Consider the following 72,089-nt stretch of genomic DNA (forward strand, 5'->3'; position numbering starts at 1 on the left):
TGCTATTCCAGTAATGGGGTATAGGGTCTATAAAAATTTATGAAACCTTGTCTCTTTCAGCAGATTATGATGCAGCGCTTTGGAATCTTCACTAGTTGCAGATCTTGCAAAAATCCCTGTAATTGCTCTTATAAGTCTTATTAGAGGAACGTCTTTTTCAAAAGAGGGCCTTTTGAAGGCTAACTGGGAAGACACAGCGGGCCCTCTGGGGGTGTCGCCAAAATCTCTCCTCCCTCCCTCTCACTTCCAACACTCAGCCTAGAACCACAGAATTCTGGCCTCACTTCCAAAAGAGCATTGGAGGGGCTTTGAAAAAATGGCGGACGAGGTGGAGCAGCAACAAACCACAAATACTGTAGAAGAGCCCTTGGATCTCATCAAGCTTAGTCTTGATGAACGAATTGATGAAAAAATGAGAAATGACCGAAAACTTCGAGGCAGATTATTTGCTTGTTGCCAGCACTTAAATAAGATTTTGGGTGATGTTGAGGAGACTGTGACAACAATAGAAATGGATGAAGAAACCAATGAAGAGATTTATAAATCTACCAAAAGGAATACAGTGGTACCTCGGGTTAAGTACTTAATTCGTTCCGGAGGTCCGCTCTTAACCTGAAAGTGTTCTTAACCTGAAGCACCACTTTAGCTAATGGGGCCTCCTGCTGTCGCCGCGCCGCCAAAGCACGATTTCTGTTCTCATCCTGAAGCAAAGTTCATAACCTGAGGTACTATTTCTGGGTTAGCGGAATCTGTAACCTGAAGCGTATGTAACCCGAGGCACCACTGTATTCCGATGCTGTTTGTCCGAGGAGATGGAGTTGTACTTGTAGCTCCTCCACTGTGGGTTGGCTGAAACCATGAAGAAAATGGTCATTGTTTCAAAAATGTTCAAACACTGTCTTCTGATACCCTTAAACATTAAGATTCTGCCCTTAATTCTGAAAGACCATCCAAACCTGATTTGCTGTGAAGGCGTAAGATCATTTGGCATATAAGTTGATATAAGGGTCTCCCCCCGAAATAACTTAAGTGCAGGTGTCTTTATGTGTCAAATCAGTGGATATAACCATTTTAGTTGCTCTTGTGGCCGCTGATCTTTTTAAAGAAATAAATCTGTTTGGGGTTTTTTTGTTTGCATGTGTGTATAAGCACTTTTCCCATTAAGGGGGGGTGGGCATTGTGTGGGATGTGAAACACAAAAGCAGTCAAGTACAACATTCCTAGAGTGAACATGTTTACACATGGGGAGGAATGTTTGTTCAGCCAGCAGGTAAACTTCCTGTTTCCTTCTAGGCTGGGACAGACTTCCTTTGCATGTGACTAGAGGTGGGTGTGGCCTCACCTGAGCAGGTAATGACAAAAGCACAGGGCAGGGCAGCCATCTCTCTCCTTTTGACTACATCCATCAAAGAAGCAACATCTGCTTAGCCAAAGATGCCCTCTTGGCTTCCAGCCAAGAGAGGACAAAGGGACTGTCTTCTTATGAGATAGTTTCCAGGTATATGTTACTTTTCTAAGCTAAGTCTGCCTTCTGGAATCCTATTGTGAACAGAATGATATGTGAGTAAACTCTCTTTATACTTTTATAGAAGACTGTGCCGTGTCTTATCTTTTATGAGGGAATAAGGGGAAAATACCAGAACAGTTATTATAGAGGTTTTAGCGAGCCTGAGCAAATGCATCCGCTGCAAGTTTAAAAGGGAGAATGTTATTCTGCTAAATTGTGAACTTGTTAACACATGTTGGAAAGGCTATTATCAGACAATATATCCTCTCCTGCATCCCTGAACATTCCCACACACTAGAAAAGGTTCAGAAAAGGGCCGTCAGAATGACCAAGGGGAGGATGGAGCAACGGATGGAGGCTGCAGCACTGGGGACTTTTTGATTTGGAGAAAAGGTGAGTAAGAGGCAGCGTGTCAGAAGTTTTGACTCCACAGAGTGGGAAGTGACAACGGCAGGATGTTTGTGTCACTGTGTTCCATGAAGTGGGACTATTGTCATTTGTTCTTTTTCTCTTTAATAATAATAATAATAATAATAATTTAAAAAAATAAAAAAAATTATTTATATCCCGCCCTCCCCAGCCGAAGCCGGGCTCAGGGCAGCTAACAACACTAAAATAGTGCAACATTATAAAAACATTATAAAAATTAAAATCAAAATTGATGGCAACCATAAACTAAAGTTCTGTAAAGATTGCCAAAGGAGGGAGTCAGGCTGCGCCCTGACCAAAGGCCTGGTGGAACAGCTCTGTCTTGCAGGCCCTGCGGAAAGATGTCAAGTCCCGCAGGGCCCTTGTCTCTTGTGACAGAGCGTTCCACCAGGTTGGAGCTGCAGCCGAAAAAGCCCTGGCTCTAGTTGAGGCCAGCCTAACCTCTCTGTGGCCTGGGACCGTCAAGATGTTTTTATTTGAAGACCGTAAGTTCCTCTGTGCGGCATACCAGGAGAGGCGGTCCCGTAGGTACGAGGGTCCTAGGCCGTATAGGGCTTTGAAGGTTAAAACCAGCACCTTAAACCTGATCCTGTACTCCACCGGGAGCCAGTGCAGCTGGTATAGCACCGGATGAATGTGATCTCGCAGCGAAGACCCCGTAAGGAGTCTCGCCGCGGCATTCTGCACCCGCTGGAGTTTCTGGGTCAGTCTCAAGGGCAGCCCCACGTAGAGCGAGTTACAATAATCCAGTCTGGAGGTGACTGTCGTGTGGATCACAGTGGCTAGGTCAGGGCGAGAGAGGTAAGGAGCCAACTGCTTAGCTTGGCGGAGATGAAAAAATGCCGCCTTTGTTATAGCTGCAATCTGCGCCTCCATGGAGAGGGAGGTATCGAAGATTACACCCAAACTCTTAACGGACGATGCTGGCACTAATTGCACCCCCGCAAGAGATGGGAGTTGCCCCCTCAATCCCATATCGTCCTGTCCCAGCCAGAGGACCTCTGTCTTCGAAGGATTTAACTTCAACCGGCTCCCACGTAACCATCCAGCCACAGCTTCCAAGCATCTGATCAGTGTGTCTGGGGCCGAGTCAGGATGGCCATCCATCAACAGATAGAGTTGGGTGTCATCAGCATACTGATGGCAGCCCAGCCCAAAACTCCGGACAAGCTGGGCGAGGGGGCGCATAAAGATGTTAAAAAGCATCGGGGAGAGTATTGCACCCTGGGGCACTCCACACACCAAGGAGTGGCGCGATGACAATTCCCCCCCAAGCGCCACCCTCTGTCCCCGACCAGAGAGAAACGAGCGCAGCCATTGAAGGACTGTGCCCTGGATCCCCACGTCGGCAAGGCGGTGGTCCAGGAGTTCGTGATCGACCATGTCGAAGGCTGCTGACAGGTCTAGAAGAATCAGCAGCCCCGACCCGCCTCGATCCAGCTGCCTGCAGAGATCATCTGTTAGGGCGACCAGAGCCGTCTCGGTCCCATGACCAGCGCGGAAGCCGGACTGGAATGGATCCAGAGCTTTGCTGTCTGATGCTAGAGAGGGAGGGAGCCATGTTGCAGTGCTCCGTGTGTGTTTATACTGTATGTAAATAAAGTACAGTGGTACCTTGGGTTACATACACTTCAGGTTGCATACTCCCCTAACCCAGAAATACTACCTCGGGTTAAGAACTTTGCTGGCCACGTGACCCGGAAGTGTCTCCGGACATTGCTGGCCCCCGGCCTCTTAAGTGAGATGGGCGCACAACCCTAGAGTCGGACACGACTGGCCCGTAGGGCAGGGGTACCTTTACCTTTACCTTACCATGCAATCATTTAAAATTTTTGAGTCCTTTTTACCTCTAGGTCCAAATCTGTAGGCCTTTACAATTGTAGATTCCACCTCTCCCTTTGTTAGGTCCCAAAAGGACACAAATTCCTGGACGCTTTCAATTTCCTTGTTCAATCTCTGGTAGACCTCTCAGATGAAGATATGTCTCTCTTTCCTTAAGTTGTATAAATGCTATTGCTGTTTGCGATTCTTCCTGTGATCTTTCTAAGTCTGAAAGTTTAACAGTTTCAATCTCTGATACTCTTTTCTGCAAACCTGCAACTTCTGTTTTGACCTCTTGGAGATCTTTGTGCAGAATTCCAAAGTCTTTTTTAAATTCCTGGAGACAGAGCGTATTAGCTCTGACCTCTGTTGCAAGACTCTGCAAACCCTGCTTATTGTCTTTCATAAACTCCAATATTTGCTCTTGGAAAGCCTGGTCTTTAGATTCTCTTCTAGTGTGTGGTTTTTTCCCCTGCTCTCCCACCATAACACCGTTGGTGACTCAGATTTCCAAGGTCAAAGATGCTTTTATTTCCACAGAGTCAGGAGTAAAGAGCTAGTAGTCATGCAACAGCTCCAGTTTGCGGAACAAGACAGTTAAAATACAGTCCCAATTTTTTTCCAACCTTTCTTATTTATTTTCCTTTTTCACTCCTCAAGCAATTCAAATATGTTGCCAGTTTTCAATTTAAGGGTTAAAATTCAGTTCAGCCTGCTGCAGCACTTCAAAGTATCCCAGTAGGAAACGAAAGTAATTGACATTCCTTCATTGTTGCATCACAATGGCTGCTCTCTGCTCTGACCGAGTCACCCTTCCAGAGAGTCAAGTGGCTTTTAAAAGTCCTTTTTGAAAGCTTTTGCAGGTATTTCAGTAATGTTAAATTCTCTCCCCCCCCCCTCCCTGCTTTTGGGGGGATAATAGATTCAGTCTTTGGAAGTTTAAAAATCTCTAACTCTTTTCTCTTGCATTGGAAAACGTCTCTGTTTTCCTATTCTATCAGCAGGTAGGGACTGGCTTCTGTTTTTAAAATTCCCTTTCCCTTATCCAGATTGTTTCAAATTTTTAATCCAAATGTAAAATGTTGTACTGCTGTTTTGCTTGGACACGAAGGGAAGCAGACATGTTTTTTCCTTTGTTCCTGAACTATGCTGAATAAACGCCTGTAAATATGCTTACATATGTCTCTGTCCTCCACTTCCGTTGTGAGAAGTTATTCACTCTGCTGATTAAAGAGTGCCAAGTCTCTAAAGGTCTCTGAGGCTTGTGTCACTGATTGATGCTGATACGGAAGGGGGGGGCATGTCTTCTTCACCTCCTTCTTCGCTACAATATATCCATTTATTTCCGAGTCCAATTGTCAATGTCAAAAGGGACTAAAATCTATAAAATTCATAGAAAATCAACGTGCCAATTTGCTCAATTTCTCTAGGACTCCATGACACCTCCCCTGTCCTCCATAATCCCTCAAGCAAGGTGTCAAGACCCTAATCCTGTCAAATCACTCTGCCAAGCCTTTCCTCCGGGCAATGCCAGGTGGAAGACTATGCATACATGGACCATTGTCTTCTCATCACCGGTACTCAGGATGTGCTTATCTGCACATATCTCCAGCTCTGCATATTCCCCCTCCCTTCTCCATATGTTAATCCTGTGTAACCCAACCTCTTCTTAATGTATTCATGATGTAACTGGGATGTATTTTGCACTGTATTCTGGGACATGGAGGGAAGTTTCAAAAGTTCATGTCACCCCTTTCTCGCTGTTCAATCTCGCCTTGAACCTGTTGCGCAATAAACTTGGATCTTCTGCAGCTTGCTCCTGTCTCCGGCTGAGCTCATTTTCCTCCGCAGGGACCCGCGGACTTAGTCCGACGAGCTGGGTGGCAGAGCAGCCTCGCACCCAGATTTTACCGTAACAATGCTGTTCCGAGAACCGGAGTTCTCCCGGCTGTCGGCTGGAGCCAGCTGGGGGCCTGCCAATTGCCCCCGTCTCTCCGGACGCATCCCAACACATTATCCCCCTGCTGAAATCCTGCAACTGTTCATACTATGATTAGAGTTGGAGGGCAACTAGTTGAGCCCACTTTTGCAATGCGATAGGGCAATAATGCCCCTCAGGATGGCCATACAGTGGTACCTCGGTTTACGAACTTAATCCATTCTGGAAGTCTGTTCTTAAACTGAGGTGTGCTTTCCAGGGCTGTCTTAAGCATATGCGGCACAGGGGTGCAAAGATCTGCCCGGTGCCCCCCCCCCCGGTTACCCAGTCCCAGGTAGCCAGGAGGGCGGAGCCGGCTGGCTGCCTCAGTGTCTCGCTGACTTGGTTGCTCCCAAACTCGCAGCGCAGAAGAGCCCACCGCGGCACTCTGACCGATGGGCAGGCTCTTCCCCAGACTCAACTCTTGGGCCCTGGACTCTTGGCCTGGTGCCCCTGAGAGCCTGGCGCCCAGGTGCCCCGCACCCCTATTGCCTATGGGTAAGACGGCCCTGGTGCTTTCCCTAATGTGGAACTCACTTCCACAGGAGGAAGGGGTGGCCTCCAACTGGGATGGCTTTGAAAGAGGATGAGACAAATCCACGGAGGAGGAGGGGGCGGACTAGGGATGGCTCCTAGCCAGGATGGCTCTGCTCTGTCTCCACAGTTGGAGGCAGGAATCTGGCAGGGACTGGCAGGGCGCTGACGAGTGTGCACTGGGGGAAGGAGGCATGGAGTCAGACTCAGGAGCGGGGGGCAGTGGGTTGTGGAGGCCTGTGGCAGCCAGGAATCAGAGGCAGAGGCAGCTTCCAAGCTGGAGGAAGAGGCAGGCTGGGCAACTGAACCGCCAGGCGCCTCCCCTGCACTATGTCTCCCCAACCAAGAAGGGACTGAAGAGGGAAGAGCAGAGGCATCTTCCATGCAGGTGTAGCCTCTGGCTACATGCACACAGCCCACTGGGGAAAGGTGCATATGGGGGAGGGGGAGTGGTTCCTGGTTGCTGCAAGTGCTTCCTAGAGCACAGACCTGGGACAGCTGCTTAGTTCTTAGATTGGTGTGTGTGGCTATCCAAGATAGCACAAGAGGGTTCTTGTGCTCGGATTTTGCTTGTGGGGTCTCCCTCTGGCATCTGGGGGGGGGGCACTGTGAGAACAGGATACTGGACTAGATGGGCCCCCATTGGCCTGATCCAACAGAGTGTCATGATGTTCTTCTGTAAGGAAATCATCCCCATCCTACACCTGTGTTGCTTCTGGAGACGTGGCCCTGCTCAAGCCTTACCCAACTGCCAGGAAGAGGACGAAGGTGACAATCAGGGCACAGAACGAGACACCACAGCCAACAAAGGTCAAGGTCTTCAGGGTTGACTCCTCCTCTGCACTCCTCTGCTCAAACACACAGGAACAACTTGCTAAGCAGAGTCAGCTTACTGTTAGGCAAAGTGAGGCAACTGCCTCAGTTGGCGGGTGTTGGGGTAGGGGCAACCCCTGGCTATTCCACCCAAGGCCCTCCCCAGCCATTCCCTTTTATTGGTGGATAGAGTTGGGTAGGCCACACAGGATGTCCTGCAAACCACCGCCACCCATCCTCAAAAAGCCCACTTGACTGAGGTGTGGTCGACTGTCCCATTATTATTATTATTATTATTATTACTACTACTACTACTACTACTACTACTACCATTTATTACCCATTCATCACCCCAAAGTCCCAGGGCAGGTTACAACAACTAAAGCACAACATTAAAATCAATTTAAAACAACTTAAAATTGTTGGGAAAAAGCAAATACATTCCCTTCTCTTGAGCTTCTATTTCATGCATGTGTTGCTTCAAACCACATGAGGACGCTGTTTGCCTAGCAATCTATCCAACACTTGCTTGTGGCCTCTATAAGTTAACTGCACCACTAAAAGCTGAACCATTTTGTGCTCTCTCTTCCAACATGTTGAGACAAGATGTCTGGTACTTCGGACTTCCGGTTAGCGCCAGCGCTTAATGGCGGATCTCACCCGGAGCTCCGGGAGAGATCTGCTTCGTGGGTTCGGGTCCTGTCAGCTACGGCGAAGCGGGGACCCTCAAAAATCACAGGCGCGTTGCCTGTGAACCGGAGACTCGGCGGGCACCTTTGCGCCCCCCCGACGCTGTGAAATAGCCTTTTTAAAGGCTGCGGAGCAGCGGAGGGGTTTTGGAGCGGTGCTGAGAGTCGTCTTCACCCAGCCTGCGAAGCGAAGCCGCGTCGCCATTAGCGGAGAGCGCTGATTTCTTCCGGTGAAATTGGATTAAAAGAACAACTATCCGTGAGTAGGATTGACCGCTAAAATATAAATTGGACTCTAAAAGCAAAGAAATTGGGCACCGAGACGGACAAGCACTAAAAAGGAAGTCTGCTTTCCGTTCTGTAGCAAGATCAAAGCGAAAGGCACTCTAGCTGTAACTGCTTGAGAGGAAATTTGTGGGAATTAAGAAATCCACCACCAAAGCAAAGAACTCCCTCCCCGAAGGCAGGAGGGGGGGGAAGAAGATTTTAAAGTGTTTCCCTGCCAATTTAAAAGAATTGAATTAAGTACCGCTGCTCTTTTACCTGGGATCGGACTGCCGGAGAAAAGGAACCGGCTAAGGACTGTTGCTATAAGAAGGCTAAAAAGTATCTTTAATTGACTTTGGCTACTTCCAACTTGAAACATTGATTTTGTTGCATTGCAAAGTTACTTACAGGACATTATTGATTGGGATCCCCTTGAAAGAGAAAAGAAAAATTGGAAGGGACTAGGAAACTTTTGTTATTTTTTTTTGAAGAGTGTGGGACTATTTTGAGAAGTAAAGAATTGACTCTACGCCCTCTAGAGGACTTACAAATTGTTTCAGCAACAAGTGGAGTTTAAAATCTGAGAACTTTTGTTTGATAGCTCAAAAGTGTGGGAATGACCTTGACTAAAAGACTTTGTTATGGCAGATGGTAAAGAGAAAGGGGATTTACAAGAAACAACCTTGAGATCTGGCAGACAATACAAAATTGACCCTTCCATGCAAAGAAGGGCTTCTGTAATAGGAGCCTCTGGAACTACAGTTGTTGCAAAGTCAAAAGTGAAAGCAATGTCTACAGAAGAATCATTTGCGAAGGTACTGGAGAAGATAAATGACTCTTTGGAGGAATTAAAAAAGCAAGGCGCAGAGACTAAACTACAAGTTGCTGAAACTAAAGTACAAGTTGCTGAAAGAAATAAAAAAATTGAAGAAATCTCTGGGAAAATTGACTTAAATACAAAAAGTATAACTGACCTTGGGAACAAAGTGAACTCAAATGCAGAAGCAATTGGGAAATTATTGGAAGATTCATCTACAACACGAAAGATAGCCGAGGAAGCTAAGGAAATTGCAACTGCTGCGGAGGAAAAATTTCCACCAGTTTACAAGAAACTGGATGAGTATGAGTTGGCACTCTCTATGCAGGATATGCAACGTAAGGAGAGGAATTTAAGGATTAGACTTGTGCCGGAAAAGGAAGGAGACAACTTGGTGGACTATTTGACAAAAGAATTTTCTGATTTTTGGAAGCAGGAGTTGGAGAAAGAAGATTTTAAGATAGAAAGTGCTTTTAGATTGGGAACAAGGCAGAAGAAGAATCGACCCAGAGATTGTCTTATAACTCTAAGATCAAAGGAGGAGCGAGATAAAATACTGAACCTGCATTACCAAACAACCCTTCGAATTGAAGATTTTTATATTGAGATCTTTAAAGACATCCCTAAGAGTATCTTGGACGCAAGAGGACATTATAAGGACCTGGTGATATTGCTGAAAAGGAACTACATACCATTCAGGTGGGAGTTTCCCCAAGGCTTGTCTTTTAAATACAAGGGGAAGAAGAGAAGAATAAAGACTGTGAGTGATAAAGACAAGTTCCTGGGAGAACACGAAGAAGACCTACAGAAAGAGATATTTCCAGGACAAGGGCATCCGTCACTGGACACGAACACGGTACCACCGACAGACGAGGAACAAAAACAGGGAGCTGTAGGAGGAAGGAGTAAATAATCCCATCATGGCTCTGCAACTTCTAACCTGGAATTGTAACGGTTTGAACATTCCCAGGAAGAGAAAAAATATATTTCATGCCTTAAAGAAAGACCAACTGGACTTGATTTGTCTACAAGAGACTCATGTGACAAGAGCACATAGAAAATTATTAATAAATAAAAGACTGGGACAGGAATTTATATCCTCAGACAGAGTAAAAAAGAGAGGAGTGGTGATCTATGCAAAAGAAAAGTTGCAACCGAAACAAATTTTTAAAGATGATCAAGGAAGATATTTGGCAATTGAAATTCAATCCCAAGGAGAGAAGTATTTGATAGTGGGAATCTACGCACCAAATGAAGGGAAAGCTGAATTCTTTAAGAAGTTGCATGAAATCTTGATGGACCATATGGATTACAACTTAATTTTGATGGGAGATATGAATGGAGTAGTTTCAACAAATATGGACAAAGCACAAAGACAGGTAATAACAAAAGATGGAAGACTACCAAAGACTTTTTTTGAAATGACTGACAATATGGACTTGATTGATATTTGGAGAACAAAACATCCATTAGAAAGAGAGGGAACCTTCTTTTCTGAAGCCAAAATGACATGGACAAGGATTGACCAAATTTGGGTGACTAGCAGTATGGCGCCGAACATAAAAAAAGTAGAAATCTGCCCAAAAACTTTCTCCGACCATAATGCTGTAAAGATGGTGATGAGGCAAACAACAACTGGTTCCTTCAGATGGAGAATGAATGACACCTTATTCAGAGATGAGGAGATCTGCAAGAAGGCCCAAAAAACTTTGAAAGACTACTTTGAAATCAACTTAAGGTCTAAAGTAGAAAAAAGAATAGTATGGGACGCAAGCAAAGCCGTGATGAGAGGGTTTTTGATTCAGCAAAATACTTTAAAGAAAAGAAAGCAAAATGAGAAGAAGGAGAGAATTTTGGAAAAGATAAAAGAAGGGGAAAAACAATTAAGATCGAAGCCAAAATCCCAAGAGATTTTAAGAGAAATTAAATTTCATCAAACACAATATATGGAACTGATGAATCAAGAATTAGAGTGGAAAATTAAACAAATGAGACAAAAGACCTTTGAATCTGCTGATAAATGTGGCAAGTTACTGGCTTGGCAAATAAAGAAGAGACAAAAACTCAACACGGTAACAAATATAGAAGTGGAAGGAAAAAACATAAGCAACCCAGCGGATTTAGGAATTGTTTTCAGAACTACTTTAGACAACTTTACACACAAGGGCCGCAGAAAGAAATGGACATACAACAGTTCCTCGAGGAAAATGGGCTGAAAAAGGTTTCGCAAGAAAGTAAGACAATATTGAACCAGGAGATATCAGCACAAGAAATAGAAGATGCCATTCAAGGCATGACGCTGGGCAAATCCCCCGGACCGGATGGACTGACTTCCAAATATTACAAAGTTTTGAAGGAAGGGTTGATACAACCTCTGAAGGAAGTCTGCAATGAGATTATGGAGGGGAAAAGGGCACCCGATACGTGGAGAGAGGCCTACATTACACTTATACCAAAGACAGAGACTGAAAAGACCCAACTTAAAAACTACCGACCCATCTCGTTATTGAATGTGGATTACAAAATCTTTGCTGACATTTTAGCAGAGAGACTGAAAAGAGTTTTGATGGAGGAGATTCACGGGGACCAAGCGGGCTTTCTCCCAAAAAGGCATTTGTCGGATAACGTAAGGAATATAATTGACATTTTGGAAAAGCTGGAAGTGAATATAAACACTAAGGCTGTTTTGATATTTGTGGATGCCGAGAAAGCCTTTGATAACATTTCTTGGAGTTTTATGTTGAAGAACCTCCGGGGGATGGGGGTAGGCCAAGGGTTTGAGAATGGTATAGGTGCAATATACTCTGAACAGAAGGCGAAACTAATTGTAAATAATGTGGTTACAGAAGAGTTCAAGATTGAAAAAGGGACACGTCAGGGGTGCCCTATCTCCCCACTACTTTTTATATCGGTCCTGGAGGTTTTGCTTAATATGATTAGGAGGGACCAGTTGGTTAAAGGGATTCAGGTCGGAGCTAAACAATATAAACTGAGAGCATTTGCAGATGATTTAGTACTTACATTGCAAGAGCCAGAAGCTAGCACGAAAAGAGTTTTGGAAATAATTCAAGAGTTTGGTCAAATGGCAGGATTTAAATTGAATAAGTCTAAGACAAAGGTTTTGGAGAAAAATTTGACACAGATAGAAAAAGAAAGGTTTCAGAACGAGACAGGGTTGACTGTGGTTAAAAAAGTGAAATATTTGGGTATAAATATGACAGCTAAAAATGTGAATTTGTTTAAAGATAATTATGAAAAAACTTGGAGAGAAGTGAAAAAAGATTTGGAGATTTGGTCCAACTTAAAGCTTTCCTTGTTAGGCCGTATTGCAGTTATAAAAATGAATGTATTGCCAAGAATGTTGTTTTTGTTCCAAGCATTGCAAATAATTGATAAAATGGATTGTTTCAAGAAGTGGCAAAAAGACATATCTAAATTTGTCTGGCAGGGCAAAAAGCCCAGAATTAAATTTAAGATATTAACGGATTCAAAGGAAAGAGGGGGGTTTGCCCTGCCAGACTTTAAATTGTACTATGAAGCGGCAGCTTTCTGCTGGCTGAAAGAATGGCTGCTTCTTGAAAATACAGACATTTTGGATTTGGAAGGTTTTAACAATATTTTTGGGTGGCATGCATATTTGTGGTATGACAAGGTTAAAGCACATAAAAGTTTTAAAAATCATATTGTCAGAAAAGCACTATTAAATGTCTGGGTTAGATATAAAGACTTGCTGGAAAATAAAACTCCAAGGTGGCTGTCGCCAATGGAAGCTAAGGCAGTTAAAAAGTTAAATATGGAGTCCAAGTGGCCAAGATACTGGGAAATTTTGGAAAAGGAAGGGGACAAACTGAGATTGCAGAGTTTTGAGAAATTAAAAGGGAAGGTGAGAGACTGGTTGCACTATCACCAAATAAATGAAGCGTTTAAACTGGACAGTAAAATTGGCTTCCAGGTGGAAAAATCAAAATTGGAGACAGAACTGTTAGAACCCAGTACTAAGAATTTGTCAAAAATGTACAATTTGCTGCTGAAATGGAATACACAAGATGAAACGGTTAAATCGGCCATGATTAAATGGGCTCAGGACATTGGTCATAATATTTTGTTTGCTGATTGGGAAAAGTTGTGGACCACCGGGATGAAATTTACAGCATGTAATGCCTTAAGAGAAAACATTATGAAAATGATATATAGGTGGTACATAACCCCAGTCAAGCTTGCAAAGATTTACCATTTGCCTGACAATAAATGTTGGAAATGTAAAGAAACTGAAGGTACATTTTTTCATCTTTGGTGGACTTGCCCGAAGATCAAGGTATTCTGGGAAATGATCTATAATGAACTTAAAAAGGTATTTAAATATACTTTCCCGAAGAAACCAGAGGCCTTTCTCTTGGGTATTGTCGGCCAAGGGGTGTTAAAGACGGATATAACTTTCTTTATGTATGCTACAACAGCAGCTAGAATACTCATTGCGAAGTACTGGAAGACGCAAGAGCTACCCACACTGGAAGAATGGCAGATGAAGGTGATAGACTACATGGGTTTGGCAGAAATGACGAGCAGAATCCGAAACCAGGGAAGAGAAGCAGCGCAAGAAGAATGGAAAAAATTTAAAGACTATTTAAAGAAATATTACAAAATTAATGAAAGTTAGAATGATGCTGGACTGGAAAGTAAATGGTTACTATTAGCTATGGTTAAGACAAGGAGAATAAGGAAGACTAGTCTAAATTTAAATTAAAATAAGGGAAGATTTGCTGAACAATCGATAAGAATTTGGAATACAGAAAAGGGAGGCATGAGGAAGTCGGGGAAGAAAGGTATAAGAAATTAGGATATGAAATGATACATGTTTTTTTTGTTCTGTTTTTGTCTTTGTATGTTTATGTATGTTGTGTTTATATGGAAAAAATAAAAATATTATTAAAAAAAAAAAGATGTCTGGTACTTCTCTCTTTTATCCCTACTCATCCTGTTAATAGCTCCTGCATGAATAAAGCCTTTGAACTCCAGAAACAGTAAGTGATTATTTCAATCTAATTTACCCAGGCTGCAAGCCCTCCTAACAAAAATTACAGAAATTAGATGGGTCCAAAAACATATACCTCAAGTGTCAAAAGCCAAGGTAAAGAGCTGTGTCTTCAGTATTCGAGTAAAGCTGCATCTGTATAATGAAGAAGCCAGACACACCTCTGTGGCGAAAGAGTTATCCAGCTGCTAGTGCAAACCTGTGGCTTTTGTATGTGGGGTGGAGGAAGAGGCACCATATTGCCATTCATTGCAGGCAGAAAAAAACATTTTGGGATGGCACTAAGGCCTGTTCCCCTGCCCCCCAACCTGCCCGCCCCCTGGTTCCCTTAAGCAAAGGGTTCAGTCTCTCTCATCTGCACCTCATAGGCCTGCAGCAGCACTGCAAAGTTGGTGGTGTGGTTGCAAGAGCAGGTGGTAAATTCCAGGTGGGAGGTGATAACAGAGCAGCCTGCAGTGGACCAGCCTCCTCCTCTTCCTCCTTTGGGGCTAGCATGGCATGAAAGGAGAGGGGGGGGGGAGGGAGAAGCCCAGCAGGGACTGAAGGACAAATCTCTAAGTCCAGCAGCACCCAATGAGGGGAGTCAGCAGCAAACAGCTGTTGAAACCAGAGAGAAGCACAGAGCTTCAGTTGCCCCAGAAAGGCTTGCTGCTAACCGGAGGCCTCTTAGCCAAACCAGAGTGCTCCTCCCACCCCCACCAACCACCCCCAAGGGTTTAAGCAGTGAGATTACTTAGAGGGGTATTAAGAGGCAAGGGGGCAGCAGAGGTGGGCATTGGAGGTGTGAAGGGCTCATCAGACATCACTGGATCTAGCTCATCAATTTTGTTGAATTAGAATTGTAGTATTGGAAGGGATCCTGAGGGTCATCGAGCCCAACCCCCTCCAACACAGGAATGAAAGTAAATAGTTTGGATTGGATTTTGAATAAACGTGCAATTATTTGCTGCTGTTTTGAATTTTATTGTGTTGTTGCCCTTCTTAGTGGGTGGAGCAAACTGCTATTCTAAATAATGGTTTTGATAGGGAAGCCGGCACTAGGGATTAGTTTGTGGAACCCTGGAAAGGTATGGGAACAACTGGACTGATGAACTGCAGAGCTGGGTTTCCAGTAAGCCCAGTCCCAGCCACCATGACCGGAAGAAGGAACAAGGCACTGACAAGCACTCAGCAGCCCCCTCAACACAAGGAACATGAGAAGAAGCTGCCTTATGCTGAGTCAGACTATTGGTCCACCCAGCTCTGCACTGTCAACTCTGGCAGGCAGCAGCTCTCCAGGATTTCAGGCTCGGGGGGGGGGGGTCTCACCCATCCCCACCTGGAAATGCCAGGGATTGGACCAGGGACCTTCTAAATGCAGAACAGTTGCTTTTTTGGGGAGCCATGGTGCCTCCCTTAAAGACAAAGTAAGGTGCTAGTCCTCACAGCTGTGCTTGAGTTGAATTAGACAGGAACATAGGGAGCTTCCTTGTATTTCAGGCAGGAGTCTATCATGTCACCCCCTACTCACCTTGAGTTGAGTCCCAAGTGCTGCCACCTTTCCGCATAGGGTTCCAAATTAGCACAAAGGTTCTAGACCTGAGAAGGATCCTGGTTGGTGAAGGCCAACCCCCCTCCCCCTGGAGTTTTCGGCAAAGCCCCACCATATGCTCCTTGATGACCCAGACAAGGAAACAACATCCCACGTCAGACCATATTTATGGTGCACTGAGCATCCTGCATTCCTCATGGGCCATAATTCTCCAAGGGACTCTACTCTGTCACAGGCTGGAGGCAGTTACAGATAGGTAGCCGTGTTGGTCTGCCATAGTCAAAACAAAAAAATTTTTTTCCCTTCCAGTAGCACCTTAAAGACCAACTAAGTTAGTTCTTGGTATGAGCTTTCGTGTGCATGCACACTTCTTCAGATACCTGGAGGCATGATTCAGTGGGGCCTCCAGGGAAAGGTCACTCATTTGCAAATAACTTTGCGGAAGGAAACCTCCCTCAGCAACAAAGGCTCCTCCTACGAGGAGCCTTTTGCTCCTCGTAGCAGGTTGGGGTGTTAAGAATAAACACATAACAGTCTTATCAATCTCAGGCAAGGGAGTGAATTGGTTGACTGACTGAACACAGGAGGCATAAGGGTCTCCCATTTTTCAGGCACACTTGGAAATATAAGCAACTGCCATGGGAACAACTAAATACCCATTTCACGGGGGGGGGGGGGAGGCTGACATTGCGCAGAACACCCCCGAAGCAGCAGGCAAAGCATGGCAACATCTTCCCATCAACACAAATTCAAATAAATAAGTCAATAAAAACCCAATTTAAAGGGGAGAAAAAAACCCTCAGAGGGGCAGAGGGTGTTGGCGGGCACCAAGGCAGGGATGAGTGAACCGTTCAATGTCAGTTTCGCATTTTCCCATCAGTGAGTTCCTTTCTCCACACTTCCACATGACTTTGCAATTTCGTTTTATTTAGAAAAAGTCCTCATGAGAAATTATCAGCCATTTTAGTGCAAATTTCTCTTGACATACACATTTGTGTATGCAATTCTGGCTGACAAATCCATTTTTGCAAAACTATTTTCTCTAGTACAGCGCATGTTTGTATATTATTTCCACTAATATGTGCATTTTTATTCACACTTTTAACCCAAGTATATGTATTTATTTAATTACTTGTCTGGAGAACTGCTTTGCAAAAAATTCTGAAAGGTGTGGATTTCGAAGATGTATTTTATATAGTTGACTTCTTATTTTTATTTTTTGTATATCCTATTGTTGTATTATTGCTATGGCCGATGGCTGACGCAAATAAAGATCCGTTCATTCATTCTACTTCACTGGAGATTTTAAAGCAGAGGTTGGATGGTCATCTGTCAGGGATCCCTTACTTGTGAGTCCTGGATTTCAGGGGTTTGGACTAATGACCCGTGGGGTCCCTTCCAATTCTACAGCTCTATGCTTCTATGGCCCTCCACCCTACAGACTGCTGCCCTCCCACCCGCAATCTGAGCTTCCATGCCCACTAAGATCTTCCGCTCTCCATCGCTCCCTTCGTAATGCAGCCAAGACAGAGGTTTCCTTTCCTGAGCTACCTACCTTCTGCTGAAGTTCCAGAAGGCGCACACTGGCTCCACAAACTGGTCTGGCAGAGCCTGCGGTGGGATGGAAAGAGTGGAAGCCTTGAGCCCTACAGAGAAGCAGCTCTGGATCAAGCCCCAAAGGGGATCCACTCAAAACACCCTCTCGATCACTGCCAATTCAAACACAACACCACGATCAGCACCAGCTGGGACGTGGCCTGTTACACAAAGGCAGCCACCCTGCAGCTACATGGGCCACTTTGAGGAAAGGGAGCCGGGGCATGTAGTGTTTAGAGTGCCATGGAGGAAAAGGTGGGGACATAAATGCAATAAATGCAATAAATAAATAATAAAAGGGCTCACCACCACCTTGGGATGACCACCAACATGGAGAGCTTTAAAAATGAATTCGACAAATTCACAGAGGAAGATAAGGCTGCCCACGGCTACCAACCACAATGGCTGTATACTCCTGTTATGGAACCTCTACCTGTGGGCCTAATTAGGCTTTGTGAGACATCCTCATTTGGCCCCACCCACCTGGCCATCTCCCCAACATCACAGGATGCAAGAGATGTAAACACTGAAAGGGCTGCTCTGAAAATGGAGAATTGGGACTGCACTCATAATATTTCCTTTCCAGAGGAAGAACCCTGAACTTTCTTTTACAAGCTGCCAGGCTCAATCCTGCCATTCAGCCGCTCATTTATTTGTTTTACATTTACAGTATATATCCTCTTTTCCTTCAGGGAGCTCAATGTGCTGCGCACGGGTCTCCTCCTCCCCCATTTAATACCCACAACCAGTCTGTGCAGCTGGTTAGGCTGAGAGGCAGCAACTGCCCCAAGGTCATACATACCAAGTGAGCTTTATTGCAGAGCGGGGATTTGAACCCTGGTCTCCCAGGTCCTAATCCAACGCTTGCTCTATTATACCATACTGGCTCTCACTATGATGCTAGGCAATTGACTGGTGGGCGGCTCCTCCTTCCTACCAAAATGACCCACAGGGGGAGGGAGAGTCCTGGCTCTAGGCTGCTGGCTGGATCCAGTTCCACACCCATGGCATATGCAAACCAGGGTCAGGAGTGGCACACTTTGAACATCAATTGCTGGGGTGCAGCGGCAGAAGGGGGAAATTTCCTCATGCCCTGCTTGGGGGTTTCCCAGAGGCATCAGATTCTGAGAAGCAGGAACTGGGCTCTTTCCCTCCTGGACTGTCTCTGACCCTCCATGTCATCCACAAACATAGGATTGGGGTATGTGCACAAAAACACATTACTCTTTTTTAAAAAAGTCATATGGTAATTGTCAGGGAACTCCCATCAGCTCAGAGGTGAGAGGTGGAAGGGCAGCTGGATTACAGAGAGCCTCCAAAGATTGTGGGAAGCAGCACTTCCTCAGCGGAGGAGGAAAGCCCCGCCTCTAGTGGGGAAGAGCTGCAGGGCTCGGAGGATGCAAGAAAGAGCCAAGAGCCTTAGCAAAGCGGGGGGGGGAGGGAGGTCCCCCTTTACCCAAGCCTTCCCTGCGCAGTAGGTTTTCGCGCAGAGAGGGGAGGCGTCGGCTGGGGGTCAAGAGACTACTCTGCTGGGGAAAGTTTAAGGACCGCCCACTCTGAGATTCTGCTAGTGAGTGAGCAAGACATGAAATTGAGGCGCTCTGCACTGTAAATGTTTTGCACCAATAATAAAGCCTTTGAAAAGACCAGTGAGGGATCTTGCCTGTTCGCTCTCAAGCAACCAAGCCGATAGGCATAACAGTAATTCTCGACCAGGGCCGTCCCTGTCATTAGCCAGAGTGAGGTGGCAGCCTCTTGCAGCTGCAGTGACAGCCTCCAGCCCTGTGTAGGGAAGCTTTTAATGTTTAATAGACTATTGTATTTTAATATTCTATTGAAAGCTGCCCAGAGTGGCTGGGGAAACCCAGCCAGATGGGCGGGGTATAAATAAATAAATAAATAAATAAATTATTATTATTATTATTATTATTATTATTATTATTATTATTATTATTCAGCAATTCTTCCTGAAACCACTGGCTGTGCCTCACAGCCTGGCCTGGCATTGGCCATCCTAAGCTAGCCTGCTTCTCTGAAGTGTGAGGTCGGACTCTGTTCTCATTGTTTCACCTGCCGGTCCACTCACCTTCTGGGTGAGGAATGTGAGGAGGGCACAATCTTACCCTTTGCCTGGTTGGCTCTGCGAGCTTGTCTTCAGCTTGTCCCAGCCTGCTCCCTCCCTCCTTATCAGCTGCCCGGTCAAGGTTGCCAGAGAGGAGAGAACACTGCTGCCTGAACTGAAAGCAGAGAGAGAAGAGGTCTAAAGACAGAACTGTGAACTGCTTACCCGACCAACGGTGCTGGAGAAGGAGGGTAAGGAGAGACACGACTGTGAGCCCTGCTTTGAGACTGGCCCATAGACACCCAGCTCTGCTGAACACAGAGAAAGATAAAGCTTGGAGATTCGGGGGTTAACTGAACTGACTGACCCCCGCCCAGCTGGGGGGCTGTGTGAACTAGCTGGGGACAGCATTCCTGCTTCGCAGCTGAAGAGGAAGTGCAGTAGCTGGAAAGACTCTTCATTTTAACAAACTGTTCTGAGGAGACCAGCATTTATACTCTCAGAGACTCCTGGTGAAGGCATCCTGAGTTTTTTACAGGAAGTTTTTAATCTACACAATAACTCTATAGCAGTGTATCGGATAAGACCCTCTGGAGGTTTGGAAAACTGGCTTCAGCAAGATATCGTTCTGTGCCCTGCCTTATGTGGTAGGCCTCTGAAAGACTGCTTAGAAGGAATCAGTGAATCAGCCCATAGAAAGTTTCCCTTCTGGGGCTCTTGGATATCCTTCGTTCAGTATAGGGCGGTGGGAGATGGCCTCTAAAGACTAAGCTAGGGCCCGAAATACAAGGTTATCATAGCTGTACATGCGCTATAGCCAAACTCCACTATTATCCTTTTCCAGCTGCACATAAATTGCCTAAATAAGGCAATTTTAATTTTAATGTAGTTTTTAGCCGTTTTATTACTGCTGTCCCTTTGGCAGCATTGTTTTATTATTATATTCTGTGTAGGTTGCAGCATCTGTGAAACAGCGCTGGTCGCATGATTGAGGTGAAAACTACAGGCTTAGGACAATCGCCAAGATCTAAAAGCAGAGAACTCAAAATAGAGAAATATACTGAGGCTGTTGATGAGCACATCAGGAAGCTGCTGCAGAGAGCAGGTGGGAATATAGATTGATACCCCTACTTGCCCCCCAATCAAGGCAGTCGCACCTGGGGTAAACTGCCCTCTCTCTATATCAAGACAACTTTTACCATGGTTTTTACTAGAAGAACATATAAGGAGTTGGGTATACTGCCTGACTCGGCAATCAGCCCCCCGGGCCCTGGTAAAAGACAAAGCAAAATCACAAATTACTTTCCTAAGATGGAGGAGGGTAAGAGTCCACAAAAAGAGTTAATTCTTGATGAAGTAATACCCCCCTCTCTTACTGTTCTTGATTGGACGTCTTATTTTAAAGAGATATATCAAGATACTGGAAATATTAACTCCCCATGCAGCCTAGCGCAAGAACTAGCTTTAGCCGAGGAACTTCAGGAGGGAAATACCTCTATTACTAAGGAACAGCTGCCCACGGAAGAAATTACATCAACCCATCAAAACCAGATACCTATTCCAAAATACTCTCAAACAGAATTGAGTGACGGCCGCCCTTTGGATTATTCCCTAGCAATAAGAACTGATCTAGCCAACATAAAAAATTATCTAACAATAACAAATGGGCTACTGCTGACGTTAGTAGAAAATTTCATACCTCAATTAAAAGAGATAAAATTAAATGATATGCCCCAAGAACATAAAACAGTTGAGCTAGTGGGGACGAACAAACCAGTAATAAATAAGAATCTGCAAAGACATAACTCAAGGGTAAAAGTGAAGAAAAGTAAAAATATCAAAACAACAAGGAAAGCCAAGCATACCTGCAGTAATCGAAGCATACATTGGCAGAAATTGTTTAAACTTCTTCCCTCGGCCTCAAATAAATCGACCACACGGGGCAGCAAAAAGAAGGGTAAAAAGAGAGAAACAAAGATAGTTACACAGCAACCGGCTAAGGAGGACTCGCCAAGGCTGACTCCAGTAGCAAGTGAGAAGGCAGAAGTAACAATTCAGTCCCTGGATAACCGACTATTTAACAAACCTGATGCTGCGGAAGTAGAGGCCTCTACCTATGAAGGCAATAAAACACCTAGCAAATCGAACAGCGGGGAAGAGGAAGCGTTCAGTAGAGATGATACCCCCCTTCAGACCTGGCAAGCCTCCTGAAATATACTCAGAGTCGCAAAGTGATTTCATGCTCTTTATTCAGCTCATAGTGGTGAGGAGGAATGAAGGAATCAAAGTCCCCTCAAAGTATCTGCTTTATATACATTATTTACACAATGGGCTGCACATGATTGGCTAATTCCGGAATTCTACTGTAAGCCAATCAAGTTGTGGATTCACTTCTATCTGGAGCATGATTGGGTGGTTCCCGCCAACCAATCATACTGCTGCATTGTTCTAGGACCAATCAGACTGCTGCATTCTGAATCCTATTGTTCTAGGACCAATCAGACTGCTGCAGTTTGGATCCTATTCAACTCAGTACATAACACCCCTCCCCTCTAAGTTCCAGTCCTGCCCGGGAGGTCGCATTCATAGTCCTCGAGGTACGCCGGCGGCCTACGTGTGCGTTGCGGCCTGTGGTGTTCCCTGGTCCGGGGTTCAGGTTCTGGCTCATGTTCCAAGGATGCTGGTTGTGATGGGGCTGTTTGGTCTGGCGCAACCGGCTCGCTCAGTCGTAGTTCTGGTTCCGGTGTCCTTTCGGCCTCGCGGGTCCTCTCTGTATTTACTGATTCTGCCTCTCCTGCTTGCCCCTGCTGCTCTATGGGCCTCACTGCCCCACTGTTCCCTTGGGACTCCTCTGACCTGTCCTCCTCCTGGTTTTCTCCCGGGAATCGTCGCCGTATCTGGTCGCAGTGGCGGCGCCAGCATTGCCCCCCATCCGTTAGCACCTCGTACGACATGGGACCAGTGACCCTGGTGACTGTGGCGGGTACCCATGCTGGGCCTGCCCCAAAATTCTTTGCGTACACTGGGTCCTGGGCCTCGAAGGTCCGGGGGTTCCTGCCTTCCCCCACCACTACCTCATCCTGAGCTCTATCGGGGTGAAGGCGGTCCAATCTGATTGCAAGGCGCCGACCCATTAGTAGTTCGGCGGGGCTCCGGCCAGTCGTTGAGCTGGGGGTGCTGTGTTGTGCTAAGAGGAATGTGGCAAGGCGGTACTCCCAATCCCCTTGCGTCATGCGGCGAAGGGTGTCCTTGGTGGTCCGCACCATGCGTTCTGCTTGGCCATTGGTGGCAGGGTGGAATGGCGCCGAACGGATGTGGCGGATGGAGTTCTGCGCTGTGAAGGTTTGGAATTCTCCTGACGTAAATGCAGTCCCGTTGTCTGAGACGAGAGTGTCAGGGAGCCCGTGGGTTGCAAACAGCCTGCGTAGTACCCGGATGGCTGCGGACGTAGAAGTGGATGGTACCAGTGCGACTTCCAGCCATTTGGTGTAGGAGTCCACCACTATGAAGAATGTTTTCCCCTGAAAGGGGCCAGCGAAGTCCACATGCAGGCGTGACCATGGTGCTTGGGCGGACTCCCAGGACTGGACTGGGGCCCTTGGGGGATCTGGGCGGGATTCTTGGCAGGCCTGGCAGTGTTTGACCCAGGCCTCTATCTCTCCGTCGATTCCCGGCCACCACACATAACTCCTGGCAAGGGCCTTCATTCTTACTACCCCTGGGTGTGTCTCGTGTAGGGCTGTGAGGACCCTTTTGCGGAGGGGCTGGGGAACAACGACCCTGCTTCCCCATAACAGGCACCCCTTGTGGGCCGACAGTTCATGTTTGCGGGTTGTGTAGCCGGAGAATTCTGGCCCGGGGCTGCTGCTGGGCCATCCCCTCCACACCCAGTCCAGGAGCCGGGAGATGACCCTATCTTTCTTGGAATGGTGTGCAACTTCTTGTGCCTGAATGGGGCGGTCGGGAAGCAGCTCCAGGCTCATAACCTCTTGTGCAGGTGCTGGGTCGGGGCCTGTTTCCGGTAGTGGTAGCCTGCTGAGGGCGTCCGCATGGCCCATCGCCTTCCCAGGGCGGTGAATCAGTGCATACTGGTAGCTGGCAAGGAAAATTGACCACCTGAGGACACGAGGAGACAGCACTTGGGGGGTCTGCTTTTCGGGGGCAAACAAGCCAAGCAAGGGCTTGTGGTCAGTCACCACGGTGAAGGGCCGCCCGTACAAGAAATCATGGAATTTTTTTACTCCCTTCACGATTGCCAGACCCTCCTTGTCGATTTGCGAGTAGTTCCGCTCGGTTGCGTTGAGTGTCTGGGAAAAGTATGCCACCGGTACCTCTCTTCCATCCGGGAGTTGGTGTCCCAGGACAGCGCCAATGCCATATGGTGAGGCGTCGCATGCTAGCACCACCGGCAGCCTCTCGTCGAAGTGTGCCAAGACCGAGTTTGAGACCAGCAAGTCCTTGACTGCCTGGAATGCGGCCTCCTGGCGCTGGCCCCACACCCAAGGGGCCCGCTTGTCCAGGAGTCTGTGTAGGGGCTCCGCTACCGCCGCCTTGTGGGGAAGGAAGGAATGGTAAAAGTTCAATAGTCCCAAGAAGGCCTGAAGTTCAGTCTTGTTCTTGGGCGCTGGGGCATCACAAATGGCCCGTACCTTGTCCCCAGTCGGGTGGACCCCTTCTGCATCCACCATAAATCCCAGAAAGTCCACCTGAGGCACTCCTAGTAGACATTTTTCCCGCTTCACCTTGAGACCCGCCGTCTGGAAACGGTGCAGAACGGTGCGGAGGCGGTCCTCAAACTCCTCTGGTGTGGGCCCGGCAATCAACACATCATCGAAGAAGGGTGTGACGCCAGGAATCCCTTTAAGGAGCGAGTCCATTAGATTCTGGAATATGCCTGGTGCCACGCTGACACCGAATTGCAGCCGCTTTACCCTGAACGCTCCTCTGTGCGTCACAATCGTCTGTGCCTCTGCTGTGGCCTCATCTACTGGCAGTTGTTGATATGCTTGGGCCAAGTCCAGCTTGCCAAAAATTTTCGACCCAGCCAGGGTGGCAAGGACATGGCTGACCACTGGCACTGGGTATGCATGGGCCGTGAGGGCCTTGTTTATGGTACGTTTGTAGTCTGCGCAGATGTGGACCGAACCGTTAGGCTTGACGGGTGTGACGATTGGGGTTTCCCAGGGGGCATTAGGCACCGGCTCCAGCACTCCTTGCTCCACGAGTCGGTCCAATTCCTCGTCTATACGGGGTTTCAGGGCGAACGGGACCCGGCGGGCCTTGAGCCTGACTGGTCGTACTGCGGGGTCAAGCTGTAGAGCAATGGGGGGGCCCGTATACTGTCCCAATTTCCCATCGAAAACCCCCGGAAATTCCTTGCATATGGCGTCCACGTCCACTTGTAAGGTAGTGTGGTTCACCCCGGTGACGGCTAGCCCCAGTGGTCCAAACCATGCCAATCCCAGTAAGCTAATGTAGGGGCCCTTGACCACAAGCAAGTCCAGTTGCCGCGTCCGCCCTCGGTATTGCACCCTGAAGGTCCCCACCCCCATTGTGGGGACCTTACGTTTCTGGAAGTCCCGGAGGGTGAATGGGGCCGGCCTGAGATTGGGACCCCCAGTAGGACATAGTTTCCTTAAGGTTCTTGCCGAGATTATGGATAGAGTTGAACCCGTGTCAAGCTCCATGCGGCATGGGGCCCCCTCTATCTGTACCTCTACATAAATTTTCTCTACGTTGGGGTGGGGCAACTGGTATACCTGGAAGTCCGTGAGCTCCGTCGAGTTGCCTTGGTGTGTTGGGCCCCGGGACCTGGGGCTCTTGGATTGGTCATCTGATGCCTGGCGTCGGGTGGGCCGAGCTCGACACACCCGGGCGATGTGTCCCAATTTTCTGCACTGCCTGCACTCTGCGTTGCGGAAACGGCAGGCCCTCCTCTCGTGACTTTCTCCACAGCTTGCGCAGTTCCCTCCTTCTCGTCGAGGCAGCTGTGGTATGTGGGCTGCTTGAGTGCGCTGCTGTACTCGGTGCACCTCCTCCCTGTTGGATCCTGAGTCGTCGGTGAGGTCTTCGTGGTGGACCCTCGGTTGGGACGGCTGGCTCGGCCGTGCCTCTTGCGTCGACCTCTCGGCAGCTTCCGTTGCCAGGGCCTCCTCCAGAGCGACCTGGAACGTTAGGTCCTTCTTAGCGTAGAGGCGTCGTTGCAGCTTCTCATCCTTCAGGCCACCGACGAGGCGGTCACGAAGCATGTTCTCCAGCTCTGAGAAGTTGCAGAACCGGGCAGCTTGGCGGAGAGAGGTCACAAACCCAGTTATGGTTTCCCCAGGGGCTTGCCGCTTTGCGTAGAAGGCATTTCGACGAGCCACCACTGAGGGCTGTGGCGAAAAGTGCCCCTTCAGCTGTTCCATTATTGTTTTGTATGGAACAGTAGCGACGTCTTCGGGTGCAAGGAGAGCCCGGGCAATTTCAAACGTCTCCTCTCCGCAGATGCTGAAGAATATTGCCCTCTTCTTGGCGTCTTCTTCATCGGTGACCCCTTTGGCTTCTAGGAGGAAGGTGAAACGGGAGGCGTACGCTTCCCAGTCTCCAGATGCTGGGTTGAACGGCGAGAAGCTGCTGTCGGCTGCCATTCTGAGTTCCTTGTGTCCCGGAGCTGAAGCCTGGATACACGGTGCGAGGCAGCGGTGCGGCAGGTGGCGGTGCTGCGGTGCTGTGTGTGGCAGTCAGCTCAGCGGGATCCCACCTTCGTCACCAGTGAAATATACTCAGAGTCGCAAAGTGATTTCATGCTCTTTATTCAGCTCATAGTGGTGAGGAGGAATGAAGGAATCAAAGTCCCCTCAAAGTATCTGCTTTATATACATTATTTACACAATGGGCTGCACATGATTGGCTAATTCCGGAATTCTACTGTAAGCCAATCAAGTTGTGGATTCACTTCTATCTGGAGCATGATTGGGTGGTTCCCGCCAACCAATCATACTGCTGCATTGTTCTAGGACCAATCAGACTGCTGCATTCTGAATCCTATTGTTCTAGGACCAATCAGACTGCTGCCTTTTGGATCCTATTGTTCTAGGACCAATCAGACTGCTGCAGTTTGGATCCTATTCAACTCAGTACATAACACCTCCAGTCAGGAAAGAGATTGGAATTTGATCCTAAATCCCCAAAAATTGGTACTCACGAACTTCCCGAAGCCTAAGGGCTTCCTTACAGGGAAACAGCGAATAATGAACTTTGTATCTAGCCTAAATGACATACTGCCAGGAATGGTTAATTCTAATGATATCATCTCGGTGGAATATCTACATTATGATGGTCACTCAGTGAGAGCACTGACCACTTTTAGGGATCAGAACCTGGCCAAGTTTATTTTTAGGTCAAGACCTGCCTTTTTAAAAGCACGGATAACAATACTTAGACTCTTTGAAAATAAGGCTCCTTTGAGCCCCCTTTTGAAAACTAAGCAGGCAAATCTTAGAAAGGGGAAACAACTCTCAAAATTCTGGCCTGACAAACAGAATCCGCAATGCCTTGCGAGCAAAGGTGAGGATTTCTTTACTATGGAAGAAAATATCCTAATTGACCAATTCTGGATGTTCCCACCATTAATACAAACTGACATCTTGGGAAGACTAGACAAGCTACGAGATAAGCTGGCCGAGAGAGCTTCAGGCAACGAGGTTAGTAAGGGGGACCAAAAAAAGACCACAACACGTAACCTACAGATCAAAGCGGAGATTAACTTTCCACCAAGAGAGAATGTGCCACCCTTCAAGGAGAGCACTCCATCACCCCCTCGAAGGAGAAATATCCCTAAGGTGACCCCACTAGATGTATGGGACAAAATGAGATATCTAGATGAAACAGAATTGGGCCAAAATCAGGCCGCAACAGAATATCCACAGAAGGAATTTATGCATAATAAAGATCCGGTGTTCACAAACGTGAGCACTTTGCATCCACCTATTGAAATCATAGAGCGGCTGGATAGCCCGCCATACAAAGACGATAGGCGACCGATACATAAAGCGACAAACCCTAAAAGTACGTTAGCTAATAATTGACAAAGACTCGACTGTGATAAAGCCAATCTTAAATTTTTATCATGGAACATTGCTGGTTGGCTCAACAAGGAGACTGACCAATCATTTGTCAATTTTATTCAAGATCATGATATAGTCTTTCTGCAAGAGACATGGCTAGCAGGGGATTTAGATGTAAATGGTTTTGCCTCATTTTCGCTCGCAGGTTCACCAAGCAACAAAGGGGGACGAGTTAAGGGTGGGCTAGGCATTCTAATATCCACAAGGCTGAGAGCATCTTTCGTCGAGCTGGAGCCTCTGAGCAGTGTGGCCATGGCATTATTAATGAAATGCAGATATTGCACACTTCTATTGATTAATATATATGCCCCTCCCCAAAGAGGCAAGCAGCTTATCAAAAATATCTGGCATAGGCTAGAATCATATGTCGATGAGCTAATGAATCAAACTCCTGCAGCGGCAGTGCTGCTGGCTGGGGATTTAAATGCCAGAATTGGCCAATCAGACGAAGCGTTATATGCTCATTTCCATGACGTACCTCCCATTTCTGAAGAAGCCCTTTCTATTCCCCCAAGGCTCTCAAAAGACAACGGCTGCAACTACGCAGGCCTATGCCTTCTACGTTTTTCCAACAATCTGGATCTGACTGTATTAAATGGTCGTGTCGACAGAGAACCCAGTGGGGAATTTACATTTATATCCAACATGGGAGCCTCCACTATCGATTACGTCCTGGTGTCATCTAACCTTTTGAGCAGAGCACGGGAATGTAAAGTGGTGGAGAGGGTTGACAGCGACCATCTACCGCTTTGTTTAATATTGGATGTAAGAAAAGATTTATTTTGCTCTGATAAACTTGTAGCCCCATGTTTCGAAAACATGGAGATAAGATACTCACGTATTAAATGGTCCAGCAAATTGAGTGATGAAATATCGGAAAGACTTCACTCAGATACTTTTCTTGCTAGAAAGGAGAACCTCGTTAATTCCCCAACTCCTGAGGCTAGATTAGACATGTTCCGGGAACTGATTTCGTCTCTACAATCTTATCTGACCAACAAAAAAACGCCACGGCAATCTCTACACTCTAATAAATCCAAACCTTGGTTTGACCAAGAATGTATGGCTATGAAACGCCTCATGCTGGATAAGTATAGGAACTATAGATCAGCGAACTTACCTTCGCTTCCATTAGACTGGTTTGAGTTAAAACGCAGTTATAAAGCTTTGATTAATAAGAAAAAGCTCCAGGCACAAAGGGAGGAATGGCAGTGCCTAGTGGAGGCCTCCCAAAGGAAAGATTCTGTCATGTTTTGGAAAACAATTGCAAAAAGCTGGAGAGACTCCCCGATTGAAATCGAATACTCTATACCTGTTGGAGCATGGGAGGCCTATTTCCTCTCATTATATTCATCAAATCAACTGGTCCCAGTTCTGCTTCCTGCTTCAAGTGAATTTGGCAAGGAATGCCCCCCTGTAACCACAGAAGAAATTACTGGCCTTATTCAATCTCTTAAATCAGGGAAAGCCCCGGGTGCTGACAATATCCCACCAGAAATTCTTAAGGCAAATGTTGAATGGTGGGCCCCTGTGCTAGCCGCCTTGTTCACTAGTATAAATCAAGCGGCTATTATCCCCGAGGACTGGGGTTTAGCCATCATCATTCCAATATTCAAGAAAGGAAACAGAACTGAGCCAGCTAACTACAGACCAATCAGTCTATTAAGTATTATTAGCAAACTGTACGCTGCTCATTTATGTGATAAATTAGTGGAGTGGATGGAAAGAGAGCATATTCTATCAGAAGCTCAAGCTGGGTTTAGAGCAAAGCGTTCAACTATAGACCAGGCCCTTATCCTTCAACACCTGGCAGACAAATACTCTAGAAAAGGGGGGTCTTTATATGCAGCTTTTGTGGATTTTAAATCGGCTTTTGATCTAATACCAAGGGACAGACTCTGGGAAAAGCTTGGCGCTACAAACATAGATAAACGCTTATAACGCCTTATCCGTGGTCTATACGAAAACACCAGGGTGAGGGTAAGATGCGATCGGTCAGGCCATCTAACTAAAGAAATTCAAACGCACTATGGGGTTAAACAAGGATGTGTCCTCGCGCCAACATTATTTAATTTTTATATCAACTCTCTAGCAGTAAATATGGCGAAAGAAAATGCCCACCCTCCCAATCTGGCAGGTATGCCCCTCCCGGTGCTTCTGTATGCGGACGACGCAGTCCTACTCTCCTTTTCCTGCGTTGGCTTGAGGAAGCTTTTGAGATCACTTGCTGACTATTGTCAAGCGGAACAACTATCAATAAATTACAGCAAATCTAAAATTATGGTGTTTTCAAAAAAAAGAAGGAAACACAAATGGAGAATTAATGGTCAACCTATTGACCAGGTAGCAACTTTCAAATACCTGGGAATAACTTTTCAGGAAAGGGTCTCGTGGCACCAACAGTTGAAAAACGCCATTGCCAACACAGGAAGGGCCAATAAAGCCCTTACAAGATTTTTTCACGGGAAAGGGGGTAAATACGTTCCGGCGGCCTCCCAGGTTTTTGCTGCAAAAATACTCCCACAACTCACTTATGGATCCCAGGTTTGCAGTTTTAAAAATTTTGCGCCTATGGAGGCATTTCAAACAAAATTCTATCGGTGTTTATTGGGGATCCCCCCCTGTGTATCTAATATAGCTGCCCGCTTAGAAGTTGGACAACCACCCGTTAACGCGCGGTTGTGGATTCTAAAGATACACTACTGGTTAAAACTTATTTTTTCCCCGGCCGGTTTGGCTCCTTTAACACTCTTAGACACCTTTCATTCTACCTGGAAAGCTTCCCTGTTTGAAAAGATAAGAAGCTTGGGATTCTCCCCGCAGATCTTGATAGCGGCAGGATATGAGAGAGCCAGAAGTCAAGTGCTTCAACGCATTAGGGACATAGAGCTGCAATGTCATATGGGCAAAATGGATAAACATGCCACAATTAGAGACTTTGGGAGAGGGTTCTCACCCGCTGATTTACAAATACCTAAGTACAGACACTCCTTTACCCTGGCCAGATTTAACGTTCTGCCCTCTGCCCTGCTGCTAGGCAGATATGAGGGCAAACCATATGAGTCACGTGTTTGCCCATGTGGCTCATCGGAAGTGGAAACAAGTCTGCATGTATTGCTGCACTGTAGTTACTACGAGGATCTACGCCTGACCTTTATTGCCCCAGTTCTACAAAAGCTTAAAAATGAACCAGAACTCCAACGTATGAGAGCCTTGGTAGAAGATAAGGTTCCCGAAATTACGATCAATGTTGCCAAATTCTGTGTAGCCGCTATTAGGCGCAGGAAACAAGAGCTTTCCAATGCCAATATGCAGGCGAAGGCAAATACTTAATTTTATTTATGCTGTCTAATTTTAAATTGCTGTTATGGCCTAATCTGTATTGAAATTGTCCTTTGTTTTTTCCGGTGTTATGCTTTGCTGACTAGCTGTACGAGTTAAACTGGTCTGTGACCGTTTAATAAAATTTGATTTGATTTGATTTGATACCCTTTGCCTCAGGCAGCAAAACATCTTGGGCAGCCCTGGTCTGCACCAGTGTCCCTTCACAGGAACATAGCAGGTTACCAGACCTTTGCTCCATCTATCTAGCTCAAAGGTTCCCAAAGTGGGCAGTAGCGCCCCTGGGGGGCAGTGGAATTACCTGGGGGGCACTGAGAGGTAAGGGGGCAGCAGGGGGGCATTGGAAGTGTAAGTGACTATCAGGCTCTGAAGCGCTGGTATCACTGGATCAATTCAAGTTCATCCGTTTTGCTGAGTTAATGAAACTTACTAGTTGCAACTGCATTTTGAACAAATGGGAAATCAACACTGTTTGACGGTGTTGTGATCTTTTTTAGTGGGTCGTGCAAACTGCTACTCTGAATAATGCATTTTATAAGGTAGAGTAAAGTCACTGGGGATGAGTTGATGAAACCAAGGGGGCAGTGGCCCCCAAAAGTGGGGGAGCCACTTCTCCACACCAACTGACAGAGTTTCAAGCAGAAATCTCTTCCAGCCGTACCTTGATCTGTGGCTGGGGATCGAACCCAGGACCTTCTGCTCTGTCAATGAGCTATGGTTCTTCCACATACTCCATGCCCTTCCACAACCATTGCCTTCTTCTCCCCTGCTCCACATGTTTATCCACAAAGATGCCCGTTTGCAGCAGGATTGGACTGCAAAGTCTCACCTGGACCCGGTGCCAGAGGCGGTAATGCACGGTGGTGCTGATTTCCTCGTAGTCGCTGACCAGAGAGGAGGAGATGATGGAGGAGCCTGCCTGGGTGCTCAAGTACCTGGGGCAGAAATGGAAAAAGTTTGTTTGTTTGTTTGTTTGTTTAGTAGACACTTCTGTTTTGTTTTTTGCCAAAGCAACTCACCCACTCACCAACAAACAAACCCACATATATACATTAAAATATGGCAGGGATGGGCATACATTAATACATCCCACTTACTGTAAAAGGCATAGATAGGTAAAAGCCTTGTTTAAAAGGAATGTTTTCGCCTGGCGCTGAAGATATGTAACGATGGCACCACCTCCCCGGGGAGAGCGTTCCTCAAGCAGCAGAGGTGCCATGATGACCCTCACTTTTAGACTCCAGGGCCAAATTCATTCTGCTCACTTGAGCTTTAGTAGTCATTCATTTGTATTAGTAGGTGTGCTGCATCCACAGTTCTGCTTAATTCATGAATGCTCATTGCTGTCCTGAGGATTCTTGTAGCAAACTTTTGTTATTTCCTGCTGTGATTTTATACTGAATTCTGTAAAGTGTCCTGAAGATTTATTTTTATTTTATTCTTTTAAGGAAAAAGCCAGGCTGCAGATTCTTAAGATAGACACTGACGAGATTCGTGGCACCTAAACAGATTTGTTATGGCATGAGCTTCCCTCTGCATTAGATACAAGAATAAACCTTTAAGGTGTTTTTGCTGCAAAACAAATTGCTAACATACGCAAATATCTTTGCCTGGGCAGACCTGAACTTCTCCGTTAGCCAGCCTAGTACTTGTTTTAATTAATACAAAGAGTGAACTAGCCACACTCACTCACACACACCTGCCTAGCAGATAAACCATTTTTGCTGTTCCCATGCCCACAGAAGCTCTGCCTCCCTATCTGAAACGCAAATGGTGCCAGCGCCACCTTGTGTCCACCCCCCAAAAAACCACGCAAGGGTGGTCCACAATCTATTGCTTATCACACACAAATACTGTACCTGAGCTATAATAATACAAGAAGAGTTTTTCTGGATGAGGCCAATGGCTCATCTAGCCCAGCCTCCTGTTCTCACAGTGGCCTATTATGGGAAGCCCACAAGCAGGATTCAAGCACAAGAGCCACCCCCCCTCCTGTGGCTTCCAGCAATTGGAGTTTGCACGTGTTGCTGACTCTGACCGTGAAGGCAGAGCATAGCAATTGTGGCCAGGAGCCATTGATAGCCCTCTCCTCCTCTGTGAATTTGTCTAATCCTCTTGTAAAGCCATGTAAGTTGGTGGCTCTCACTGCCTCTGCCTTCTATGGGAGCGAGTTCCATAGTTTAGTGATGCACTGCAGGAAGAAGACCTTTCCCAGAAAAACCATTCGATTCTGCAGTTTTCACCTCAAGGCAACAAATTTTGTGTCCGGATTTTCACTTTTTGAAACATGGCAACCCTAATATACATCCTTCTTTCCATCATGGAAACACACATCTGGTTCCCAGGTGGTCACCCACCTATAAAGTGACCAGACCTGGACCTGCTTAGCTTTGGCTAAATGGTGCCATTATTTGCTTTAGGAAGCTGTTCTATACCAAGAAAAATCATTGGTCCACCTAACTCAGGTGAGTCTACATTGCCTTGGTCAGACCACACCTGGAATACTGTGTCCAGTTCTGGGTGCCACAAGTTAAGAAGGATATTGACAAGCTGGAAGGTGTGCAAAGGAGGGCAACCAAGATGATTCAGGGTCTGCAAACCAAGTCTCATGAGGAACAGTTAAAGGAGCTGGGTATGTTTAGCCTGGAAAAGAGGAGGCTGAGAGGAGATGTTAGAGCCAACTTCAAATATCTCAAGGGCTGTCACATGGAAGAGGGAGCAAGCTTGTTTTCTCCTACTCTGGAGGTGAGGACTCAAACCAGTGCCTTCAAGTTACAAGAAAGGAGAAATTCTGACTAAGCATCAGGAAGAACTTTCTGATGGTAAAGTGCTGTTTAACAGTGGAACGGTCTCCCTCAGGAGGTTGTGGGCTCTTCTTCCTTGGAGGTTTTAAAGCAGAGGTTGGGTGGCCATCTGTCATGGATGTTTAGTCGGAATCTCCTTTCTTGTAACTTGAAGCCATTAGTTCGAGTCTTGCCCTCCAGAGCAGGAGAAAAGAAGCCATGTGACAGCCCTTAAGATATTTGAAGATAGCTATAATATCTTCTCTCAGTCTCCTCTTTTCCAGGCTAAACATACCCAGCTCCTTCAAGCACTCCTTGTAAGGCTTAGTTTCCAGACCCTTAATCATCTTGGTCGCCCTCCTCTGCACATGTTCAGAGGAGACGAGAGATATAGTGGTCATGGAAGACTTCAACTTCTCCAATATCTGTTGAAACTCAAACTCTGCCAAGAATGTAAGGTCCAACAAATTCCTCCATTGCCTCGCTGACAATTTCATTTCCCAGAAGGTGGAAGAAGCAAGAAGGGGATCATCTATCTTGGACCTGGTCCTCACCAACAGGGAGGAGATGATTGATGAAGTGGAAGTGCTCAGAAACTTGGGAGGAAATGATCGTGTCCTCTTGGGTTTCATGATACAGAGGCAAGGGAAAGCTGAGTGTAGTCAGACATGCACTCTGAACTTTAAGGCGGCCAATTTTAAAAAGCTTAAGCAGCTACTGGGTGAGATCCCATGGTCAGAAATACTCAAAGAGAAGGGAGTCCAAGATGGATGGGAGTTTCCAAAAGGAGAAATATTGAAGACCCCCAATTGCAGACAATTCCAACAAGAAAGAAAAGTGGGAGGCATCTAAGGAAACCACTGTGGCTGCATAAGGAGCTTACAGATGAGCTGAGAGTCAAGAAATGGCAAAAGGGGGAAATCACTAAGGAGGAGTATGCACGAGTAGCCAACAGTTGCAGGGGCAAAGTCAGGCTGGCTAAAGCTCAGAATGAGCTCAGCCTTGCAAGAGAGGTTAGAAATAATAAAAAAGGGGTTGGGGGCTATGTCCGAAGTAAGAGGAAGAACAAGCAAGTGGAGGGTCCTCTGCATGGAGAAGAAGGGGAAAGGCTATTGGGCGACAGAGAGAAGGCGGAACTACTCAACACCTACTTTGCCTCTGTCTTCACCCAAAAGGAAAGTGATGCCCAACCTGGTGCTAACCAAATCAATGATGAATGGAGGGAGCTGCAGTCCAAGACAGGAAAAGAGATGGTAAGGGAACACCTAGCTACTTTAAATGAATTCAAATCTCCAGGGCCTGATGAGCTGCAGCATACTAAAGGAGCTAGGTGAAAAATACATCAGGAGGTTGGGGCAGGTAGGAAAGGCCTGAGCAATGACCTGATTCACCTACCTCCTGCCTCCGTCTGACACTGCTGCATCCTTGAGCACAGCATTGCCACTGGTGAGATGGTGCTGGAGGGAACTGTAGCCATACCAGGTGTTGGTCATGGTGATCTGGTGCAAACCTGGGCGGGAAGTAACAGAAGCTCCGTGGCCTGGTTGTGGCAGGGACCAGGCTGTCCGTCATTTATTTGCATCATGTATATTGATTATTGGTTATTTAATTTCTACACCACTTAATATATTAAAAATATCTGTGAGTGATGTACAAAAACCAGGTAACTCAAACAAAATATTACTAAAATACTCAGTTGTTATATTAGTACAAAGTTACAAAGATATATAAAGCAATATCAAATCATTTCCCTTATGACATACCCTGTTTGGTGGGATTTCATCTTACATGCAACCAACACAGACACACAGGGAGCATCTCTCCATTTTACAACGTGAAATTTGGCTTTCCTGGCAGTCTTAAGTGCCTCACCAACCAAATATTGAGTCTCTCTCAGATATACTGTGCTGCCTTTTTGCACTTCTAGGATTTTTTTATTGTATTGATCTGTTTGATTTACTTCAGTAAAAACCTTTAGAGAAGAAAATCTCTAAGCAATGAACAACATCCTAAAAACAAACACCACAGATAATTATCAAGTAAAAATTCTATGCTTCAGAGCAGAACAGAAAACAATCAGATCACCAACTCTCTCAGCCATCTGTACAAGGCAGGGGTGTGAAAACTTTTTCAAAACCTTCAGGCACGGTTGCTGGATGAGGCCAGAGGCAAAAGTAGGCAGAGCAATTGCGCATACAATAAAAACCACATGAAACCATATTTAAAAAGTTAAAACCAGATAGCTACTGTGGGATGGCATATTCTTAGCTGCCTGCATAAGCAATAGAAGATAGAAAAGCTTTCAGCAGGTGTTCAAAAGGTTGGCACAGAAGGCGCCCGCTGAATCTCTAGTGGCAGAGTGTTCCACAGGACCAGCCTTTGACACTAAATGGCTGGTTTCTTGTTGTCAAATGAGCCTCCCCATCTTATGAAATGACCGGCAATGTGCCTGCAGATTATCTTAATGGGTGAGCTGGAATATAAGAGTTCAGGCGATCCCTGAGGTTCTCTGAACCAAAGTTGATCAGGACTTTGTAAATTTTTTCAAGGACATTGAACCTGGCTTGGTAGCAGATGGGCAGCCAGTGCAGCTGTTTTAACAAGGGTGTCACATATTGTCTGCCAGGTGACCCCATCAGCAATCTGGACGTCACATCCTGCACCATCTGCAGCTTCCACACTGAGCCCAAGGGCAGCCCCACACAGAGTGCATGGCAGTAGCCCAGCCCCAAGGTTACCAGCACATGGACTACGGTGGTCAGGCTATCCTTGTCCTATGCCCCTATTAATTTTCAGTGTAGTTCAGTTTCACCTTCCAGTCCAAGCTTACACCACCAGGCCTCACCAAAGCAGCACAGGGGAAACCAGGATGGGGGTGGAGTCGTGGCATTTATTGGCAATGACATTTGGGCAGAAGAAAGGGGACTAAGCCACCACATACATGACCCAGCATCACCAGAGACCCAGTGTGGTGTAGGGCAAGGGTTGGGAAGGTGTACCAGGCATGGGCCGGATCACTCCTGTGGAGATCCTCCGTGGGCCGGACGAGCGCAGCGCCAGAAATCGCTTCTGCGCATGCCCAGATGCTGAAAATCTCACCTGCACAGAAGCAATTTCCGGCGTCTGGGCATGCACAGAAGCAATTTCTGGAGCTGTGGAAGAGAGTCCCCGCGCCACACTGCGCCGGTTTAGCACAGCACGCGGGGACTCGCTGAGTGGGCGGCTTGGTTTGGGGGTGGCTTGTGGGCCGGTTAAACGGCCTTTGTGGGCCAGTTCCGGCCCATGGACCTTAGGTTGCCGACATTGGGTGTAGGGGTTAGAGTGTTGGACTAGGATCTGGAAGAGACCAGGGTTCGAATTCCCGCTCAGCCATGAAGCTCTCTGGGTGACCTTGGGGGCCAGTCACTGCCTCTCAGCTTAACCTACCTCACAGGGTTGTTGTGGGGACCAAATGAGGAAGGGGAGAATCAAGAAAAGTGGCATATAAATGCAATACATTAAAAATAAATAAATCCCCTCTCCACCTCTCACTCTCTCCACTTCTTCCGTTGGGACTTCAGTCTGGTCTGGAGTGTCTTGGTTGAGTCATCAGCTCTTACTCGGTCAAGAGACACACAACGCACTTCTACTGCTGGGGAGCAAAGGGTCAAGGGTAGTGTCGTCTTAGAAAATACTGGGCTTCCTGCAAGGAAATGTCTAACCTGTTCAGCAGCCAAACAGTCCACCCATTTAAAAGACAGTTGGAGAGGCTCACCTTCAAAGCTCATGGGAAAGGAAAGATCACGTGTGGAAATGCAGGAGAAGAGAGTGTGATAGGAAAACTGATGTGGAAGCCTGTGAGTTTCCCCTCAAAGGAATTCCTCTGGCATTTGGACCCAGAAGAAGTGGAGCCTAAGAGCATATATCTAACCGTCAAGTCGGACTCAGTTGGCAGCAGTTGCGGCAAGGAAGGGGAGGCGAGAGGCTCTCCTGAATACAACCCCTTCCCCACACAAAAGCGCCACTCTTTTCTCACTTATAAACATCCCTGCACATCTATGAGCAGGGAAAGAGCTTCTACATGTGTGGGCCCAATAACGCTTAACCCCATAACAAATTTAGAAATTAAGTAATACCACATGACATAAGTTTTTTTTTCCAATTCATGCATTGTTAGTCTTTTAGTCTAACAGTGGGGGGGGGGGGGGCGGGGGACAGAATTCTGCTCAACATTTCACTTGGTAGGTCTGCCCTAACAGAGTAACCTGACTGCCAGCATCAGGTGAAAGAGGACTTTCAGCAACAGACTCTGCAGCACCTCAGCAATGCTCACCCTGTTTTGTACTCGAGATCTCTTCTTCCCACTGACCACCCCCCCATCCACTTTATAAGTAATTGGAGCAACAACAATATGAGGCCATTTGTGGCTGCAGATCATTGCTGTCACCCAGCTCTAACCTGCAGGCTGAAAATGGCCTGTTACAATAGCCTGAAATCCTGAGGCTTAAGAAAGCACAGCCTACTTGAGAACAGGCTGAGAAGAGCTGTTCTTTGGCTGCTGGGTCAGGCCAAAGGCACAGGGGCCTACTCCTAGGGGCCATGGGGGTTTCGGCCCCCACAATAAAATATTTGAGGGGCCAGGCCTCCACAAAGTGGATGGGCATTCCCATTCAAATGGTGTGTGCACACTGCATCATGTGATCAGTTATGAAAGGTGGGGCTTACCTGGCACCCCACAATATTTTATTTAAGTTGGCACCCCTGGCCAATGGTCCATCTAGCCCAGCCTCCTGTTCCCACAGTGGCCAATCAGATGCCCCAGTGGGGAACTCTCGAGCAGGATCTGAGCACCAGAGCAGTGTGTGTGAGAGTGTGTAGGAACTAACCTACTGCACAAAGGCAATTATTTATAGTAGTTGCTCCACCTACTTCTGCCTCTGGCCTCGCACGCTACTGGCATGTGGCCCTCAGAAGGCTAACCAGAAGGAATGTTGGCCCCCGGGCTGAAAAAGCTTCTTCACTCCTGCAGCGATAGGACAATGTGGCTTACATGCTTTCATGTAGGCACAGGCAGGGCCGGATTTAGGTTTGATGAGGCCCTAAGCTCCTGAAGGTAATGGGGCCCTTTATATGTCCAGCTGTTCTTTGTCAACAACAAATTGTCGCTATTTTTTGTGTTGAATATTGTTATGTACTGAAGTTCTCACCCTGGGCCAGCAGGGGGGTACTGCAGATAGTTTTCACTCAGGTCCACATATGCAAATAAGGAATTGAAAGTGACGTTCAGTGATTGGATAGTTACAGAAAGTTGTTACTGTTGCCTTGTAGTTGAGCTCTATATAAGCAGGCTGGCTGAACCCTTCAGCCCAGTTCTGTTCTGGCCTGTGAATAAACAAGAGCTGTTTGAAGAATCGCTGTGTCGTCTGATATGTTCACCCACAACTTAACAAATATATGCTATATGGTACTTTATGGACCTAATAGGTATCTCAAGCCATTTGCACATAACAAAATATGTATTTTATCAAAGTAATTGTTGAACTGAAAAACAATTAAGAAGAAGTATATTAATAGTGAAATAATTATTAAGCTCTAACTGTACATAGGTTTTATTTTATTTGTTTTTTATCTCATATTTTGGAAATATACATCCAGGTTTTTTTCCTTTAAATTTTTTTGGGGCCCCCAAGAGAGTGGGACCCTAAGCTATAGCTTGTTTAGCTTATATGTAAATCTGGCACTGGGCACAAGGCTGGCTGCAAACTAATTCAGACATAAGAACATATTAAGAGTCTGCTGGATGAAGCCAATGGCTCCTCTGTCCACTTCTGACAGGGGCCAACCAGATGCCCCAGAGGGAAACCCAGAAGCAGGATCCAAGCTTGAGAGCAACTCTTTCCTCCTGCGATTCCCATCAGGTGGTCTTCAGAAGCATTACTGCCTCCGATTGTGGAGGCAGAACATGGCCATTGTGGTTAGCAGCCATTGCGAGCTTTGCCTTCCAAGCATTTCTCCAGTCCTCTGTTAAAGCCATCCCAGTTGGTGGACATCACTGCCCCCTGTGTGGGTGAGCTCCACAGTTTAACTATGTGGTATGTGAAGAAGGACTTTCTTTTGCCTGACTCTTCCAACTTTCGGCTTCATTGGATATCCTATGTTTGGGTGCCATGAGAGAGGGAGAAAATGATTTCTCTGCCCACTTTCTCCATGGGATGCACATTTTATATATTTTAATAGTGTCATCTCTTACTCACTAGTTCTCTGTGGGATGTAACATAAGCAGCCAAATACAACACTTCCTGTTTGCCCAGCGTGGACACACACAGAGGAGGACTCACCTGCGTGAGTGCCTAAGGGCCCTGCTCCTGCCACTCACTACCTGGCCCAGGGCGGGGCCTGACAGGCCTCAAAAGGACTGCTACTGCTGTGCTGCCCAGGAGGACTCCCCTGTGTGAGTGTCGGAGGGCCCTGCTCCTGCCACTCACCACCTGGCCCAGGGCAGGGCCTGGCAGGCCTCACAAGGATGGTTGCTGTCACTGCTGCTGCTGCCCAGGAGGACCCGGAGGGGGCGCGGAGTTCTTTTTAAAATGTTTTAAAAATTTCCTTTCCCTTTTGACTTTTTTGTATGTGGGGGTGGGGGTGGAATGGATGTTTGGTTGGGCTTGGGAATTTGTTTGATTTTGATGGATTTGTAATTTTTACAGTTTTTTGTTTGCATTGTTTTATTATTTTCTGGGGGTTTTTTGTTTGGTTTTTGTTTTAAGGTTTTATTTTGTTCTTAAGGGGAGGGGTCAGCGCTGCCGGGGAGTGGGTCCCAGCCAACAAAATGGCTGGGGCATGTTCCACAGAGGGGGATGCGCTGGGACAACCGTTCTCAATGATTACGCGTAGGAGGAGGAGTTACACTAAGACCAGACCATGTCATTACAGAGGAGGCAGGTTTAGTCGTTGTCTGAGGACTATCCCTGCCTCCGGGTCTGGTCCTGACCGGATGGATACTAGAATCAGCAAGGGATACCCACATGACCTGAAGGTGCTGCTGTGCAATGCCAGGTCAATGATTCAGAAGACCACTGCCATCCATGACTTGATCATGGATGGAGGACTTGACCTGGCATGTGTAACAGAGACTTGGTTGGATGAAGCAGATGGGCCTGTCCTTGCCGCTGCTTGTCCACCAGGTTTCTCTTACGCACAGCAACCCAGGCCTTGTGGGCGGGGAGGGGGGGTTGCAGTGATTTTTAGGAAGTCATTAGTTTGCACCAGGCGTCCTATTGGGAAGACCCAGTTCTCTGAGTGCATGTTCTGGAAGTTGGGCAATAGGGGCAGTACAGGATTCCTTTTGGTGTACTGACCTCCCCGCTGCACCAAGGATTCCCTGCCCGAGCTGCTCCAGGTCGTGGCGGATATGCTCCTGGAGACACCTAGCTTGGTTGTCCTGGGGGATTTTAACATCCATGCCGACACGACCTTACAAGGGGCCGCTCGGGACTTCGTGGAAAGCATGGCCTCCATGGGGCTGTCCCTGAATAAGTCTGGCCCAACCCATAGCCGCGGACATGCCTTGGACCTGGTGTTTACCTCTATGGATGTTGGTGATCTGACACTAAGTAAAAGCGAAATGAAAGAAGTGCCATGGTCAGATCACTTCCTGGTGCAACTGGACTTCTCCGCGACCCTTCCCCTCTGCAGGGAGGTGGAACCGATTTGGATGGTCCGCCCCCGCCACTTAATGGATTCAAATGCTTTCCAGAGAGTGGTAGGGGATGCTTTATCCCATGTTGATGGCCTTTTAGCTGATTCCCTGGTGGCCCGCTGGAATGTGGAGTTAACTAGGGCTATTGACTGTTTGGCTCCGAAGCGCCCTCTCCGATTGCATGGAGCACGAACAGCCCTGTGGTTTTCCACGGATCTGAGGGCAATGAAACAATTGCTGAGACGGCTAGAGCGCCAGTGGCGGATGACCCATTCTGAAGCTGCTCGGACACTGGTTAGAGCTCAGTGTCGAGCCTACCAAGTGGCGGTAGCGACGGCGAAGAAGACATTCTTCACCGCCTCTACTGCATCTGCAGAAAACAGCAGCAGGAGACCTTTTCAGGTGGTTCGCAATTTAGCGGAACCACCTGCTACATCGGGGCCCAGTACGGGCCACATGATCTCCTGCAATGATTTCGCAAAGTTTTTAGCAGATAAAGTCGCTTAGATTCAGGAAGAGGTAGACGCCACCATGGGAGCAAAGCTGGAGCGGGAGAGTGTTAGAGCCCTGTCTAGTCAAATTGCGTGGGATCAATTCCAATCTGTTACCTCCGAGGATGTGGACAGGCTGCTTGGACGAGTGAAACCAACCACCTGTCTCCTTGATCCTTGCCCATTCTGGCTTATAAAAGCTAGCCGGGAAGGGCTGGGCGATGGGCTACGTGGGGTGGTGAATGCTTCCCTCCGTGAGGGAGCCTTCCCAGACCCGCTGAAAGAGGCGGTTATTAAACCGCTTCTTAAAAAACCATCTTTAGATGCAGCCACGATGGCCAACTATCGCCCACTCTCAAATCTTCCATTCTTGGGCAAGGTGATTGAGCGAGTGGTTGCTGAACAACTCCAGGCACGCCTGGAAGAAGCAGACCATTTGGATCCCTTCCAGTCGGGATTCAGGCCTCATCATGGGACTGAAACTGCCTTGGTTGCACTGGTCGATGATCTCCGGTGGGCTAGGGACAAAGGTGAGAGCTGCTTCCTAGTTCTGCTGGATCTCTCAGCGGTGTTTGATACCATTGACATTGATCTCTCAGCGGTGTTTGATACCATTGATAACATCCTTCTGGACCGTCATGAGGGGCTGGGAGCTGGGGGCACTGTCATACAGTGGTTCCGCTCCTTCCTCCTGGGCCGTGTTCAGAAAGTGGTGGGGGGGATGAGTGTTCAGACCCCTGGGCTCTCACTTGTGGGGTGCCTCAGGGTTCTGTCCTCTCCCCCATGCTTTTCAACGTCTAAATGCAGCTGCTGGGAGAGATCATCAGGGGGTTTGGGCTGGGTGTTCATCAGTATGCGGATGATACCCAGCTCTACCTCTCTTTCAAATCAGAACCAGTGAAGGCGGTGAAGGTCCTGTGTGAGTGTCTGGAGGCGGTTGGAGGATGGATGGCGGCTAACAGATTGAGATTGAATCCTGACAAGACAGAAGTACTGTTTTTGGGGAACAGGAAGCGGGCAGGTGTGGAGGACTCCCTGGTCCTGAATGGGGTAACTGTGCCCCTGAAGGACCAGGTGCGCAGCCTGGGAGTCATTTTGGACTCACAGCTGTCCATGGAGGTGCAGGTCAAATCCGTGTCCAGGGCAGCTGTTTACCAGCTCCATCTGGTACGCAGGCTGAGACCCTATCTGCCTGCGGACTGCCTTTCTGGTTATCTCCCGCTTGGACTACTGCAATGCGCTCTACGTGGGGCTACCTTTGAAGGTGACCCAGAAACTACAACTAATCCAGAACGCGGCAGCCAGACTGGTGACTGGGAGTGGCCGCCAAGACCATATAACACCGGTCTTGAAAGACCTAGATTGGCTCCCAGTACGTTTCCGAGCACAATTCAAAGTGTTGGTGCTGACCTTGAAAGCCCTAAACGGCCTCGGTCCAGTATATCTGAAGGAGTGTCTCCACCCCCATCGTTCTGCCCGGGCGCTGAGGTCCAGCGCCGAGGGCCTTCTGGTGGTTCACTGTGAGAAGCCAAGTTACAGGGAACCAGGCAGAGGGCCTTCTCGGTAGTGGCGCCCACCCTGTGAGACGCCCTCCCACCAGATGTCAAAGAGAACAACAACTACCAGACTTTTAGAAGACATCTGAAGGCAGCCCTGTTTAGGGAAGCTTTTAATGTTTGATGCATTACTGTATTTTAATATTTTGTTGGAAGCCGCCCAGAGTGGCTGGGGAAGCCCAGTCAGATGGGCGGGGTATAAATAAATTATGATGATGATGATGATGATGATGATGATGATGATGATGATGTTACTCCAGCCAGGAGGACTTCCTGTCACACCTGGTCTGAAGCATCCTCCCCCTGCGTGTGACCAGGTAGATTGGTGTGACCCTGGCAGACCCTGTAAAAGGGTCACACAGCCTTCTCTCTCTCTTGACCATTTTCTCTTTTTTATTTTAAATATTTTTTATTAGGAATTTCAACAAGACATTTTATCAAAAAACATATCATCCTTAATCCCCCCTATTTCCCCCCTCTCTCCCCATAAAGTAACCCCCCTCCCCTCCCCCCCAGACTTCCCTCAGCTCCTCTCTCTGGTTTATCAACAAATGTTATTCTCTGCATGTTACAAAATTGTGTAGATCCTTAATTTATCTAACTAACTATTGTCAATAAAAAGTTTGTGAGTGTTTATTCAAAACCTGCCAAGGAGTCCAGTTCACCTTGTTGTTTCTTTAAGTACTTTGTAAAAGGTTCCCATTCATCTTTAAAGTCACAGTTATCCTTGTCCTGTAGTTTATGTGTCAATTTTGCCAATTCTGTGTAGTCCATCAGTTTCTCTTGCCATAATTCTTTAATTGGGATTTCCTCGTTCTTCCATCCTTGTGCTGTTAAGACTCTTGCCGCCGTTGTTGCATAGGTAAAGATATTTTTCAATTTCCTTCGTCTCCCATTCTAGCAGGATGCTATATGCATCCTTCAATAATTTGACTTTTCCTTCTATCACTTCCCTTTGAAACCTGGATATTGTGTAACTGAATCCTTTCTTACTGTCTTCTTTGTATGTTTCATGTAATTGTCAATAGTGCAACCGTCAGGGAAAGGGAGGCAGTTAAAGAAGGGGGGTGGCATGGAAGCACTTACCGAGAGCCTAAAGAGCCTTTTTCTAGTTTGTCTTCTGACTCAGAGGCAGAAATAGGGAAGGGCCAGTCAGTCCCCGTAACTAGCTATTCACAGAACAAAGGAAGTAAGAGGCGTGCCCTGCCTCGATGGGCATGCTGGTCGAGAAAACGTCACAAAGACTCAGAAGAGTCAACTGACCAGTGGCGTAGCGTGGGGGGTGCAGGGGGGGCCGGCCGCACCGGGCGCAACATCTGGGGGTTAGGGTTAGGGGCGCAAATCCACGGGTTAGGGGGCGCAAATTACTTGCCTTGCCCCGGGTGCTGACAACCCACACTACGCCACTGCAACTGACTGAGAAAGCACGGACGCGTATGTTTGAGTTCCTGTATTTGTTTTGAACTTTTAGCAATAAATCTACCAGACAGAAGTGGCTCGGAGCCTGGAACTTTATCTTTAACTAGCTTGGCAGCAAACACATCCATCACAGCAACCAACTCTGAAAATGATCTTTCATCACATCGTAATTTCTTAATTTCCATTTTCCATCTTGATCCTTTAACAGGTCAGCATATGTAAGCCATTTTCCTTTCTTTCCAAGTGGTTTGAGCAGTAACGCTTCACGTGGTGAAAGCCACCAAGGAGTCTTTTGTTCTAACAAGTCTTTGTATCTCTTCCATACTCTCATTAATGATTTCCTAATTATATGGTTGTAGAAACTTCTGTGTACCTTTCCTTTCCCATACCATAGATATGCATGCCAGCCAAATCTGTTATCATGTCCTTCCAGTTCTAATGCTTCTTGCTTTTCCAACCTCATCCAGTCCCTGATCCATACCAAACAAGCAGATTCATAATACAATTTAAAATCTGGGAGGGCAAACCTGCCTCTATCTTTTACGTCTGTAAGTATTTTATATTTTATCCTTGGCCTTTTGCACCCCACCCCCCCGATAAATTTTGAAATCTCTTTCTGCCATTTTTTAAAACATTCATCTTTCAGGATGACTGGGGTTGATTGAAAAAGAAATAGCATTTTTGGCAACACGTTCATTTTGATCGCTGCTATTTTACCTAACAATGAGAGATTCATTCTGCTCCATATGTCTAAATTTCTTTTTACCTCAAGTCAGATTTTTTCATAATTATTTTTAAATAGATTTATATTTCTTGATGTTAACCATATCCCTAAATACTTAACCTTTTTATGGACTTCATTCTCAATATTTTGTTCTAGCTCCATTTTTCCCTCTTCCTTCAGGTTTTCAACTAATAATTTGGTTTTGTTCCTATTTAACTTAAATCCTGCCACTTCCCCAATTTTCTGAATCTTTTCTATTACTTTAGGGAGTGAAATTTTGGGCTCTTCCACTGTTATCACTAAATCATCTCCATATGCTTTTAGTTTAAACTCACTTTCCCCAGTTTTTACACCTGTAATCTCTTTGTCTGCTCTTATATTTCTGGCAAGTACTTCCAGTACCAGGATGAACAATAATGGTGATAATGGACATCCTTGTCTAGTTCCTTTTTGAATTTTACAGTCATCCGTTATCACCTAGTTAATAATTAATTTTGCTTTTTGTTTTGAATAAATTGCTGCTATTCCTTTTAGAAATTTAGAGCCACATTAAATTTGTTCTAACAACGTTGCCATGAATTTCCAAGAAACATTGTCAAAGGCTTTTTCAGCCTCTTTCATCATTGCCGCTTTCTTTTCATTTTTGGCCTCTAAGTATTCTATTATATTCAGAATATTCCTTATATTCTCCTTCATTTGTCTACCTGGTAGAAACCATAGCTGATCTTGATGTGTATACACATTTAGTATATTTTTTAATCTATTGGCTAATATATTTGCAGACAATTTGTAATCATTATTTAACAAAGAAATAGGCCTGTAATTTTTAATTTGCAGCAAATCTGCGTCTTGTTTTGGAATTACTGTAATATAGGCCTCTTTCCATGTTTCTGGAATTTCACCTGTATTCAGTATTTCATTCATGACATCTTTCAATGGGTTCACTAACTGTTCGCTTAGTTTTTTATAATATTTTGCCATAAGACCATCCGGGCCTGGTGACTTGCCATTTTTGGAGCCTTTTATTACCTCTAAAAATTCTTGCACTGTTATCTGGGAGTTAAGAATGTTCCTTTGTTCCTCTTTTATATATGGCATATTACTACTCCCGATGTACTCTTCTATCTTGAATGTTTTTTCTTTCCCTTGTCTATACAACTCTGAAAAATATTTAACAAATCCTTCTCTTATTTCCTTCAACTTGTCTGTGATCTTTCCATTTAAATTAATTTTATTTATGGAGTTCCTTTGTTCACTTTTTTTTTTTTTAGCTGCCAGGCTACCAGGCTAACAATTTTCCCGGTTTGTTTGCATGCTCATTGTATTTTTGTTTTACTCTTTTTATTTTCCAACTAATTTCCTCATTAATTATCATTGAATATTGGGTTTGTAAAGTTTTTATTATCTGCTTCACAGCTTCTTTGTTTGCCTTATTTGACAGCTGTTTCTCCTTTTCAGTGATTTCCTCTAAAAGTTCTTTTTTTCCTTTTCTCTCTCTGTTTCCTTTTATATGAATTTTGTTGTATAAAGAGTCCTCTCATTACCGCCTTATTTGCGTCACAGACCGTCTGTAATTTTGTTTGTCCTTGATTGTTTATTTCAAAATAATCAGTCAGGACCTTTTTTGTTTTTTCTATAAATTTTTGATCATCTAATAAATCATCATTTAATCTCCATCTGAAAGAGGGGACTTCCGGTGGATCGCGAAGTGGAAGCAAGCGAGATCTCTCGCTCTGGAGAGCATCTAGCTATTGAGGAAAAACGGGGGTGCTGCAAGAGCGCTGCAGCCCCCCAAATACTCTTGGAAGGGAATTCAAGAGGCAGAGAACCCAGCGCTGTCGATTTGCAGCTCCCCCGATCATCAGGTAACCCCTTTTTGGGGGCGACGAGTGGCGGAGTAGAGAAAAGCCGACAGCGGGAAGCCATTGCTGTTTCTCAATAGCGAAGCTCCAAGCTTGCGCACAGAGCAATCCGTTCTCAAACAAAAAGAAATCGAATTGGACTTTATAAGATCTAAATTAATGAATAATTAGAACTAATTCGAGGGGGCAAGGTGGAAAAAGGGAGGCCAGCCTTGCCTGGAATTTTATTTTTACACAAGAAGAATTTGCGGAGCGGAAAAAACTGTAAGTTGCCCCAAACGGGGAGCGCTTGTTTTTGCGGATATATTTCAAGGATTTTAAAAGGCTCTTCATAAAGACTAAAACTAAGATATGGGGAGTGTTATATGGGAAAGCTATAATTTTGGCAGTTTGTCGGAGAATCAGCTGGGAACGTTGGAGGAAGTGTAGAGTGGGAAGGTGGAGGAGACAGCAGTGTCGCTTACTTTCATTTTTTTAAAAAAGAACTGCGTAGTTACGGACTACAAGGCAAACTTTTGACAGTTAATATAACCTCGAGGCTCAAGTAACAGACTGAAAATTAAGATTTGAGGCAATATACCTCTTTTTAATTACTTGGATTTTTTTTTTTTTTACTGACTTTGTGAACCTCCAAGAGACTTTATTTTTAGTATAAGACGGTGTTTTCCCCTCAGCTTACAAACAAAGACACACATCGCCATATTGTTACCAACGGAAGAACATCTCCTCACTCTTTGGATACAACTTAATTCTTGTGGATACAATTTGATATTTAGAAGCTGGGTAAGGGGTTTCTACTCTCTCTCTCTCTTACAGAGGGAAAACCTGTCTTATTTTGGGACTGTTTCCCCCCTGTTTTTATTTTGGGATTAATTGTTTTTCACTTGTCTTTTTCTACTGGAATTATACTTGCTGCTGTTTCTGGTTGAGGAAATTTGGAATATTTTTTTGGATTTTTTGGATTTGGAAGTACATTTTGATTTATGGTTTTGGATCCTGCAACAAGTTAATTGGATATAGCCGTGTAAGTGGCAAGAAGGTTCTGATCAGGCTTAAATTTTGACTTTTGGATTTTTGGACTTTTCGATTTGAATTAATATATGGATCTAGCCATTTAAGTGGCAAGAAGAGGGCTTATAATTTCTTCAATTGAGTCAATATTATATCATATTTTTAAATGTTAATTGGAAGGGATTTGCCATCACCTACTATTGGATAAAATTATTTTATTGGACTTAACCTTCTTTTTCAGACTCTAATGACTTGAACAGTTGATATAATTGATACAATCTACACAATTTAAATAATTTTAATAATTGAGACTCTATCACGGTATTTGCGAGTTGAAAGTTGTAAATTCATCGTTTACTGTTTATTGTTTACTGGATAGAGGATTTAAGTCGCATAAGGGTTTGGGGAGTTTAAAGAATGTCGCATTCACAGAAAAAGGGTGAAGGTGCAACACTGCAACACCGGGAAATAGGAGGAGTTCAAAACAAGAACCAGATTGGAAAGGAGAAATATTAAAGATGTTTACAGAGTTAAAGACTGATACTAAAAACAGTGAAAAAAATATTGAGACTAAATTGGGTCAGATGGAAACTAAATTAGAGCAAGTGGATAAAAAAATAGATACAACGGTAAATGAGTTAAAAGGACAGATGAAAGAAATTTCTAAGAGAACACAGAGTCTGGAGGAGGGGATGAAAAAAACAAAATTGGAAATGAAAGAAGTTAGAAGAGATGAGGAAAAAATAAGAGCAGAAGTATCGGAAGTTAATAAGGCACAGGAGGAGCTGTGGGACGCGGTGGCAATGAATGAACTCCGTCAAAGGGAGACGAACCTGAGATTTAGGTCTGTGTTGGAGGTGCAGGGAGAAAAGATTAAAGAGAAATTGATGGCAGAAATTGCCCAATGGTTGGATATGCGAATAGAAGAGGTGGACAAAACAATCCAAAATGCATTTCGAATTAAAACAAGGACTACGAGAGCGAAGAAGTTCCCAGGAGATTGTTTGATTATATTTAAGGATAGAGAAATGAGAAATCTAATTCTGCAAAAAAACAGAGAAGCGTCTGAATATTGATGGGAATTATATAATTATTTTCAAAATGTACTGTTGAGGCTTCTGAAAAAAAGAGATTATTATAAACAGCTGGTGCAAATTTTGAAGAAAAGCCAAATTGAGTTCAAATGGGAATTTCCAGAAGGAGTGGCGTTTACGTATAAAGGCAAGAGGCACAGACTGACAAAACCGGATGAAGTGGATAAATTCTTGAGAAGATACAAAGGGCTTGCCAGAGAAGGAATGGAAGAGGAGATAGCAGGAGCAGGAGGTGAGGAATAAGACTCTTTGGAGTTGGATGAGGAAGAAGAAAGTGGTAGGAAAAAGAAAGGGATAAAAGGAAAAAGAGGAGAAGAACGAGAAGAAGAGGAAGAGACAGAAGAAGGACAAGAAGAAGAGGAGAAGTAAATTAATATAAAATAAAGAATATTTAATTGGCAGACACTATGGCACTGAAACTATGGACATGGAATGTGAATGGAATGAACGATAAAAAAACGAAATGAAATCGGACAATATTTAAAACAAAAGAATTTGGATATTATTTGTTTACAAGAGACTCGTGTTAAAAAAACTCACAGGAAAATTCTAATTAATAAGAAATTAGGAAATGAATTCATTTCATCAGATAAAAGTAAAAAGAGGGGAGTGGTACTATACATTAAGAGTAAGATAGAGGCAGAACAACTATTTAAAGATGAAGAAGGAAGACTAATTGCAGTCCAAATCAATTGGCAATGTGAAAAACTGATAATTATTGGAGTATATGCACCGAATGGAAATAAAACAGCATTTTTCAAAGGATTGGAAGAAAGATTGTTTGAATATTTGGATCAGAAAATTATAATAATGGGGGATATGAATGGGGTGGTTTCAATGGAAATGGACAGACTCCGGGCTAAAAGCAAAACAAAAGAAGGGAAATTACCAAAGACTTTTTTTGATATGGTGGGAAACTGCAATTTGATTGATATTTGGAGGCTGAAACACCCATTAGAAAAACAATTTACTTTTCACTCTGAAGTAAATCAGTCATTGTCACAAATAGATCAGATGTGGATATCTAATGAATTATCTCTGAGGTTCACAAAAATAGAGATTCAACCAAAAGTTTTATCTGACCACAATCCGATTAAAGGTGTATTAAAGGGTTATGAGGAAAAATCTTTTCGGTGGAGAATAAATGAGAATCTTTTCAATGATCAAAAGATTGTGGGAAGAGCTCAGAAATGCCTAACTGACTATTTTGTAAATAATGTAAATAAAGGAACCAAGATGAGTACTGTTTGGGACGCTAGTAAAGCGGTAATGAGAGGCTTCTTTATACAACAAAATGCTATTAAAAACAGAATGAGAGAAAAGGGGGGGAAAGAAGTCTTGAAACAAATTATGGAAAATGAACGAAAATTGATTACTAGACCTGGAGATGTAAAGGTGAAACAGAGTATAAAAATGCTTCAAACACAATTCGCAATGATGATTAATAAAGAAGTGGAATGGAATATAAAAAGAATGAAACAAAAGAATTTTGAATGGGCGAATAAGTCAGGGAAATGGCTAGCTTGGCAAATTAAAAAAAGGAAAGAGCAGAGTATAATAAATAAAATTATAGTTGAAGATCAAGAGATTGTGAATCCGAAAGAAATAAGAAGGGGATTTGTGGACTTTTATAGAGATCTGTATAAGGAAAAGGAAAGATGCAATAAAAAGAAAATAGAGGATTATTTAAAGAAGAAAGAGGTGCAGAAAATAACGGAAAGCAATAGACACAAATTGAATGAACCGATTGAAACAGAGGAAATTAAAATGGTTATAAAAGAATTGAAAAGTGGGAAGACACCAGGACCAGATGGGTTCAGCGCAAGATATTATAAGGAAATGAAACATATACTGCTTGCACCATTAAAAGAAGTGATGAATAATATTTTTAAAAAGGCAGAAATACCAGAAACATGGAAAGAAGCCTATATAACTCTTATCCCAAAACAGGTCTCTGATTTGACTCAAGTTAAAAATTACAGGCCAATTTCGTTGTTGAATAATGATTATAAGATGTTTGCAAATATATTAGCAAACAGGTTGAAAACGATTTTAAATGAGATGATACATAAGGATCAAGCAGGTTTCCTTCCTGGTAGACAGATGAAAGATAACATAAGAAATATAATTAATATAATGGAGTATCTGAATAACAGGAAGGATAAACAGGCGGTGTTGATATTTGTGGATGCGGAAAAGGCCTTTGATAATGTTTCTTGGGAATTTATGTTAAAGAATTTAGAATTAATGGATATGGGTCAATCTTTCCTAAATGGTGTAAAATCAATTTATTCAGAACAAAAAGCAAGATTGATCGTTAATAATGTTTTGACGGAAAATATTGCTATAACCAAAGGTACAAGACAGGGGTGTCCCCTGTCGCTGCTGTATTTCATCTCGGTCCTGGAGGTCTTCTTAAGATCAATAAGGAATAATGAAAATATAAAAGGAGTGTCAGTAGGACAGAATCAGTATAAAGTTAAAGCTTTTGCAGATGATTTGGTTATAACAGTAGAGGATCCCACAAAGAGTGTAGAAGAAGTGTTGGAGGAGATAGAACAATTTGGACAAGTGGCTGGTTTTAAACTAAATAAGAGGAAAACTAAAATAATTGTGAAAAATATTGATCAAGAAGTAACTGAAAGAATACAGCAACAGTTACAGATAGAAGTTACAGTTACAGATAGAAGTGGTGAAGAAAGTGAAATATTTAGGGATTACGTTAACTCCCAGAGGTATTGATTTATTTCAGGACAATTATGTACCAGTATGGAATAAGATTTAAAAAGATCTGGAGGTGTGGGGAAGAATGAAATTATCATTTTGGGGAAGGATTGCAACGATAAAAATGAATGTGCTACCGAAAATGTTGTTTTTATTTCAATCAATTCCAATAATTAAAGGAGTGGCAATATTTAAAGAATGGCAAAGAACAATATCAAGATATATTTGGCAGGGCAAGAAACCGAGAATTAAATTTAAGATATTAACTGATGCAAGAGAAAGAGGAGGTTTCGCCCTGCCAGATTTGAGGTTATATTATGAAGCGTCATGTCTTTGCTGGTTGAAAGAATGGATGAAGTTAGAAAATAATGAATTGTTGGATTTGGAAGGTTACGATAATAGATTCGGTTGGCACGCATATTTGTGGTATGATAAAAAGCGGGTACATAAGGGTTTTGAAAACCACATCTTCAGAGGATCTTTGATTGAAGTTTGGAGTAGGTATAAAAATCTATCAGATCCAAAGATTCCACACTGGTTATCACCATTAGAGGTTATGAGCGTTAAAAAGACGGGGAGATGGATAACATATGAGAAATTAATAAATAAAGAAGGAAATAAGTGGAAACTGAAACCATGTGAAAAAGTAAAAGAATATGTGAATGATTGGCTGCATTACTTTCAGTTGAATGAAATGTTCAAAAGGGAGTTATTAGAAAGGGGATATTTGGAAAAAGAATCTAGATTCCAACAGGAAATTTTGAATAATGAAAGGAAAACCTTATCTAAAATGTATAAATTACTGTTGGAATGGAATACAATTGATGAAGAGGTTAAATCTGTAATGATTAGGTGGGCTAAAGATTTTGGATATAATATTGAATTTGATGACTGGGTTAAATTATGGAAGGATGGTTTAAAATTTACAGCATGTACTACGATTAAGGAAAATGTTATGAAGATGTTGTACAGATACTATATAACACCAGTAAAATTGGGTAAAATGTATAAAGTTAGTAATAATTGTTGGAAGTGTCAGGAGACAGAAGGAACATTTTACCATATGTGGTGGGAGTGTAAGAAGGTGAAAAGTTTCTGGGAGATGATTTATAATGAGTTAAAGAAAATGTTGAAATATACTTTTGTTAAAAAACCAGAAGCTTTCCTATTGGGAATACTGGGTAATGAAATTAGTAAAAAAGATGTGAAATTAGTTTTGTATGCAGTAACAGCAGCCAGAATTTTGCTGGCGCAGAAATGGAAACAGGAAGAAATGCCCACGAGAGAAGAATGGAGAATGAAATTGATGGAATACGGAGAAATGGATAGACTAGCGGGGAGAATTAGGAACCAACGAGACCAGAGATTCACCGAGGACTGGAAGAAATTTACAGAGTATATCAAAAATGTTTGTGATGAACAATTAATACTTGTTGGTTTTCAAGAAGCTCTGTGAAAAATATTGATAGAAATATTGCATAAAAAATATGATGTGATTAAGAATGTTAGAGTGCAATATAAAATTTAGAAATGTGAGAGGAAGAGATAATACGGAGAATTGTCAGACATGCTGATGAAAGTCTAAAAGAATGATTGAGGATTGTATGTTTAATTTTGTACAAATTTATGTTGGAAAATTAATAAAAAATATATGTAAAAAAAAGAAACATCAGGCAGTGGGACGGGAAGTCAACTTTTAAATTTGCATTAAATTTGCAGTAATTTGGTGTTAAAAAAATAATAATCTCCATCTGAAAGAGATTTGACTTTCTTTTTCCATAATCAAGGAATTATGATCTGAAAAGGTTCTGCGATTAATTTCGATTTTTTTGACTCTTATTTCCAATTCTTTGGAAATCCACAAAAAAATCTGTTCTCGAGCTGCTATCATGTACATGGCTGTAATAAGTGAACTCTTTGTCAAACATATGTCTTATTCTCCATATTTTGAGTCATATCAAAAAAAGTCTTTGGTAATTTGCCTTCCTTAGTCTCTTTTTTCCTGGCTGATCTATCTTTATCTAAAGATGGAACTCCATTTAAGTCTCCCATTAAGATCATTTTTTAATCTGCAAATTCAAGTAGTTCTGTTTCTGATTTTTTTCAGAAAAATCAATCAACTTCATCTGCCATTCTTCCAGGGTGGGTAGGTCTTGCGTCTTCCAGTGCTTTGCTATAAGTATTCTTGCTGCCGTTGTAGCATACATAAAAAAAGTTCTGTCCTTCTTTGGCACCAAATGGCCGACTATTCAGAAGTCAATCAACTTCATCTGCCATTCTTCCAGAGTGGGTAGGTCTTGCGTCTTCCAGTGCTTTGCTATAAGTATTCTTGCTGCCGTTGTAGCATACATAAAAAAAGTTCTGTCCTTCTTTGGCACCAAATGGCCGACTATGCCCAAGAGGAAGGCCTCTGGTTTCTTCAAGAAGGTATACTTAAATACCTTTTTCATTTCATTATAAATCATTTCCCAGAAAGCCTTAATCTTTGGGCTCGTCCACCAAAGGTGAAAGAGTGTACCTTCAACCTCCTTACATTTCCAACATTTATTATCAGGCAAGTGATATATTTTTGCAAGCTTGACTGGTGTCATGTACCACCTGTATATCATTTTCATAATATTCTCTCTTAGGGCATTAGGTAAAGGTAAAGGTACCCCTGCCCGTACGGGCCAGTCTTGCCAGACTCTAGGGTTGTGCGCTCATCTCACTCTATAGGCCGGGAGCCAGCGCTGTCCGCAGACACTTCCGGGTCACGTGGCCAGCGTGACAAGCTGCATCTGGCGAGCCAGCGCAGCACACGGAACGCCGTTTACCTTCCCGCTGGTAAGCGGTCCCTATTTATCTACTTGCACCCGGGGGTGCTTTCGAACTGCTAGGTTGGCAGGCGCTGGGACCAAATGACGGGAGCGCACCCCGCTGCGGGGATTTGAACCGCCGACCATGCAATCGGCAAGTCCTAGGCGCTGAGGTTTTACCCACAGCGCCACCCGCGTCCCACCTTAGGGCATTACATGCCGTAAATTTCATACCGGTGGTCCATAACTGTTCCCAGTCAGCAAACATAATGTTATGTCCAACATCTTGTGCCCATTTAATCATAGCTGACTTAACCATTTCATCCTGTGTATTCCATTTCAGCAGCAAGTTATACATTTTTGACATGATCTTAGTTTTAGGTTCTAGCACTTCTGTTTCTAATTTAGATTTTTCCACCTGGAAGCCAATTTTCTTGTCCAAATTGTAAGCCTCCATTATCTGAAAATAATGAAGCCAATCTCGCACTTTGTTTTTTAGTTTCTCAAAGCTCTGCAATTTCAGTCTGTCTCCTTCTTGTTCCAAAATTTCCCAATATTTCGGCCATTTGGCCTCCATATTGAGCTTTTTCTGGGCTTTCGCTTCCATTGGTGACAACCACCTTGGGGTCTTATTTTCCAATAAATCCTTGTATCTGATCCAAACATTAAACAAAGATCTCCTAACAATATGATTTTTAAATGCTTTATGTGCTTTAACCTTGTCATACCACAAATATGCATGCCATCCAAAAACGTTGTTAAAACCTTCTAAATCCAAAATGTCTGTGTTTTCAAGAAGCAGCCAGTCTTTCAACCAGCAAAATGCTGCTGATTCATAGTAAAGTTTAAAGTCTGGCAGGGCAAATCCACCCCTTTCTTTTACATCAGTTAAAATCTTATATTTTATCCTGGGCTTCTTGCCCTGCCAGACAAATTTAGAAATGTCTTTCTGCCACTTCTTAAAACAATCCATCTTGTCCACAATTTGCAATGTTTGAAACAAAAACAACATTTTAGGCAATACATTCATCTTTATTTTTTTTAAAAAGATATTTATTAGGGTTTTACAAAAAACAGAGATTTACAGAATGACAAGAAAACAAAGAAAAGGAAAAATACAAAAAATACAAAGGTACATAGGAAAAAAAGAAGAAAATACAAAATACAAAAAGCAAATAGATAAGGGAAAATTAAAAAGCAAATCCATTTTTTTATATCTTTAAGCTCATTTGCTTGTTTCCTTGACCTCCTCACACCTCCCCTTTTTGTATTCCCATTTACATAATCAATTCAGCAAATCCTTATCCTCTTTCATTTATCTTAACTCTATATCATAACATATTATAACTCTATATTTTCATCCATTTATCAATTCATTTTTGCATATTCTTATTAACTTTTGTTGCTAATTACCACTTATTGCCAATCCAAACATAATTTTAACATTCATTAATTTTACAATATTTCTGAAGATAGTCTTTAAATTTCTTCCAGTCTTCCTCCACCACCTCTTCTCCCAGGTCGTAAATTTCATACCTGTGAAATTTACATGCCGTAAATTTCATACCTGTGGTCCACAACTGTTCCCAGTCAGCAAACATGATGTTATGGCCGATATCTTGTGCCCGTTTAATCATTGTAGATTTAACCGTTTCATCCTGCGTGTTCCATTTTAACAGCAAGTTATACATTCTTGAAAGTGTCTTAGTTTTGGGATCTAACAGTTCAGTTTCCAATTTTGATTTTTCCACCTGGAAGCCAATTTTTTTGTCCAAATTGTAAGCCTCCCTTATTTGATAATAGTGAAGCCAGTCTCGCACTTTATCTTTTAATTTCTCAAAACTCTGCAATTTCAATTTGTCTCCTTCGTGTTCCAGAATTTCCCAATATTTCGGCCATTTGGCCTCCATATTGAGCTTTTTCTGAGCCTTTGCTTCCATTGGTGACAACCACCTTGGGGTTTTATTCTCCAATAAGTCTTTATATCTTATCCAAACATTAAACAATGCTTTCCTGACAATATGGTTTTTAAATGCTTTATGTGCTTTAACCTTGTCGTACCACAAATATGCATGCCACCCAAAAACATTATTAAAACCTTCTAAATCCAAAATGTCTGTGTTCTCAAGAAGCAGCCAATCTTTCAACCAGCAGAATGCTGCTGATTCATAGTAAAGTTTAAGATCTGGCAGGGCAAATCCGCCTCTTTCCTTTGTATCAGTTAATATTTTAAATTTTATTCTGGGCTTCTTGCCCTGCCAGACAAATCTAGAAATGTCTCTCTGCCACTTCTTGAAACAGTCCATCTTGTCCAAAATTTGCAAAGATTGAAACAAAAACAACATTTTTGGCAATACATTCATCTTTATAGCTGCAATTCGGCCCAACAAGGAAAGCTTCAAATTTGACCATATTTCTAAGTCTTTTTTCACTTCTGTCCAACATTTCTCATAATTATCTTTAAATAAGTTTAAGTTCTTGGCAGTCATATTAACCCCCAAGAATTTAACTTTCTTCACTAATGTTAAACCTGTCTCCTTCTGAAACCTCTCTTTCTCAATCGGTGTTAAATTTTTCTCAAGAACTTTAGTTTTTGACTAGTTCAACTTAAATCCTGCCACCTGACCAAATTCTTGAATCAGCTCTAATACTCTTTTCGTACTATATTCTGGCTCCTGTAATGTTAACACTAGGTCATCTGCAAAAGCCTTCAATTTGTATTGTTTAGCTCCGACCTGAATACCTTTAATCAGACGGTCCCTTCTAATCATATTTAATAAAACCTCCAGGACTGAGATAAAAAGCAGTGGGGAGATTGGGCAACCTTGTCGTGTACCTTTCTCTATCTTAAATTCCTCTGTCACCACGTTGTTAACAATTAGTTTAGCCTTTTGTTCTGAATAAATTGCACTTATACCATTTTCAAACCCTTGGCCAACCCCCATCCCCTGAAGATTTTTCTTCATAAAACTCCAAGAAATATTATCAAAGGCTTTCTCCGCATCTATAAAAATTAAAACTGCTTTGGTATTTATGTTCACTTGCAACTTCTCCAAAATATTAATTATATTCCTCGTGTTGTCAGACAAGTGTCTACCTGGAAGAAAGCCAGCTTGGTCCTTATGAATCTCTTCCACTAATACTTTTTTTAACCTGTTAGCCAAAATGTCAGCAAATATTTTGTAATCCACATTGAGCAGGGATATGGGGCGGTAGTTCTTAAGTTGCGTCTTTTCAGACTCAGTTTTCGGTATAAGTGTAATGTAGGCTTCCTGCCACGACTCCGGTGCCTTTTTCCCCCTCTAAAATTTCATTGCAAACCTCCTTTAGTGGCCGAATTAACCAATCTTTCAAAGATCTATAGTATTTGGAGGTTAAACCATCTGGCCCTGGAGATTTACCCAACTGCATATTCTGAATGGCACCTTCCACCTCCTGTTCTGTAATTTTGTGACTCAACATTATCTTATTTTCTTGAGAGATTTTTTGTAGTCCATTTGTTCTTAAAAATTGGTCTAAATCAGTCTCTTTCTGTGGCCCTTGTGTATATAGTTGTTTAAAATATCTCTGGAAACACTTTCTAATTTCCAATGGATTCTGTATGTTCTTTCCATCTACATCCAAATTTGTAAAGGTATTTAATTTTTGTCTTTTCTTCATCTGCCAAGCTAGCAGTTTCCCACATTTATTAGCCGATTCAAATGTCTTTTGTCTCATCTGCTTAATTTTCCATTCCACTTCCTGATTTATCATTTTCATATATTGTACTTGATATAACTTAATTTCTCTCAGAATCTCTTGCGATTTTGGTTTCGCTCTTAGTTTCTTCTCTCCCTCTTTTATTTTTCCCAAAATTTTATCTTTTTTCTCATTTTGAGTTCTTTTCTTTATTGCATTCTGTTGAATCAGAAACCCTCTCATAACCGCTTTGCTTGCGTCCCAGATTGTTCTTTTTTCAACCGTAGTATTCAAATTTATCTCAAAATAGTCTCTCAAGGTTTTTTGGGTCTTCTTGGTAACCTCTTGATCTCTGAATAAGGTGTCATTCATCCTCCATCTGAAGGAACCAATTGGTGTTAATTTCATCTCCATCTTCACCGCATTATGGTCGGAGCAAGTTTTTGGGCAAATTTCCACTTTTCGAGTCTTAGGTGCCAGTCCTCTAGTTATCTATATTTGGTCAATTCTTGTCCACGTCATATTGGCTTCAGAAAAGAATGTTCCCTCTCTTCCAAGGGGGTTCTTAGTTCTCCAAATGTCAATCAAGTCCATATTGTCAGTCAGTTCAAAAAAGGTTTTTGGTCGTCTGCCATCTTTGGTTACCACCTGTCTCTGCGACTTATCCATGTTTGTGGATACCACTCCATTCATATCTCCCATCATAATAATGTTGTAGTCCATATAGTCCAACAATGTCTCATGCAATTTCTTAAAGAATTCAGACTTCCCCTCATTTGGTGCATAAACTCCTACAATCAAAAATTTCTCTCCTTGTGATTGAATCTCAGTTGCAACAATTCTTCCTTGTTCATCTTTAAAAACAAATTTCGGTGATAGACTCTCTTTGGCGTAGATAACAACTCCTCTCTTTTTAACTTTGTCCGATGAAATAAATTCTTGACCCAGTCTTTTATTAATTAGAACTTTCCTGTGGAGCCTTATCACATGGGTTTCCTGTAAACAAATTAAGTCCAATTGTTCCTTTTTCAATAAATGGAATACTTTCTTCCTCTTCTCCGGGGAGTTAAAACCATGAATGTTCCAGCTTAGTAATTGCAGAGACATGATGTGTTTATTCTATTTTCCTCCAACTGCTCCCAAAAGCTCTTCTTGTTCTGGCGGTGGTATCCCCTTTTTTTATTTGTCCAATCTCAAAGGTAGTGATGCTGTGTCGAAAACTCCTGGTCTCAGGGCTCTTAACTCTTCTAGTGCTTCTTTTTGTAAGTCTTCTTCGTAGTCTCTCAGAAATTTTTCCTTATCTTCCACTGATCTAATTTTGAACTTTTTCCCTTTAAAGGTAAAAGATAATCCCTGGGGGAATTCCCATCTAAAGACAATGCTGTTTCTTCTCAGTAGGGCCACCAAGTCTCCGTAGTTGGTTCTCAGGTCCAAAAGATGTTTCGGTATATCCTTAAAAATCTCGACTCTCGAATCGTTAATCTCCAAGGTCTTCTGAAAGTGTGCACTCAATATTTTATCCCTCTCTTCTTTTGTTCGGAGGGTAACCAAACAGTCTCTCACCCTGTTTTTTCTCCCTCCTCTTCCAAGTCTGAAGGCGCTCACTATCTTAAAGTCTTTTTCCGGCTCCAAATTCCAAAATTTCCCAAATTCCTGTGTAAGATAGTCGCTCAGGTTATCTTTTTCAAGTTCCGGCACAGCCCTGATCCTCAGGTTTGTCTGTTTCTCCTTCAATTCGATCATAGACAATAAAGACTGATGGTCCCCAATCTGTTTACGCATAGGTTTTATTTCTTCCTCCACAGCCACTACTTTTTCTTTTGCTTCCTCAGCTATTTTTCGAGTGGACACAGATTCTTCCAGCAGTTTTTCAATAGATTTTGTATTTGAATTAATGCTGGCAGTGTTCCCGTCAATTTTATTTGATTGTTCTGTAACTTGTTTACTTAGGCCTTCCAATTTCTCATAAATTTTATTTAATACAGAAGTAAGTTCCCCTTCTGAGGCCATTCCTTTTGGTTCAACTTCTGCCAGATCTTCCTCCTGTGTCACAGGAAGGCCGGGTACAGATGCTCTACGTTGCTGGGAAACAGTACTGGACTGCTGCACTCTGACCTTGCCTGATCTTGTTGCTCTTTGTTCAGTCATCCCCCTTTATCTTGAGTCAAGGTCAGATCTTACTGTGGAAATTCCCTAGTGTCCACAGTGGAAAATTCCCCCAACTAAATGCACAACTTCAATGTTCCTCTAGGGGGACACTGTAACAGCCATAAAGTTCACAATAGAAAAGTCTTTTCTAACTTTCCATGTCCCCTTCAATAAAAACATGCAACAGTTTCCAGTCCAAAGAAGACCCTCAAAATGTATCTCCCTTGCAGAGTTAATCATTAAAAAGTTACAATGTCCATAAATAGTGCGAGTCCCAATGTAGCAGTTCTCATAAGCCTGGCAGTCCGTTCCCAGGGGTTTCAACAGAAAAAAAAGAGAGTTTTACCTCTATTTTTCCCAGAAGAAATAAAGTCACTTTCCCTCTTCCCCCCCTCTCCTAATCTGGGGGGGAGTTCTTTCGCTTTGATGTTTCGATTTAAGACTTTAAAAGCTCCACTCTCCAAGTATTAGCATAGAAACGTCTTTGCTTTGATCTGTTACAGAAACGGAAGGCGGACTTCCTGTTTACACCTTCCCGCTTCAGTGCCAAATTAACGCCTTTTTTCTTCTTCAAATCCAATATTTTAATTTCACCTACTCACGGGTAGTAGTTTAGCAGCCGAATTGTCACAGGAAAAAGGTCAGCGCTCTCCGGCAACAGCTACGCGGCTTCACCCCACAGAAGAAGCAATTGACTCGCAGCACCGCGCCGCTCCCGTTACGCTCCGGACCCCCTTGCGGGGTTCCTTCGCTAGTTCGGGGGGCGCAAATGGTGCCCGCCGAGTCCCACACTCGCAGGCTCCTTCTGCCTGCGATTTCTGATCGGGTCTCCGCTTCGCCGTGGCGGATAGACCCACTTTCTGCAGGGCTTCTCCCTCTTACTCAGAAGGAGACCGCCATTGCCGTTGGCGCCGTCTCCGGAAGTCAATACATTCATCTTTATAGCTGCAATTCGACCCATCAAGGAAAGCTTCAAATTTGACCATATTTCAAGATCTTTTTTCACTTCTAACCAGCATTTCTCATAGTTATTTTTAAATAAATTCCCATTTTTAGCTGTCATATTAATCCCCAGATATTTCACTTTCTTCACCACAGTCAAACCTGTTTCATTCTGAAATTTCTCTCTTTCAAACAATGTTAAGTTTTTCTCTAAAACCTTAGTTTTGGACTTGTTCAGTTTAAATCCTGCCACCTGACCAAATTCTTGAATTAATTTTAAAACTCTTTTGGTACTAGATTCTGGCTCCTGTAACGTCAAAACTAGGTCATCTGCAAATGCTCTCAATTTATACTGTTTGGCTCCGACCTGTATGCCTTTAACCAGCCGGTCCCTTCTAATCATGTTCAGCAAAACCTCCAGGACCGATATAAAAAGTAAAGGGGAGATTGGGCATCCTTGTCGTGTCCCTTTTTCTATCTTAAATTGTTCCGTAACCACATTATTTACAATTAGTTTAGCCTTTTGTTCAGAGTATATTGCACTTATACCATTTTCAAAGCCTTGGCCTACCCCCATACCCTGTAAGTTCTTTTTCATAAAACTCCAAGAAATGTTGTCAAAGGCTTTCTCCGCGTCCACAAATATCAAAAAAAGTATTTATGTTCACATCTAACTTTTCCAAGATGTCAATTACATTCCTCAAGTTATCAGATATATGTCTTCCCGGTAGAAAGCCCGCTTGGTCCTTATGTATCTCTTCAATCAATACTCTTTTCAGTCTCTTGGCCAAAATATCAGCAAAAATTTTGTAATCCACATTTAATAAGGATATGGGACAGTAGTTTTTAAGTTGAGTCTTTTCAGTCTCTGTTTTCGGTATAAGTGTAATGTAGGCCTCTTTCCACGATTCTGGTGCCCTTTTCCCTTCCAAAATCTCATTACAGACTTCCTTCAGAGGTTGGATTAACCAGTCCTTCAAAGATCTATAGTATCTGGAAGTCAACCCATCCGGTCCCGGAGATTTGCCCAATTGCATATTTAGAATGGCACCTTCTATCTCCTGATCTGTTATTTTACAGTTCAACAGTATTTTACTTTCCTGTGAAATTTTTTGTAATCCATTTGTTTTCAAAAATCCATCAATGTCCCTTTCATTCTGTGGCCCTTGTGCATATAGTTGCTTGAAGTACTTCTGGAAACAGTTTCTAATCTCATTTGGATTGTTTATGTCTTTTCCTTCTACTTCCAGGTTTGTAATTGTGTTTAATTTTTGTCTTTTTTTCAGTTGCCAAGCCAGTAATTTCTCACATTTGTCCGCCGATTCAAATGTCTTCTGTCTCATTTGTTTAATTTTCCATTCTATTTCCTGATTCATCAATTCCATATATTGTGTTTGGTATATCTTTATTTCTCTCAGAATCTCTTGTGACTTCGGCTTAGCTCTCAATTTTTTCTCACCTTCTTTAATTTTCTCCAAAATTTTATCTTTTTTCTCATTTTGCCTTCTCTTTTTTAATGCATTCTGTTGTATCAGAAACCCTCTCATCACAGCTTTACTCGCATCCCAGATTACTCTTTTTTCCACATTTGTTGGCAAATTTAATTCAAAATAGTCTCTTAAAGTCTTTTGGGCCTTGTTGTACACTTCTTCATCTCTAAATAAGGTGTCATTCATCCTCCATCTGAAGGTGCTGGTTGTTGTTTGCTTCATCTCCATCTTTACAGCATTATGGTCAGAGCAAGTTTTAGGGCAGATCTCCACTTTTTTATCTTTGGTGCCATTCCTCTAGTAATCCAAATTTGGTCAATTCTGGTCCATGTCATCTTAGCTTCAGAGAAAATGTTCCCTCTCTCTCCAGAGGGTTCTTAGTTCTCCAAATATCAATCAAGTCCATGTTGTCAGTCATTTCGAAGAAGGTTTTTGGTAGTCTACCATCTTTGGTGACTACCTGTTTTTGCGCCTTGTCCATATTAGTAGATACAACTCCATTCATGTCCCCCATCAGGATTATATTGTAGTCCATAAAATCCATAAGAGTCTCATGCAACTTCTTAAAAAATTCCGACTTCCCCTCATTCGGTGCGTACACGCCTACTATCAAAAATTTCTCTCCTTGAAACTGAATTTCAATTGCCAAATACCTTCCTTGTTCATCTTTGAGGATAAATTTCGGTGAAAATTTCTCCTTTGCATATATCACCACTCCTCTCTTTTTGACTTTGTCAGACGAAAGAAACTCTTGCCCTAATCTTTTATTGACAAGTATTTTCCTGTGTAGCCTCGTTACATGTGTTTCCTGTAAACAAATCAAATCCAATTGTTCTTTTTTTAATATATGGAAAACACCTTTTCTCTTTCTAGGGGAATTCAGTCCATTACAATTCCAACTTAGAAGTTGCAGAGACATGATTAGTTAATTAATTTTCCCTCCCACTGCACCAAGTTGTTGTTCTTCTTCTGTCGGTAGCTTGTCTCTCCCTGAGCCGGAGCGTCCAGCTATTAAATTTGCTATCTCCAAAAGTCCTTTTCCTGACACCGATGGGTCCTCACCAGATTCCACTTCCTTCTGTAGGTCCTCTTCGTGATCTTTCAGAAACTTGTCCTTGTCATTTACTGTCCTTATTCTTATTTTCTTTCCTCTGTATTTAAAAGACAGGCCTTGGGGGAATTCCCACCTGAAGATTATTTTGTTTTTTCTCAACAAAACAGCCAGATCTCTGTAGTAGGCCCTTACATCCAAAATATGTTTAGGTATATCTTTGAAGATTTCCACAAAGGTGTCCTCAATTTCCAAAGTTCTTTGATAATGTAAGTTCAAAATTTTATCTCTTTCTTCCTTTGTTTTTAAAGTAATCAAACAATCTCTTGCTTTGTTCTTTCCTTGTCTTCTGCCAAGTCTAAATGCACTCACTATCTTAAATTCTTCTTCCCCCAGGTCCTTTTGCCAAAATTGTAACAATTCCTTTGTAAGAAATTCTGGCAGATTATCTTTCTCACTTTCTGGCACGCCTCTGATTCTTAAATTCCTCTCCTTTCTTTGTAAATCTATCATGGACAGTGTCAAGTCATGCTCTTCTAACTTTTTATATACCGGTGGAATCTTTTCCTGAGCAGCAGTTGCAATTTCCTTAGCCTCTTCAGCCAGCTTTCTAGTTGAGGCCGATTCCTCCAGTAGTTTTTCAATAGACTGTGTATTAGAGTTCACCTTTTTTCCTAATTCATTAATACTTGAAGTATTCAAATCAATTTTTGCTGAAGCCTCAGCTACTTGTCTATTTGTCTCTTCCACCATATTAGCCAATTTCTCCAAAGTTGCATCAATCTTGCCCAATGCTTGAGCCAAAAGGTCGTCAGTTGACATAACTTTTGGTTTTGCCTGTGGGGCAGCAGCTCCTACTGTACCCGCTGCACCAGCTATTGAAGGCCTTCTCTGATGTGTAGTATCAGTCTTGTATTGTCTACCGGACCTGGTAGTTTTTTCCTGTGTCAACTCTGTTTTCCCTTTATCATCTGCCATAACACTCACATACAATCCCAAGGTCAGTCCCACGCTTGGAGAGTTTGTTTTGAGAAGAAATTTTCCACAGCAGTTACTTGTTGACTAGAATGTCATTGCAACATAGTCACCTCTAGGGGTCACAGTTCCAACTTCTTATTGCAACTTTATAACAAGTAAAGTCCTGATAAATTCCCAGTATCTTAATATCAAATTTTCAGTCCTAAAAGGTTACTTTAATTTCCAATATAGTTCTGTCAACACTGTATCCTTTGCAGAGCTAAATCAAACTTTTTTTGCTCTTGCAGTTTGACAGTTCCCTCTAATCGGCTCCCCTGTCATAGGCAGTCCGTTCCCAGGTTTTAAAGTCCGCAGATATACTTTAAATTTTCCTTTCCTTGCAGGACAAATATCTTTCAAATCTCACCCCACTGTTCCTGCAAACAGAGGGGAAAATTTCCTTTTTGGTGCTAGATTTTAATCCCTTCAAAAACACGTCTTTCTCAGTCACAGCTTTACAGTCTCTTTGCTTTGATCTGTTAACAATCCGGAAAGGCAGACTTCCTGTTTTTACCTTTCCCGTTTCGGTGCCAAATTCTTTAAAAATTTCTTCCAAATGTATGTCAAAGTCCTACTCACGGGTAGTTGTTTTCGAGTCCAATTGTCCAGTGAAGAAATCAGCGCTCTCTGACCCTGGCTATGCGGCTTCACTTCGCGGAGACGGGTAGGCAGCTCTCAGCTCTGCGCCACTCACCCCCGGTCCGATCCGGAGCCTTTAAAAAGGCTCCTTTGCAGCGGGGGGGGCGCAAATGGAGCCCGCCGAGCCTTCAGCTCACAGGTTTCCCCACCTGTGATTTTTTTCGGGTCCCCGCTTCGCCGTAGCGGTAGAACCCCAGCTCCATGAAGCCAATTTCCTCCGGAGATCAGAGGAAATCCGCCATTACGGTCGCTGGTGCTGACCGGAAGTCTGTTTTGGAAAGAATTGTAATTTGGAACTGAAATAGGGGAAATTTAAAATATAAAGTCACCAAAATTTATTACATTACAAACATAACATTTGGTTTTTAGAACCCTGTGGTCAAGCAGGGGAACTACAACTTGTTTTTTTTATTTGCTCTGACTTCTTTTTTCTTTTTGGATTGCTCTACAGGCTGCTGGTTTATAGCAGCTGGTAATGTTGCTATCTGTTGGTGGCTTTTACCTCTTTATTGCAAATTTTGAGATTGACTGGATTTAACGCATTTTATTTCATTTGATTGGATATAGTGCATCTAAACTGAGACTCTTAACTCATGGATTATATTTTTGGATTATATTTTCCCCAAAATTAGAAATTTCTAAAATCATTTTTATTTGGACTGGAAACTTAATTTTTTAGTGCAAGATAAAGAACAATTTCTGGAAAGGAACGAGGAGGACCTTCTGAAGGAAGTGGTGGAACCTACAAATCTAGAGGAAGTACCAGATATTTCAAATTTATCTTTTGGGCTTAAAACACCAACAGGAGAAGAACTGCTTGGAGCAGTCGGGAGAACAATTAAGTAAATAACAAGATGTCTCTGCAATTTCTAAGTTGGAACTGTAATGGACTAAATCTTCCCAGAAAAAGGCGTGAGGTTTTTCATATTTTAAAAAAGAACAATTGGACTTGATTTGTTTGCAAGAAACCCACGTGACTAGAGTACATCGAAAATTACTTATTAATAAAAGATTAGGACAGGAATTTATTTCATCAGACAAAGTGAAGAAAAGAGGAGTGGTGATCTACGCAAAGGAAAAGTTGGCCCCTAAATTAATTTTTAAAGATGAACAAGGAAGATATTTGGCAATTGAAATTCAAGTTGAAGGAGAAAAATTATTGATAATAGGAATTTACGCTCCAAATGAAGGGAAGTCAGAATTCTTTAAGAAATTGCATGAGACATTAATGGACTATTTGGATTACAATGTAATTTTGATGGGAGATATGAATGGAGTGGTCTCTACAAACATGGATAAAGCACAAAGACAGGTAGTCTCCAAGGATGGGAGACTACCAAAGACTTTTTTTGAAATGACAGATAATATGAACCTGATTGACATTTGGAGAACAAGGAACCCTCTTGAGAGGGAGGGAACTTTCTTCTCTGAAGCAAAAATGACATGGACCAGAATTGACCAAATATGGGTAACTAGTGGGATGGCACCAAAGATAAAGAAAGTGGAAATCTGCCCAAAGACTTGCTCCGACCATAATGCTGTAAAGATGGAGATGAACTTAACAACAGCTGGCTCCTTCAGATGGAGGATGAATGACTCCCTATTTAGAGATGAAGAGGTGTACAAAAAGGCCCAGAAAGCGGTGAAGGACTATTTTGAGATAAATCTGAGAACAGAGGTGGAGAAAAGAGTAATTTGGGACGCAAGTAAAGCCGTCATGCGAGGATTCTTAATACAACAGAATGCTATAAAAAGGAAGAGACAGAATGAGAAGAAGGATAAGATCTTGGAAAGGATAAAAGAAGGAGAAAAAAAACTGAGATCAAAGCCAAAGTCACATGAAATTTTGAGAGAAATTAAGTTTTATCAGAGGCAATATATGGAACTGATGAATCAGGAGATAGAATGGAAAATAAAACAAATGAGACAAAAGACATTTGAATTGGCAGATAAATGTGGGAAACTTCTGGCATGGCAATTGAAGAAGAGACAAAAATTGAATATGGTTACAAGCCTAGAAGTTGAAGGAAGGAACATTTATAAACCAAATGAGATTAGAAACTGTTTTCAGAGTTATTTTAGGAGACTTTATGCACAAGGGCCGGTGAATGAAAAAGAGATAGAAGAATTTCTTTAAAAATATGGATTACAAAAAATTTCTGAACAAAGTAAAATGATATTGAACCAGAAGATAACTGAGCAAGAAATAGAGGGAGCCATTCAAAATATGCAATTGGGAAAATCTCCAGGACCAGATGGATTGACTTCCAGATACTACAAAGCATTGAGAGAATGGTTGATACAACCGCTGAAGGAAGTCTGTAATGAAATTCTAGAAGGGAAGAAGGCACCTGAATCGTGGAAAGAAGCGTATATTACACTTATACCAAAATCTGAGACTGAGAAGAACCAGATCAAGAACTACCGCCCTATATCATTACTTAATGTGGATTACAAAATTTTTGCAGACATTTTGGCAAAAAGATTGAAGAGAGTTTTGGTGGGTGAGATTCATAAAGACCAGGCAGGCTTTCTTCCAGGAAGACACTTATCTGACAATGTGAGAAATATAATAGACATTATGGAGCTATTAGAAGCTAATATTAATACTAAGGCAGTATTAATATTTGTGGACGCGGAGAAAGCCTTTGACAATATCTCTTGGAGTTTTATGAAGAAGAATCTTGAAGGGATGGGGGTAGGCCAAGGTTTTGAGAATGGTATAGGTGCAATTTATTCTGAACAAAAAGCAAAATTAATTGTAAATAATGTGGTTACTGAAGAATTTGCTATTGAAAAAGGGACACGACAGGGGTGCCCAATGTCCCCATTACTTTTTATATCTGTCCTGGAGGTCTTATTAAACATGATTAGAGGGGACCAGCTGGTTAAAGGGATTCAGGTCGGAGCTAAACAATATAAACTGAGAGCCTTTGCAGATGACTTAGTACTAACTCTACAAGAGCCAGACACTAGTACAAAAAGAGTCTTAGAGCTAATACAAGTATTTGGTCAAGTAGCAGGTTTTAAGCTGAATAAACAGAAAACGAAAGTATTGGAGAAAAATTTAACAGTTGCTGAAAGAGAGAGGTTTTATACTGAAACTGGATTAATGGTAGCAAAGAAAGTGAAATACCTGGAGATTAATTTAACATCTAAGAATGTGAACTTATTCAAAGACAATTATGAGAAATGTTGGACAGAAGTTAAGAAAGATCTAGAAATATGGTCAAATTTGAGACTTTCCTTCTTAGGCCGAATTGCTGTTATTAAGATGAATGTTTTGCCGAGAATGTTGTTTTTGTTTCAAACACTGCAGATTGTGGACAAGATGAATTGTTTCAAGAGGTGGCAGAAAGACATATCTAGATTTGTCTGGCAGGGCAAAAAGCCCAGAATAAAATTTAAGATATTAACTGATGCAAAAGAAAGAGGGGGGTTTGCCCTGCCAGACTTAAAACTGTATTATGAATCAGCGGCTTTTTGCTGGCTGAAAAACTGGCTACTTCTTGAGAACACAGACATTTTGGATCTGGAAGGGTTTAACAATAGGTTTGGTTGGCATGCATATATATGGTATGACAAGGTAAAAATTCACAAAGGTTTTAAAAACCATATTGTTAGGAAAGCATTATATAATGTTTGGATTCGGTATAAAGATTTGTTGGAGAACAAAACCCCTAGGTGGTTGTCACCAATGGAAGCTAAGGAAGTGAAAAAACTTAATATGGAATCTAAATGGCCAAAATACTGGGAAATCATAGAACAAGAGGAGGGAAAAGTGAAATTGCAGAGTTACGAGAAACTGAAGTTTAAAGTAAGAGACTGGCTTCATTATTATCAGATAAATGAAGTTTTCAAACAGGACAGGAAAATCGGCTTTCAGGTGGAGAGATCAAAATTAGAAACTGAATTGTTGGAACCCAATACTAAGAATTTGTCAAGAATGTATAACTTGCTGTTGAAATGGAATACACAAGATGAGATAGTTAAATCAGCTATGATTAAATGGGCACAAGACATTGGTCATGACATTATGTTTGCTGACTTTGAACAGTTATGGACTACCGGTATAAAATTCACGGCATGTAATGCCTTAAGAGAGAACATTATGAAAATGATATATAGGTGGTACATGACCCCAGTCAAGCTTGCAAAAATCTATCATACGCCCAATAATAAATGCTGGAAATGTAAGGAAACTGAAGGTACTTTCTATCACCTTTGGTGGACGTGCCCAAGGATCAAGGCCTTCTGGGAAATGATCTATAACGAAATCAAGAAAGTACTTAAGTGTACTTTTCATAAGAAACCAGAGGCCTTCCTCCTGGGCATGGTAGGCCAATTGGTGTCAAGGAAAGATAGGACATTCTTTATGTATGCTACAACAGCAGCAAGAGTTCTTTTAGCAAAGTATTGGAAGACACAAGAACTACCCACGCTGGAAGAGTGGCAGACGAAGGTGATAGACTATATGGGACTGGCTGAGATGACTGGCAGAATCCGTGACCAAGGGAAAGAGACGGTGGAAGAAGATTGGAAGAAATTTAAAATTTATCTTAAGAACTGTTGTAAAATTAATGAGTGTTAAAATGTTATGGGTAATGTAAAACAGAATTGCAGTGACAAATAATTGGGTAAGAGAAAAAGGATTAAAGAAAGTGAATTATAAGTAATTGAAATTAGGAGTTGCTGGGAAAATTTAAAACGGATGCAGAAAAGGGAGGCATGGGGAAGTCGTTGAAACAAGGTTTAAGAAAAAGAGGATATGAAATTATACGTGTTTGTATGTTTGTTTGTTTGTGTACTGTCAGTTGTGTTGTGTTTTGATATATGTTGGAAAATCAATAAAAATTTATATATATAAAAAAAGGAAACTTAATTTTTTTTTCTATTATGTACTTTTTATAACTTTGGATCTATCTCTACAAGAGACTTTTGGGTGGTTTATGAGTGGTTTATATAATATTGGACTAAGATCTTTTCACCTCATTTTTTTATGCTCAATTATCTCCTCTACATCTTTTTTGGAAGTTTGCTCTACTCTTTTTGGGAAGTTTGTTCTACATTTGATCTTGGTGGGAAGTTTTTGTGAGACACAATTGGATTATAACTACCATATTTGGATTACAGAGGAATATAATTTTCACAAATTACAAATGGATTACAATCCTTATATTTCGTTATAATTTTTTTTTCTCACCAGGACCTATCTGTTTTGGATTATTTTGGTTTTAGGACTTTGCTATCCTTCGCTAACTGGAAATAGCCTAATTGGTGGCAGAAGATATTACTAAGGAATAGCCTAATTGGTGGCAAGAAGTTTATACGGCCCTTGTTATCTTCTTCCTATTATTACCTCTTAACGGAACTACATTTGATTTTGGGTTTGCTGATTCTACCCTTTTTGAACCTTGGATGGAGGGAATGTACTATATCTTTGTTATTTGTTGTAATTTGTTATTACCAAATTGCTGTTTGTTTTTATTTTTATTTGAAATTTGCTGCTGTTATAATTTGATACTACGTAGGAAAAAGATGAAAAAAGCGAGTGAAGGAACACCAGCGGACAGGAAAGGGTCGAAACAGGAGTCAGAATTTAGAGCGGAAATTTTGAGAATGTTTGCAGAAATTAAACAAAGTGAAAAGAATTTGGAAACTAAATTAGAACATGTGGATAATAGAATTGGGAAAATGGACAAAAAATAGATGAAACAGTTAATGAGCTTAAAGGTCAGTTAAAAGATGTATCTAAAAGAACACAAAAATTAGAGGAAGGATGGAAGAAAACGAAAGTGGAAATGAAGGAGATGAAAAGAGAAGAAGAGAAATTAAAAACAGGCATGTCAGAGATTAACAAAACACAAGAGGAAGTTTTGGATGCGATTGCAATGAATGAATTGAGACAAAGAGAAGGCAACCTAAGGTTGAGAGCCATACCGGAGACACAGGGAGAGAATATTAAGGAGAAATTGATAAAAGAGTTGGCTCAATGGTTGGAGATAGAACCAGAAGAGGTTGCAAAGACAGTTCAAAGTGCATTCAGAATGAGAGTAAGATCAACTAGAACACGGAAATTCCCAGGTGATTGTTTAATAACATTTAAGGACAGAGACATGAGAAATCTGATATTGCAAAAGAATAGAGAAAAAAGATTAAATATTGATGGAAGTTTTATCATCATCTTTAAAGATATTCCAATAAGATTGTTGAAACGGAGAGACCCATACAAAGTATTTGTTCAAGTCCTCAAGAAAAATAATATAGAATTTAGATGGGAATTTCCCGAAGGAGTTTCCTCCTTCTATAAAAGCAAGAAGCATAGACTGACAAGCCCAGAAGAGACAAGTAAATTCCTGAGAAAATATAAGGAACTAAGATCAGAAGAGGAAGAAGAAAAGGGAGCCGTGGGAGGAGCAGGAGCAACAGGAGGAGCGGAGTTGAAAGATAATGAAGACGAGAAT

At 43.1% G+C, this 72,089-nt stretch overlaps 1 protein-coding gene and 1 long non-coding RNA gene across 2 annotated transcripts; one reads left to right on the top strand and one right to left on the bottom strand.

Moving 5' to 3' along the window:
* Positions 1 to 316: 316 nt before the first annotated feature.
* On the top strand, positions 317 to 853 carry LOC310753926 (U6 snRNA-associated Sm-like protein LSm3; the record flags this gene model as incomplete). The annotated part of the gene is made up of 2 exons (XM_083595268.1): positions 317 to 562; positions 791 to 853. The coding sequence occupies 2 exons, from the start codon at positions 317 to 319 to the stop codon at positions 851 to 853; spliced, it is 309 nt and encodes a 102-aa protein (XP_083451394.1).
* An 18,297-nt stretch (positions 854 to 19,150) lies between these two features.
* On the bottom strand, positions 19,151 to 33,451 carry LOC310753916. Its single transcript, XR_014543507.1, has 3 exons — positions 32,983 to 33,451; positions 26,206 to 30,697; positions 19,151 to 21,280 (listed from the first exon to the last, which is right to left on the bottom strand). It is a non-coding gene; the product is annotated as an uncharacterized lncRNA (long non-coding RNA).
* Positions 33,452 to 72,089: the final 38,638 nt, after the last annotated feature.

The sequence above is a fragment of the Podarcis filfolensis genome (assembly GCF_964270895.1).
Source record: "Podarcis filfolensis genome assembly, chromosome: W".
In the NCBI taxonomy this organism is placed as follows: Eukaryota; Metazoa; Chordata; class Lepidosauria; order Squamata; family Lacertidae; genus Podarcis; species Podarcis filfolensis.